Source organism: Rosa chinensis, chromosome 3, assembly GCF_002994745.2.
Source record: "Rosa chinensis cultivar Old Blush chromosome 3, RchiOBHm-V2, whole genome shotgun sequence".
Classification (NCBI taxonomy): domain Eukaryota; kingdom Viridiplantae; phylum Streptophyta; class Magnoliopsida; order Rosales; family Rosaceae; genus Rosa; species Rosa chinensis.
In genome coordinates, this window is record NC_037090.1 from 1,729,260 (window position 1) to 1,790,290 (window position 61,031).

A 61,031-nucleotide genomic window follows, 5' to 3' on the forward strand; every position below is an offset into this window, starting at 1 on the left:
GTGAGAGATGTCCACAACCTCATTGCCCGCAATGGCAAGCGAGGTAGCAAAACTTTTGGTTACAGAGTCGATGGTGGACATGATGACAGGAAGATCACTACTAGAGCACAGTACCAACGTCGGAGGGCGGACTTGGATCTAGGGTTTGCTAGAGTGTAGTGCGGCTAGAGAGAGCGCCTAGGGTTTTTATATCAGATAAAGAGTTTAGAAAACCATCACATATATTTGATTATCTAAAAAAGCTTAATGCTTTTGTTGGTACTCGAAAAATCACAAGGCAAATAAATATGTCGTCGCGACATATTTTAGCATAAACACGCAATTTGTATAAAATTCTGTAAGATTATAGAATTTTATACCTGTCTCTCAATTTTAACCCGCCAAGCAAACACACCCTAAATGTGGACCCAAGCCACATCCATGCATTTTTGGGGCTTGTAGAAGTGGGTGTGGTGTGGAAGGTTATGGAAACACACTACGCTCGTCTATTGATTTAGCATCGTCGGTGGTCTCAATCTTGGGCTCGAGATCCAAGCCTGGTAATTTAAATCAATAGCGAATTGGTGAATATAGAATTTGGGTCAACCTTTTTTCCTCAAAACCCAAAGCCCAAAGAAAAGCCCAAGCCCAAAAGAAATAGGATAGCCCAGCTTTCACCGTCTTTCTTCTATCTTCTTTTCCTTTTCCCCGCAACTCCTAATATACTAGTCAACCCAAAGATCCAGGAGAAACATCGATCTTCCCTCTATCAGTTGGCAAGAAGGAAATTTCCTGACCGGTGGATGGACACCTCCTTCCCCCTTAAACGATGAGCTCACACCTCCCAAGCCGTGTCAACCTCGTTCCAGGTTTCGTGCCACTGCAGCTGTCTCTGCTGCAACCTCCACCCACGGCTACAATGATCTTCTCCTTGTCCCAAAACTCCATTTCTCAAGTAAGCTTTGATTTCCCAGACTTTAAGGCAGAAATCATGTATGAGCTAAAAGAGAAGCATTTTACCCAGAAAACCAAAGGCCCTAAGCCACCATATATATAACACCCCTCCAATTGAGCCTATAAAAGGAGAGATTTGGAACTGAAATGATCATCAAGCAATAACCCAGAAAGCTTAGCAACATCCAAAAGTCTCCAACTTTTCAAGCTTCCAAACCTTTAAGCACAAAACCCAACTCTTAGCCATTATCCTCCCAAAAACCCCCTTCAAACTCACCTTCCAGAAACCTAAATTCAAAAATCCCCAAATTCTCTCACTGCAGTGTGTTTCTAGCTCCCACACCGTCCTCACGCTGTCAAGCCTCACTCAATATCTGAATCACGCACAAGATTCTCTCATTAACATCAAGTTATTGAGTTAATTTTGGCCTAGTCTTGCTTAAGTCAAAAGAACCCTCACAGCTTTATTAAACAAAACTCAATTTTTTTGCCTTTTCTTTATTGGGTTATAGAAAATAATAAAAAAATGAATAGTTTTTTCTTCATATTATCCATTTACAAAAAAAATGTGACTTTAGTTCCTGAACAACTTGAAATTCCTTACTATTCTGCTCTAATACGTATGTGCCTATCTCTTGTCTCTCAATTTGGTAATATTTATTTTTTATTTTTTATATTTGAAATACAATGAATAGATCTCTTATGAAGAGTTAAAAATATCTTTTCTATTATTTCGCCTTAGATCTCGTTTTATATTGGGACGGCCCTATTTGTGCATGTGAAATAACAATTTTTAAGTACCTTCCTTCCATATACTCAATTACATGCATGGTTTGTACATAAATATATGGAGAGTCGAGAATACAAGAAATCAAATATGTTCTGCCGGATAAAACAGCAAATTGGCCGGAAAACAACCCTAGTTAGTAATTACATTTATTGATCGGAGACTACATTATATGCATGTGAAAACTGAAAAACAGAAAGGCCACATACTCCAAATACAGAGAACTTTTGTGGTAAGTAAACATAATTATCAATTGAATAGGAAGAGTAGTTGATCATTTAATTTGAGCTTTGACCAATATATGAAAGCAGATGAAAATGGAAATTCAGAAACTCTGAGATGATTTCCAGGCCACCGGGGTCTTTCTCTTTGCAAAGAGAACCAGTCAGTGGTGAAGGACGTGCAGGCCACCTTCTCAGTTGTCACGCGCATGCACGTGACCCTACGCAAAAAAAAAAAAAAACAAAAAAAACAAAACAAAACAAAACAAAAACCCTAATTCCGAAGACCGACACATACCACCTTAATTCCCCCATTTTCATTTCCATCGATTCTATTTCACCTATTCTCACTCAAAGGAACAAGGTCTCTCTCACTCTAGCTATAAAGAAAGAAACATACATAGGCCTTGACCTTCAGGTGCTTCCTTTAACAAAGCACACACCCACCTCCCTAAGTTAACCCTAAAACCAGAAGTCCAGAACCAACCCTTTTTCTGATCTGCCACCTCTCTCTCTTTCCCTCTCTCTTACCCTACACTCTCTTAATTAGTTGCTCACAAAAAGAGTGCTTTCTTCTTTGTATGTCTGTTCCTTCTTCTTCGAGCTCCTAACTAGAGTATAGTTAAGACCATGGCATGGTGGGCTGGGCAGGTGGGTTTACCCGGAGGACTGAAACACGAAGGCTCAGCTGGCAGCAGCACTCCGATGAAGTTAATGAAACCAGATCTGGGAATCTCCATGAACAACAGTTCCACTAGCCACCTCCTTGGTGGTGGAGGTGGAGGTGGATCAGGATCAGCTGGCGACGATGATGATGAAAGGGACAACGTCAGCGGCGACGACCCCAAGGAGGGCGCCGTCGAAGTCTCAGGCAGCAACAGGCGCCCGAGAGGACGCCCTCCGGGGTCTAAAAACAAGCCGAAACCACCCATCTTCGTGACAAGGGATAGCCCCAACGCCCTCCGAAGCCACGTCATGGAGATCGCCAACGGCGCTGACATAGCTGAGAGCGTGGCGCAGTTCGCTAGGGCGAGGCAGAGAGGCGTCTGCGTGATGAGTGGGAGCGGGACCGTCACCAACGTCACGCTCCGGCAGCCTTCAGCTCCCGGAGCGGTCATGGCCCTCCATGGAAGGTTCGAGATTCTGTCCCTGACCGGAGCGTTTTTGCCCGGGCCAGCACCACCAGGGGCGACCGGAATGACGATATACTTGGCGGGCGGGCAGGGGCAGGTCGTCGGAGGAAGCGTGGTTGGCCCTCTTATAGCTTCTGGACCGGTCATGGTAATAGCAGCCACTTTCTCTAATGCTACTTATGAAAGACTGCCCTTGGATCAAGAGGAGGATGATCAGCCACCTGCCCCGAATTCAGGGCAGACGGCTGGAGGTGGCGGATCTCCACCCGGTATTGGGGGGAGTTTGGGCGATGCGAATTCGTCTATGCCGCCCGGGGTTTACAATTTACAGCCTAGTTTGGTTCCGAACGGTGGAGGGCAGTTGAACCATGAGGCATATTCAAATTGGGCTCATGGTGGAGGTAGACCTCCATTTTAATCGAATCAACCAGAGAGTAATATATCCTCTACGCTTTAAAATTTTAATTTTGAGAGGTGAAGCAGAAGGAAATTAATTAGGATGAGCTAGCGCACTGCATGTATTTCTAGCTGTATTCTGTGCTTGTACTTAATTATTTAGAGGTATTGAAGAAGATGATGATGATCATCATGAGAAGTACTATCATCTGTATATTTGCAATAACTATATATCAATGCTAGAAGCTCTCACTTTGCAATCAACAATCATCATCCTTATCATAATTCTTCTTTGATTTTCTTCTATTAGTACTAACCAGTACACTACTACTACTCCTTCTCCTCCACTGCTTTATATCAACTGGTAATATTTGTTAAATTAACAGTACCATATAATTTATGATTTATATGGTACATCTTTTCCTTGCTTGATCTGTGTGATGCATTTTAAAACTAGTTCCTTCTCAAAATATTTTGGGTTTGTATTTTATTCTTGCATGTTAATTGATTATATATTCTGGTGGGATCTGGTATCATATAAGATTTCGTATATAGTTCTAATTGGTCAATTTAGTTTGATAAATGGTTAATTTAATAATTACCAGAATAAACAAAACAATTCTGGCCAAGAAGGCAAGAAGTATAAGTGAAACAATTCATACAAAATGGGTTTGGAAGTCATTGATTGCTTTTTCTTTTGCTCTTCGATCACCTTATAGATTGGTCTTTGATCATCCCCTTTGTTTCTCCAGTTCTTTATTAAGTCTATAGCTATTTTTCTATATTCTAATCCTATGCAAACAACCTCTCTGGCTTGTATTATAGAACCAATACAATATTGCTGTCCAACTTTGGCTACCGTTGTCTAAAATATATGTGTACACTTACACGCACACCATATTATATATGTAAAATCCGAATTGAAAAACTTTGCTACATGTCTGATTGAAGAGCCACAGAGAAAAGCTAGCTTGCCTTATATTATAATAATTGAGTTGCTACAAGTTCTTTCTGACATCTCTCACATTTTCTAGTTCCATGAATGTGCGTAATGAGCAATGGTCTTTTTTTTTTTGGTCTGTAATGAGCAATGGTCATCCAATGCTATTAAACAGATTCCCAATTTATGAAATTTGTACTCTTTATTACTTCCAAATCAGTCTTCAAATGCTACAAGGTACTAATAGTTATATCACTGGAGCAACAGCCTTGTCAATTATTAATCAAGCCCTTCTAGACTTTATACTTGAGATTCACTAACATCTCTATGCAGCAAATTACTGTTTAACACTGATGTTTTATTCACACGAGTATGGATGGACCTTTCTAATTGTACATATACATTTAGAAAAGTCCACGATAACATCAAGTTAGAGATCGATAGTGAAAAACTCGGTTAGAATTACGTTAAGTTAGAATTTGCAACAAAAAAACTAAATAAAGTACAATTAGAAAAGTTCACAATAACATCAAGTTAGAGATGGTGAAAAACTTGGTTAGAATTATGTTAGGTTGGAATTCCAATGACTAATTAAAAAATAAGTACTGCAAAAAGATGAAATGAAAGTATATGAAACCCTAAAAATTGTTTAAAACAAACAAATGTCAGGACCTTTGGGTATATAAAATAATTAACAAACCCTGAGCTAAAGAGTGTGTCTTAATTTTGATGGGACATGAAAAGAAGTGAGCAGGAGCACGACGAAATTTAAGATTAGATCATATGGTTTAGTAGATATGTTTAAAAATTAAGGCTCATCTTAAATCTCAATTATTAACTAAAGCTTCCACAATGGATCATCGTTCCATTTTTTTTTTTTGAAAAGGATGGATCATCGTTCCATGCTATATATGGTACTTGGCCACTTGGGTATAACCAAGTTAAACCATAAAAAGAGGCTAAACACTAAAAGTAATTTATACCAATTAAAACCCAATTAATATAATAATGTCTCTCCAAAAGGATGTTCTCTTGGTGACATGGAGGACCCTCTTCACATGGATTCACATGGTCTTGTTTAATCTATGAACCCTAATTTGTTAATTAGTATATCACTAGTAATTTGCACACAACATTCGTATGGTAAAGCAGCTTTGTTTATGCTAATGCGCCTATGCAGACCCCACCTGCGTCGAGTTTAATATTGATTAAGTCCCCATTACATTCGATTAAGATAATAATTAATCTCTCGACTAAGACCAACATTAACAAATACAGCCTCCTTTTTCTGCACCAGTTGTAGTTTTGTCTTTGCTGGTGTAGTTTTACCAACATTTTAAAAGCCTCCAGTCATGTTTGAAAGTCTTGGTAAATTAAACTATAATACTTTGAATTGGAGAATCCGTAAAACCTGGTGCATTAAGGAAATGAGGACAACACAATAAAGTTGAGCATCTGATTAATTTATTAATTAAGTTGATTAAACTAATGTGAAGTTTAATCTCAGACCGAAAAAATAATGTGAAGTTTAATCGATATTGGGGAATCATATGCATCATCATCACCAGTGGAGAAGAGCATGTGTTGGTGATCACTTTCCAACTCTGAGAGAGATGAACATGAATGTGTATATGACAGTGATGATGATGCAAACAAAAAGGATTAAAATTTTACAGTTGATGAAATGGTATTGGATACATGGACCTGCCGTGGAGTGCACGTCGTTTTTGGCCGTATTTTATATATGCAGGTGGATTGTACGTTGACCTAACTTTCATATAAGTGCCTCTTGGATGCTATAGGTTAGGACATCTTCAAGTTTTATTCGTTTGGGCTACTTAATAATTAGTACTAGGTATGCTTTCTTCTAAAATTGACATTCTAGCTTCTCTTTAATTTCAAGCCATGATCTCTATAGCATCTAGATATGAATATTTATAGGTAGTGAGTCCAGTGACTATCAGCTTTAAGGGTTTGGCTAAATTTTTGATAGTGAGTGACTATTAAAACGATGAATTTAGCTAATTGAGTTGTTGCTAAAGTTATGTAAACCCACACAAGTTCGATCCCGCTACCAATAATCTCTCATTTGGTAGGCAATCTAGAAAATGTCCTGCATAATTCCATACCAATGGGCTGGGCTGGGACACTGGCCAGTTTCGTAAGTCTTGTTGGGTTGAGGTCGTAGGTTTGCCCTGGCCCTGGTAGTGTAGGGAAGCCTCCCTCTTACCTAAACTTTTTCTATCAAAAAAAAAAAGTTATCGTTATGATCCAAGCTAATGAATTCGCATGGGTTAGAGATTTTAGAGGCGTATTTGGTTAGAAGTGGCTCTAAACTTTTCCAATTAAGTGTATTGGAGAAATTGTTTGCATTATATTTCTCATATGTAGTTTCACTCTTCTCATATTTCTCGCGAATGCAATGAGTTGGAGATGATTTGGCAAATCACAATATTAATTCATCGAGTATGATATGGTGATACTTGGCACTTGATTATGTTATCTCTTTATTTAATCGTGTTTGGTTGGATCTTTGGATCTTCCCAACTTATGTTTTAGTTAGTTTCTTTCTTTCGTATTGGTTTTGAGTTTTGGTGTTTTATTTTTTGTTCTTGGGGGTCTATGTCGGGCATATTTAGTTGGTGGATATAGTTTAAAAAAAAAAAAATTCGTTTTTCATTTTCTTGCCGTAAAAATAACAGTTAACACATCATTTCATGCATGCTCTCTTTATTGTTAGATTATAGCTTTTAGGGAATGTGAATGACAATAGTAAACAACAAACAGAATATATAGTAAGGTGGTAGGTACAATAAAACTAAGTAATTAATTAATTACCACTCGAGCAAAACCGGACAAGCCTTAACTATGCCCAAAATTCAAAGAGTGGAGATGCATATTCCCTTTAATCATTTCAACCTGTTAATCTTTATATAGAAAGCTGTATGCACATATGAAAATAACATATCATCTCTATTTTCAATTCAAATTACTTCTCTTTTCTATTGCTTTTCTAAAATGTAGACACACACACACACAATCCTTCAAATGATATCATATGCAATCTTAACCGTATTTGACATAATATGCATTAAAGATATATTACTCGAACTCCATAAATAGAAATATAAAATGAGGAACACTGGCTACTTGAGTCACCTATGATCGATTGATATATTATATATAAACAAAAATCTTGTACCATGCCAACCTTAACTTCTTTCAGATATATATTTTGATTGCATAGGGATCTATCATTGGAAAAATGTTATAAATATTGGATACTTGAAGTGGAAGGTTATAAAACTCAAAACAGAAACAACTTAGATTTTTATTTATTATTATTATTATTTTTTGTGGTCAATAAATTGTTCTTGTTGTATCTTATTCCTACAAAGCTAGCAAATTTTAGTCATGATAGAAGATAAGTTTCAATTTGGTTCAATTGTCTTCTACCATCTGTGTCCCTAACATTCTGGTAAGATCAGTTAAGTTAGTGTATCCAAAAAGAGGAAAGAAAAAGACAATAGTTCATGGCTTTCAGGTTGATACTTTCGAAAAGACGTACTTTCACAAATGTAAGAATAGTAGGATAAGATAGGAGTATGGGACAAACAGATCGTTTCAGATAATTGGTAGTCCCATTTCCAAAGGAACTGGGTCTGGGTTCCCTTTTGACCAAAGAAAATGGACGTTGCAGTACGAAACCGTAGACAGCTCGGAACCGTACACGTGGATGATGTGAGCATTGCTGTAGTCCCTCGAGGAATAGTCTTAAAGTACGAGTTCTACCTTCTTCTTCTTAAAGTACGAGTTCTTCTTTCTTCTTCTTAAAGTACGAGTTCTTAGCTCTTATTATGCATTCGCATTTCTGATACAAATGATGAAATAACAAACTGTTGCTTGACATATAAGTAGAGGATTTAAGGCTTATCTTCTAGATTAGCCACATAGTGTTCCATGATTATCATGTAGATGGAATCATAAAATCGATATCATCATCGGTGCGACTATGTGTCATTGTACACTACTTTCGTATAGGATTCTATTCATTGAGATGTTAGGTCCGACAAACGGTTCATTAGAAACCAAAGCTTATACCCTTGGAGCATTATTACAGTCCATTGTATGGACATTTTATCCAGTGAAAACATAGAGATCACTCAACAATGATTTCATTAGGCAAAAGATTCTGATCTTTTACGTTAAATTCTAGCATTTGATCTAACAGCTTCTGCTCAGATAATTAATCGAGAACCAAGTCTGTGCACCTTTACCAATTACCATATGCAGATCCATGAAATTGTTATCCACAGGAAAGTACATTTTAGACCAAGCATCAAGCATGCATAATTCTTCCAGGGGCATCTCAGCAATACGTTTAACAGTTCATACAGGCTTTTGGAACTTTCCGTGAACCCACACCCTTCGCATGCTCTTCCCATTTCGACGATTGAGCGACTTAACACAGCAGTATTCAAGCTCAAGCTGATAAAAGCATGATGATAGAACATTAGCTAGTTGAAAAATGAAGCAATCAGGTGCATATTTATCAATCGGCTTTGCCTCTCTTAATCCTAAATTTACCTCAACCACCAGTTGAAAATATGAAAAATTAGATTAGACGAGATATAAGAATCCTACTCCCAGTTAATTGGACAAATAGGTGTAATGGCAATAACAGAAAACATTTAGCCCCTCTCTAGTACCTCAATAAAGCCTGCTCCCATAAATAGATCCCTTACAGTATCCAATGAGAAGAAATAAGAACGAGTTCCATCTGATCGCATATACTCCCTGAATCCCACTCTTTTGTCCATCTCAAACCGAAGCATGCTCATGTCATAAAGGCCTGAATTTCATCACACTGAACTTCTGTCAGCAGGAAAAACATTAGAAAGAAAATTTTTCCCCAAAAAAAAAAAAAAAGGAAAAAAAGAAAAGAAAAGAAAAGAAAGAAGTGTAAGAGCTCTTTATGAACTTTTACAACTCCAAGTCCAAACCAGGTTTAAATTGATCAATTACCATAATCCCTAAATAGAAGCATGCCTCCAGGTCTCATAACAGAAAAACACTCCTTGATGGACTTTGGCATCCTCTGAAGTGATAATGCCGACAGTGTGAATATCTGACATTCAACATTGTAAAAAGGAATTGAAATCACCAAATAATTTGATTTTTTATATTTTTTTATTACAGTATCACAACTCAAATCACAAGTCAAAACAGGGGAGCACCATGTCCATTCTGAAACAGAAAAGATTCCAAAGTCATGAGCATCCTTAAGATTTACATAGTAGTCGAAAAGCGAAACACATAAATTTTAAAGAAGTCTAGTTGGGGTCCAGCAAATTCCCAGGTCTGTTTCAATTTGATAAGCTATGTAATTTTACCCACTAAGCTTTATCTTTAGTAACTTCAAAGAAAAGCTTTATGATAGATGTAAGCATTCAAAAAGTTCTAAGGGACAACCAAGGTTATTGACCACAAAAGATGAGTGATTTAAGAGCTGTGAGCTGTCCCAGATAAGTGGAGAATTTTCTCTACCGTCCAACCACCAAATTTCACCACTTCAAACGATCATATCAGAAACAAAAGAAATCTTAGAGCAAAGCAAAAGGAATATGTGCGTACTTGATTTAAAAGCAAAGGAAATGATAAAGACAATACACACGTGAAAAATGGCAATTAAAAACCTAATCCAAGTTAATATTATGATGTAATACGCCACATATTAATATGTATAGCCAATGCTCCTTGTAATATATATAGCCTTCAAACACAAAAGTTGGCAGGCAGATAAATCATCAAAATTTATCAACTGAATATGGTAATGTTGAACTATGAAATGCCAAACCATCAGAAGCTACAAGTTTCAAAGGACAAGGAGACTGATATCAGATAGCATGTTGTTCTTTTAGGTTCTATATTATCGAAGGTTAATATAAAATATCCCAGTTTAATGTAATGGGTGCTTACCAAGGTAACAAAATCAACCCCACCAATGCAACGTCTGCTTTCTTTCAATGAACTTGAATCATTAAGACAGGTCTCACTATTCCCTCTACCATCTGGAGAAACATACAGAAGTGTGAATTTTATACTGCATATGGGACTGATTAGACTTCACATATAAGAATATAAACAGTGAAACGATTGGAGCTAACCTGAAGTTTGTTCAAAATTTGCTTGACAAGGATTGTAGGTCAACCATGTTGGAAACCCAGAGGTAGAGAAATCACAACAAAACGTATGGAAACGATGCTCGATAGAAACAATGTTAGAAGCATAAATCGTCTCCTTAGCCCTCTCAAGGGCCTCAGTGCTCCAATCACATGCATAAACCGTGACTTTCTCGTTGCCCCTGCAAAGGAAATAGTACTTTCTAAAGATAAATATGTCATAAAGAAAGCTCACAGTTCACACATTCCTTTTGAATGTCCCAATTAAGTGTTTAGGCGCTTATCGATAACAACACCTGCATAAATTCATCTCTACTTTGAAGCATTACCTCAACATTGGAAGAACAGTGCTGCCATTGCCACACCCCACCTCCAAAACCCTAGAATTCTCCTCACAGCTAACTAGTTCAGGGAATTCTTGCAACAAATATCGCCTTTCCTGCATCGAAAATCGCATACACTTGAAAAGACAAAACAAGAGAAAACCCAAATCGAACCCGAAAAACTATCCAAAACAACAACTGATTCAAAGAGGTAACTTCTAAATCATGTTACAACTTCAAACCCAAGTCACAACAATTGACCAAATAAAGTTACAATCACACACAAAGATGCAAACTTTACATTATTTCCTCAAACCTGTAATAAATTCAAACGTCTCTATCACATTTTTGGGTACACAGAAATAGAACAACCTCATGAACTTAATCAAATAAACCATAAATACCTAAAAAGATTGAAACTTTACGAAAAGGGTAAAGAGATAGAGACCTTGAAGAACTTCCCAGATGAATGGCGGTTATGAAAGTCATTCCACGGTTGAGATTCACCTTGTTCTGCAACTGAAAGAGAAGGTTGGAATGGGAGCAAATGGTAGCTAAACGACGGGTCGTTTTCCACCTCGACTCTCAGCTCGTCCCAGTCAAAGTCCTTGCTGAAGTATTCTGCTTTCTTCATCTTCTCGTCTTCACCGATTTGAGAACACAGAGCCCGCGCTTTTGCGCCGGTAGTGGTTAGGGTTTGGCGCGAAACGGCGTCGCTCTCTCTCCCCTCACATTCTTTAACAAATTGAGGTTTAAGAGCAGAAACGGGACGGAAATGTCCACTTTGTCCTTGCGATTTTACGTGGTCAGGTAAATAGAGAAGGGTATAAATGACCTTTCACTAACAATATAAGTTCATCGACAATACATTAATGTTAATGTACCAAACCACCGATATATCTAAACTACGGATTGTGATCAAGTCAAGCTAGTCTACTTATATATAGAGTTAGCATGCCTCTGTATCAGATATAGTCTACTTGATGTTTTAGTGTGTTAATATACCGTAAAATTTCTTTATATAGTTGGTAATTTCAATTTCATCTGTATATAAGCTGTGTCTAAGCTAAAGTGAACTGGATCTCATAGAGCAAGACAATGGATTTGAATCGAGTGCAAGAGTAGACATATCTCAGTAGATCAATTATAACATAATAACATTGTTGTCACTTTTACATGAACATATGAGTATGCTAGCTTGGCTTTAGCATCATATAAAACTATCATATGTAAGACTATCATACTTATTTGGTATTGAAAACATGTAATATGAAGCACATGGTTAGCAAAATCTAAAGTGGTAATTAAGTTTAATATATCTAAGGCGGAGAAGTTCTGCTCATTGGAGAACTCCAAAGAATAAGTTGAGAGGATCTGCAGTTTATGACTTGGAAACTAGTCACAGACCTTCACCGGCTCGTTGCAGTACTCTCCGAAGCTCATCCGACATCCCTTTCAAAATAACAGGTTTTCGGATCAGTCCGTTCATTCCCATCTGTAGACATTTCTCCCACACAGCTTCCTCCGCACTTGCTGTCAGGGCTATGATCAGCGGCCAGTTAGGGTTGTGGAATTTCCTGATTCTCATTGCCACTTCAAACCCATCCATTTCAGGCATGTGAAGATCTAAAACAACAACCTGGAATGGATTTTCTGCGCTGCCTAGTGTACTCAGGCAATCAAACCCCGAAGAAACAGTACTGACTTGACAGCCAAGTTTCTGGAGCAGTTTAGCGGTCACAGTCCTATTTACATTATCATCATCCGCTACTACAACCCGGAGTCCTCTGAACTCTGAGTTGGAATTTGGTTGCTCCAAGAGATTTCCAGCGACATACATAGCTCTACCAAGAGAATGAAGGACTTGAAACCTGAGAACAAGAGTCATGCTTTCTGCAAGATTGATTGGATTCATGGACATCCAGATATTTCCTTGCATCATCTGCAGAAATTTTGTTACAAAAGCTTCATAAGTTGTCAACATACTGAGATGATATATTATGTTGTTTCATTGTATTCTCACATCAATTCAAATTCCATAAATAAGGCACACAGGGGACAGAGTACTGGACAGATGGGGACAAACTTATCAAGTCGAAAAAAAAAAAAGGGTATTCATCTGACAAAGATGCAGTAGGGGCTAACGTTCATATTTTCAAAAACCTTTCTGAAATTTGTTGTAGAAAGATATGATGCAATATGTTTTCCAACAGCTTCAAATGCAAAGAGCATACTGATTTATGAAATGAAATGCTTATTACACATAATAAATTAAAATAACGTCAATCGTCGATTACTAGCTCCTATGATTCGAATACACATCAATTTAATCTCTTGCAGTCTTGCCTAACTGGTAAACTGTGAGTCTAAGTATCATACTTTTCACTAGAAATGAAGTGCATATGATGTTTTACAAGCAAATAGTCAAGAATTGACTTATTTGTGCCTTAGAGATATATATAACATGTCCCCTTTCCCAGGACTTAAGATAGTATCTACTGCACATGCCTTATGCCCTTATCAGAGTTTAGACAGTTTAAGGCTTACTTGTATAAAGAAGGCAATGACGAAAGACTATATGGAAGTCTATTGAAAGTAGAACCAATTCCATGGATTTGAATTAATGTAGAAATGAATTGGATTTAATGATAATATGTAGGAAGTGCAGTAAAGCGAATGTTATTATGGTTGTAACTGTAGCTCCAATATCATTTTGCTTAGCAAAAGCAAATACATATATTTTCTTCAGACCTCTAAAATATAGAAGCTTCTTATATGTAAAACAGTTTACTTGCACTAAAAACTGGCATTACAATGATTTCTGCTATGATGCTACCACCTAGTTCATCTAGTCATTAAGGAAAAAGAAAAAAGAAAAAGGCAAATATCATGCTCTGACTGCTGATCAACAAATACAATACAACTCAAGATCTCACAAAAGTAAACAAACGTTAGATAAACATCTGCAGTACTTACCTGGACAATCTTTTTGCAAATGTTGAAGCTCAGGCCCTTCTTAATTTCATTGCTGTTGATCCTCCTACCAGCACAATCAATCATCGATAATACCCCACTGGAATGAGAGGTTCTGTCACTAATCTCAAATTCGAACCTCACAGATACATACTTATCTGGCGTACCTGTTCTCCACATTTGTTGCAATTTATCATCCTGGCTCTCGGAACCACTCTCTAGAACAGCCCGAAAGATGACAGTTCCCTCTCCATTATAGGTGCTCAGAAGTGATCCAACCATATGCAAGATTACTTGGAAAGCCCTTCTTTCATCCCCCATCACCTGATTAGGCAATGAGCTCTGAACATCAACTTCAAACCTAAAGCCTTTGTACACACACAAGCACTTGGCAAGGCAAGAAGCTTCTTTGATCATAGAGTGAAGCTGGAAAGGCCTCATCTCTAGTGGGAACCTTCCATTATCTTTTGCTGACATCTCCATGACATCAGTTATCAAAGTGGAAAGAACATAGCTAGTTTTTACCATCGTATCTACAATAATCCTCTGTTTCAAACTCATATTCTCAAATGTTGACAGCAAACCCAAAATGGAATGCATCGGCCTTCTCATTCCATTACTCATTACCTTCTGAAATGAGTACCTTGCTTGGCTGGCCATCATTGCATTCTTCTGAGCCTGTTGTAGTGCACGATTTTGTTCTCTCAGTTTCTCTCTCATTAGTTGAGACTCTTCAAGTACTGCAGCATGGGATAGAGCCACCGCAACCTGGTCAGCCACGACTTCCACTATCTCCATTTCATGATAGGTCCAAACTCTAGAATCTGACATTGGAAGAACCAAAACCAATATAGCATAAGGAGTATCAACTAACTGTGGTGTACCCCCTTTAAAATTCGAAACTCTAAGCATTGGCATCCGAATTGCTGCTACAGCACCACATTCGCTAGACTCACCACTACTTGCAGCTCCAAGTGCGGAATCAGGCCTCAGGATTCTTACCCTCTTGCTCTCTCTTATCTCCAACACATTTGGATCATTAATTGGGATAGTACGACTATAATTTCTCGAAGAACTCCCTTTCAACTCATGAGTCAGGTTCATTTCTGTCCTGTTCTCATTCGGCATCCAAACTGCACAGTTATGCAAATCCAATGTCTTTGAAAGCTCAACCAGAGTTGTATACAATATGTTATGCTTATCAAGTGACTTTCTAATTTCCTGGGTCAGCATACGGACATGCCAACTCGCTTCCTTCTTTATTTTCATCATCCCAACCTCTTGGTCTAATTCCAACACATTCTGCCTCAAGAACAACTCTCTTACTTTGACTTTCAGAATAAGAGGGAAAAGAGTTAAAAGGGTTATTGCAGTTGCACACGAGACCAAGGCCGTGAGGAATTTGGAAATGGTGAGGGCAAGCATTAATTGGAAAGAGTGAGCACTATGAGGGCCATAATAAGTCCAGGCATTGAGCAAATGGGTCAATCCACAAAGGACTATAAATGCGATGAACTGAAGGAGGACCCATTTGAATGGAAAGTTTGAGCAGCTGACAAAATAAAGGAGCTCTATAGGGATCGAAAAATACGCTATTGCAATCAAGAAATCACTCACTCTTTGACACTCTAAAATGCTCTGAATGCTCCAAGAACCCTCATCATCACAATTACAATTCACAAAATCATTATCACTGGCTGAAACAGATACAGCCAAACAGGAAACTAACAACCCAAGAGCTACTGCTCTCAACATTGCAGCCAAGTGACTACTATTCACCATTTTTCAAAACTGATGAACTCAAATTCACTTGGAAAACAAAAACAAAAAAGATAGAGAAAGGAACAGAAACCCACCAAGTATTTTGAAAACTGAATGCCATATTCTAGGATCTCAAAAAACCCACCTGGGTTTTCCAACAAAAACAGACACACCCACCTGCAAAAATATCAAAATCAAACCTACCCATCTCCCACAAAGAAAAACTCCAATTTCCTATCACTTTTCTCAATCCAAATTGCTCTCTAAGCTTTTCCTACACTATTTTCCAGCTACTTTTTTTCTGGGTTCTATCAACCCTTCAACAGAAATTAAACAAGTGAAGAAATCCCAGATGATAGCTTCAATTACAAAACACAAACAAGAACTGTGAAAAAACCAAAGCTTGCTTCTTTTGCTTATCAAAATCCCATTACACAAACAAGAACTGTGAAAAAACCAAAGCTTGCTTCTTTTGCTTATCAAAACCCCATTATGAATTTATGATTGAACCAAAAAAAAAGAAGCAAAACAAAGTCAGAGCAAAAGTGAATGGAAGAAGAAGAAACACACCTCGTGCCTCCTGTGGCCAAAGCCCAGCTGCCCCAGCTCAAGTTTTTCAGTATCAAACAAATCAAAAATCAAAACTTTAAAGTGTTTAAAGCAAAACCAATCACTTCAAAACAAAAAAGACTGCAACTTTGAGTCCCAGACTCTCAATCCGAACTAGCTACCACAAACCCAAGAGACCAAATGGACCTTAGAGAAGAAAAAGCAAATCAAAAACCCAACTACAGGGGAGAACTGACTCAGATGTTTAACTTTTTAAAGGGCCGCGTGGGACCCACTCGAGTCCGTGAAGAGAACCTAGACACTTTACTGTAATAAAATAGTATTCTTTCCCAGAAGGGTTTGGGCTTTCTCCACCGTCGGATGGGTCTGTTTGATCGTGCGGCGGGAAGCAAAAGACTACGTGGCAAATTTGGCCGTTATACAGCGGTTAAGTACTGAGTCAGCTCGGATGGAATAATGGTGTGTGGTGGGAATATAGAACTTTGGGCAGGATCTATTCTTGGTTAAGGTTCAAGATCTTCAATCTCGGTTTTTGAGGGTGGCAATGGCATGGAGTCCATGGACTTTTGTGCTGCTGTTCAGGACATGGCAATATTAATCTTAGATTTTGTATGTTATGTATTAAATTGTGAAGATCGAACACGAAACATCGGACTTGCTTTTTAGTTTTTACATATCTCTCGTTATTTAGAATGAGACTATTCAACTCATCTTATTTTTTTGCTTCTATTAGACTGAGAAATCAATAATTGATGAATTTTCATCACTCAATCTTATTATATATTCCATACATTACACTGGATAGATATTATATTCATGAACTTAGCTTCACTTTCAAGATGTTTTGGTCTTCATATTTTCAAGTCATTAACTAACGAAGTTGGAAATCTGCCGTGATGCGTGTGATCGATATTGTTTATTGTGCAAAAGTACATTGTAATATAGAATTAGGTCCAAGTGACCAAGTAGCCTTAGAAATTGGTCCATTCATACAAGGACTTGACTTTTCAGGAGGGTTGTAATCATTCAACTTACCTAGTGCCAATCATTAACCTAATTCAATTGTAGTTATGATTTATAACAAGTGGACATTAAGAAGACAACATCAGAGAACATACAAGAGGGAACTTAGAAGAAGAACACTTCAAACATGTCAAGTTGTACTGACAAAGATTATTGTACTGGATTTGTTACAATCTGTACCCATGCTTCCATAAATCTCGGACAAAGTTGGAGTTTATTGCCCAATATGCAAACACTAAAATCAACTACTTTGTTAACATAGCCATATCTCCAGTCGAATTTAATCAAATGACTTCACAGATGTTACAGGAACAAAATTGAAATCCATGACTTGCAGACAATGTCTAGCAAATCGTGAAGGAGATTGTTACTTCTTGTTGCTCGAATGATTATGAATTCGCGTGCTTCATGATACTTTTGTGAGACCGCATTGAAGATGGGATGACTGGTTCCAATAGATTGGTCATGGGCAACGTATACAGTACGTCTTCATCTGATTAGTATAATGTTGACAACTTGATCGACATAGAGAAAGACCACATACTTAGACAACAACGTGTGATAAAAGTTCCCGGGTTTGTCTTTAATTCCACCCTCCTTGTCCTGCAAGCACAAAAGTATGTATGGCTGCAACCCAAGTCCATGACAGAGCGGCTCCATTCTCACATTCTTCTTCACAAAATTTGAGCCGATATCATTGACATTCACTTCCTGCAGCTTGGATTCACTAGGCTCATCACTTTCGCCCACGCGAGATATACTAGACATTGTACAACTATGTTTAATTGCTATCCATAGTGCAGTGTCTTTCAAAATCCGGGAGCACGAGTTGTTCATCAATAATTGGACTTGCTCCGAAACACCTTAACAACAAACCCTAATTTATTCACGTTCCTACAAAGTACCCTACTCATGGGCACCTCTCAGGACTGCTAACAGCTACCATCTGACCCTTGCTCACATCCATGCCGCTCTCCACAATTAAAGTCTGGAGATTCCTTGATCGCCGGTTTGAACGCGAGCTTTTTTCTTGGCTTAGGCTCAACAGACATCTTGAGCTTCTTACGCTTCAAGTCTTTTGATTTGGGATTGTTCTTCCTGCCGGGGGATGTCCAAACTTGAACTTCTTAGCTGGGGAAACCTGAATCTCCCCAAAGCTAGAGAGGGTTAAGGGTTTATGGGTTTTTGAGGAGTTAATTAAGGATGAGAGAAGAGTAAAAGGATCAGAGCATGGTTATGATTTTGGGGAGGTTTTGGAGGAAGAGAGCGTTACACGACAAAGATTTGGTGAACAGTGAAGTTCAGTCTTTGATTTTTGGTCTGAAAATTTTTTATCTAGTAAATTGTGTAAGTGTGCAATTGTCAAATTGCCACAAAATATAAGGAACCATTAGTTTTGGATCTTTTAGATCGAAATTATATACTTTTCTTTTAATTACGGAGATATAATATATATATATATATATATATATATTGGATATTTTAGATAGAAATTATATACTTTTCTTTTAATTACGGAGAGATAATATATATATATATATATATATATATATATAATTTCGTCCAATTAAAGTTATGTAAATCTGATGTGAATTAGATTTATGACTATAACTTTGACTATAAAATAGATGGTTATTGATCCGCCTCCTAGGCGAAAAAATCTCATTTGGCAAGCTTTAAGATAGCATGTAGAAAAGGGCTGCTTCCAACTGGATTTCCGTTTTGATTTACTGCACCATAAAAGAATATTTGTCGATCATGAGGAGTTTGATCTTCTTCTTCGCCTACCGAAAATAAAATAGCTTCTTCCGGGGAGTTCGTGCCCTTACTAATAAAATCAAGCTCATCTATTTGTTAGACTTCTGGAACAAGAAATAATTTCATTTCTATAGACTCACTTATGTCTTTGCATGGCTTATAAGGAAATCGAATAAGTTAAAACGTTATGGTAATTTAATGGGATTCTAGGACTTTTGATCCAATTAGGAAAGAAACCCCCGCACATACCTCAATTTGTTATGGTAAACTAGCCTCCATTTTAGCTGCCACGTAGAAATAAGTGCTATTGAAATTTTGAGAAAGAGAACTAGCTTTGAGAATGAGAGCAACAATGGCAGTGTTTGAGTGCATTAAGAGAATGATTTATATGTGTATATTGGTTCTCTTCCTGTTCGGCTTCATTGCCGAAACACGAATTGCCCCAACAACAGTCGATGACGACCCCGAGGAAGTTGCTTCCATGGTCTCCTTGAGCATCCAAAACAGCATCGAAAGAAAGCTCAGGCAACTCCAGGGATCATCATTATCATGTGCTACCGGGAATTCCATCGACGACTGTTGGCGATGTGACTCCAATTGGTACAACAATCGGAAGCGCCTCGCGGATTGCGCTATTGGTTTCGGCAGGAACACAATTGGAGGCCGCGACGGCCGCTTCTACATCGTCACTGACTCTAGTGACGACGATGCCGTCAACCTTAAAGTCGGGACCCTTCGCCACGCTGTAATACAATCCGAGCCTCTATGGATTGTGTTCCAGCGTGACATGGTGATCCAGCTCAAGCAGGAGCTTATCATGAATAGCTATAAAACCATCGACGGCCGCGGAGCCAATGTTCACATTGCAAATGAAGCATGCATTACAATCCAAAACGTCACGAACATCATAATACATGGCCTCCACATCCATGATTGCAAGCCTACGGGGAATGCCATGGTGAGGAGCTCACCGTCACACTTTGGTTGGAGAGGAATGGCAGACGGTGATGCTGTGTCGATTTTCGGCTCCAGCAACGTGTGGATTGATCACAACTCACTCTCCAACTGCGCCGACGGCCTCGTGGATGTTGTCATGGCCTCAACTGCAGTTACAATCTCTAACAATTACTTCTCGCACCATAATGATGTCATGTTGTTTGGTCACAGCGACTCTTATACTGGAGACAAGGACATGCAAGTGACGGTTGCTTACAACCACTTTGGGGAAGGACTGATGCAAAGGTTGCCGCATTGTAGGCACGGTTATTGTCATGTGGTGAACAATGACTACAGCCACGGTTGGGGGATATACGCCATCGGTGGAGGTGCAAACCCTACCATCAACAGTGAAGGCAACCGATTTGTTGCTGATCTGAAAAGGTACCCGGATTCGAGTGAGGTTACCAAGAGGACTTCGGGGGACAAGTTGGAGTGGAAGAACTGGAATTGGATTTCTCAAGGAGATTTGTTCTTGAATGGTGCCTACTTTGTTCCGTCTGGAGCAACCGGAGCTAACTCGGAGGCCTATGCTAAGGCCTCGAGCTATGCAAAAGCTAAGAAATCTTCCCTGGTTGTAGCCATAACTTCTTCTGCTGGTGCACTCACCTGCCGCAAAGACCATATGTGCACTAGTAACTAGCTAATACCTCACACTAAATGTTGCTTCTTTTATTCTTTCTTTGGTAGGTCAGGTCATGTGTTCAATAGTTTTAGTTCTGAACTAGTATTAGGTTATAGTAGAGCCTAAAATGATAGTCAAGTGTCGTCGATTATCTTTTAATGCATTTCATCTCATGCTTTTCCAATCTGTTTTGAATTGCTTTACTCATACCATCACAACATGAGTACGGAGTAGAAAATAACAAGCAAAATGATCTCTCCTATTCCTTCCCCGGAGGCTCACTGGCCTACTGGGGTAGACAGCACTAGCCTCTACCAACTCCGACACTTTTAGACGGTGTGAACCTCAACAAAAATCAGGTTATAGTAGAGTTCTAAAGCATATGCAATTCCATGATAATTTCAGAATGGACAAACTTTAACCACCACATTCAGCATAAAACACACAATGAGCAATATTGAAGGCAGAAAAATATCTCAATCACCAGTGTCACATGTATGGAACTTTTATAAGCCATCATCTCTAATGTATGGTGCACGCTACAGGCAGCATAGGCTGACAAAAAGTGCAGATATGTATAATACATCTCTCTATCTAAGACAAAACAGCTTTCAAATCTCAAAAACAATCCCTAATCTGGAATTTGATCATAGTCCCCATTTTCTGGAGATTGGTGGGCTGCACGACCACCTCTTCCTGCAAAACAGAAGCTTGTTTCAGTAAATTGGCATACATGCTTTATATGTACGAATCATTGAGAAGGTACAGAAGCCATGCTTTATACCTGCCAATTCATAAGCACCAGTGCTTCTGGCATCTGGACCAGTCCTCCAATCTGTGGACCCATGCATGCCCTGAATCATGAAATGACTTCCGCCAATAGCTTGCTGTTCATCATTTGCCCTGACCATATTTCTTCCAGAAGAGTCCACCGTTGAGCGGAAACCTACATTCATCATAGATGCTCCACCACCTGGCGATGGCATCCTGGGCATAGAAACCTCGACTTTTTCCTTTTTGTTATCAATCAGAAAAGTACCAACAATAACCTGTACATGGAACAAATACAGTAGAACCAATCAGTAAACCAACTTAAAAGAGCAGAAATTACAGTTAAGAAAAGGGTTACTAAATGTCCCAGTGCCCACTAAAATGGAAAACAAAAAAACAAAAACAAAAAAATTTGGACCTCAGATGAAAGCGCCAAGTGAACTGTGCTCCGACATAAGACTAGCACAGAAGTGACTACTCTTTTGTCATAGTTGTGCACTAGAGAATATCAGAAATTTATTCAACTATGACAGTACCTGAACAGGGCCTGCAGCCTTCAGTGGTCCACCAACTCCACCCCCAATGATTTGCCCATTTGTATTGGAGAGACACACACTGAGCCCACCAGTCTTTCCCCCTTGGTCAGTTACATAAGATCCAGACAGTGAAATGATCTCAAAGCGACCCTAACATCAAATTTAAAAATATCATTATACCTTGATGAACTGAACATGAAGCAGAGATAAGCCATAACTTAATCTGTGAATCTGTGAAATTGTCCGGCAGTATGAAGAATTCAACCAAACATAAATAGAATCTTTGGACGAAGAAATAGCTTCTTAGTAAGATATGCATATTTAAAAGCTTTTATATATGTGTATATACATATATTTGAATATATCTTTTCACACCTCTTCCACAGTTTCTGGATAGAAAAAGGCTTATACCAGCTTCAACTTCTCAATTAATATAAATAGGTTCGAGAAAACAAAAATAAAAATAGAAAGAGCCAAACTAAGATATTTATAAACTCATTGCCATGTACCCCTTTTATACTGCCTAACCGCGCACAAACAGAGGAGAGGCCTTAATAACCCCTGAATAACTGGGGCGCTATCAAAATCAACATATAATCATCCAGTTTGATACTTTATCATCAATCATATGCTGTATGTGGGTATGAATTTCAAGGCACTGTGGTGCATTCAAATCCAGTATTTTACAGCCAAAATGATCTGAGTGACTGTTTTTGAATAACGTAAACTCTCTGCTTTGCGCTCTTGACATGGTCATTAACTAAATTTTACATTTCCCAAAACTCAGTTACCTTTCTGCCAAATCCCTCCTAAGACATAATTTAGTTAACTGAGAAAATGAATACACGAACAGCCAACAACTCCCAACATGTTGTGAGGAAAAAAAAAGAGAGAGAACCAAAATCTTATGTTGTGATGATGTCTAAGCTTGATTTTCCTCCGGCTGTAAAGAAACAAAATCAATGAAACTTTTCTAATCCAGTTGATTATTGGTTGATAATATTTAAGACCAGGCCTTTAAAGGTACAAAATGTAACATAGTGCAGCTCAGCAGTTCCCACATGAATGGACCAGAAGATAAAACATCAAACTCAGAAAAGGTTTTTACCTCATATGTAATGTTGCCTCCTGAAGTAGCTGGCTGGCGAATAGATGCGTTTGAGATTGAACCAGAAGCAGACAGAATGCATATGTCACGCTTATTCTGTTGCATAAAAACCATGATTTTCTGGCCCACATCCTGCTCAAGAAGTTCATAAACTTTGTGAGTTGGTGGTAGCAAATAGATGAAAGACAACCAAAAGGAAAATCATATATGCAGGTGGCACATCAACAAGGTGAAATCAGGTAATACGCCAATACAATTGGATGGTAGCTAGCAAAGCTCAGGTGAATGTGATTTTCCAAGGAACACCATGTGAAAAAATGTGACACCCGTATTTGACTTTCGAGAGAACGGGGCTATAGATTACATGTAATAAGTGAAGCTTGAATCAAAAACTGAAAAATACTTCCTAACAGGGTTGAACTTCACTCTCTTTTTCAGGTGTTAAAAGAAAAAGAAAAAGAAAAACTAAACTACAAATGTCAAAATAACTATATCAGGTCTACGTTTCAGAGAAGAGTTAAGTATCCAATGCACAGTTATTTTCGCCAACCTCAACAATCACATTTGATTATACTGTGAAATACACTAACAGATTAATTGCCAAAACAAAAACATCAGACAGTATCTAAAACTTTCAAGGTAATTCTCTTTCTTCCTTCTCAGAAGAGCTAATCATCATCTTCAAAACAAAAATTATGCTCAACCTGTCTCCAGAGGACTTCCAACTAAAGCCACACTAAAAGGGCTTGGAAGAAGCATGATGTAGAAGAGAATGAAGGAAAGATTAATAGGGAGAAAGAGAAGAAGGGTAATCTCAAGACTGTAACCTAGAAAGATATGTCAAAAACTGTAATGATATAATTCAACTTTAGAAAGGAGTTTTTATATATACATTTACCAAGATAATGTAAAAAAGCTAAAGTATTAATTTCTAGTAAATAATAACAAGATAAAATAAGGTTGGGTAACACCTTGTACCTAGGTGACTAAAGTCAGTATGAAGGCCATCAGACCCAATCCCCACCAGAGTATTAAATACATGCCAAATTCATAGTCAATCAAATCACACCAGTAAAAGGATACCAACCAAATTATCAGGAAGATATATTGATTGCCTAATTTTCAAACAGACCAACAGTAAGAACAATGTATACAGAGATGGAATTATTTCAAACAGAAAACAGTCATTCTCAAAACCAGAATGAGAAGACAGATATTAACGCCTCCAATCTTAAAGATCATCTTAGCCCCTCATACAAAGATTATTTTACTCTTTTAATAAGAATACATGCATACCTCTCCTGGAGCCACAGTTAGAACATGTGGTGTAAAACCTTGCCCTGAATTGCCTGCATCAACCAATGAAGAGAATAAGCACATCATGAGTACTAATATATAGTTATACCTCATTTTGTCAAAAAGTAACGAAACTTAAACAATATCTAAAACCAAACAGCATACAAGGAGAAGAATAAAGTGTAACAAAAGAGCTAGGTTTATATTCATATTTATCAATCGTGTTCTCTAAACTTACATGAGATTGCAAAAATGAATAAGCCATTCCTAAAACAGAGTATTAATATTTCATCTATGGCCAATAAAACAGAGCATTGTTCAATCACCTATAGAAATAAAGGTCTGCTGTTGAGTTATTATCACCATTTTGCATGTTACTCAACAAGCCTACTACCAAAAGTAGAAACAATGAAACATAGCAATCATCAGAGTTCTCGGTATAGCAGAAAAATGAAAGTTCTAATATACTAAACAACAAAACAAACAAAATGGAAAACCACATAAACATGTGTCATCTACAGGCTAAAATGTAGTGTCCGGCCCAGTTCTGCATCTCATTGAACTATTGAAAGAACTTGCACACATCATGATTCTCTTCCCTTGCCACAACATGCTACTTTGAACTACAATATTGTTTCACACATCACCTCACAAGTATTAGTAAGGGACAAAAATTCTGTATGCAGACACTTGGAAAACTTAAACCAAGAATGTTTCCAAAACCAAACATTCACTAATAGCCGAGGTAAGAATCCTTCACATACATAAGCACGGAAGCTTGTAAAACAGATAGCGGATAGGGAATATTCAATAAGTCAATGAGAAGTTCCATTTAGATTTATCCCAATAATCCTAAATGAAAATATTTCCTGAGAAACAATATAAATTATTAAATCTTTGGATCTAACAAATATGCAGCCAGTTAACAAAAGAATCCACCTCATGAGAAACTATAAAAGGTCGGGACTATACCTCGATTTTCCCTTGCACCACTAACTTGCATTTATTAATATGTCCTTTTTAGGCTTTACACCCAACCTTCCACCCCACACCAAACACAGATAAGAAAGAAAACCCACACACACACAATTATATTCATGATTCAAGAAAAACATACAAGTCAAGACTTATCCTTTGCCAATATGTAATGCAGATGAAAATAAATGATACATGCATAATTCAATTTGTCTATCTTTGTAGGGTGACTTCTTCACACTATAACTAACAAAAGAAACCCTTTGGCAAAATAACTAACAAAAGAGACCTTGAATAGCTCACAACCAAGACTACATTGTTTTGGCAACTGGTGTCTAAAGGTATCTCAAAACCTTTCTTAGTTTTTCTTTCCTTTTACATTGCATGGCTTTTCCATCTTTGAAAATTGAAATGCAGGTGTATGCTAATGTTTATGTATCATAAATGAATAAAAAAGAAAAATATATTCAAAACCATCGATTTTACTTTCACAGTGTAAACAGGATTCACTACTGTCTTGTATATAATACAAAGTTAAAGTAAGAATTATCAGTATTTGAAATGAATATAGTTTTCATGTAGGGGGCATTCAAGCAACTTCATTGCCATATCACACTCACCTTCTAACACTATGGTTTTCATTGGAGAAATGGGAAGAAAAATGACTTAACATTTTCCTCTAAGTCCCACCAAAGTGTTTGTTTTAAAAGTTGATTGGAGAGAAAATTGGTTCAAATAAACAAAAGGTCCAAAATCATATCCCCCCGTTATCTTCTCTAAATAATCAAATACCAGTAAACAAAATAAACATTCTTTTCAATTCCTTCCTTCTATTTGCTCCTTTTCTTTTCCCAAAAGCTTTTTCATTCAAACAGATGCAATCTACACTCAGCCCCATTCGAAAATTAACTTTCCAATTATCCCCTCTGAAACTGCAATAGTAAAACTGAATTATGTTAAGACCTATTCAACAAAAACAGAACACAGGAGCACCAAAAGCTTACTACTATCATTTAAACACAAAACAATGAGCTACTGAGAACCGAGGAGTCACACCACCAATGCAAGCACAGTACACATTTCGAGCAATTGCAGCAAAACTCTCAAGAATTCAACCAATAACCAATGAAAAAGTAAAAAACAGAAAGAGCTGAACTAACCCAATAACCAATCCAAAACCAAAACCCAAAAACAAAACAACAAAAAAGTAAATTTCACAACCAAAGTCTCAATCTTTACAACACAATGCTAAAACCCAATTCAGAAATTGAAGCAATAAGCAAGAAAGCCCAAAACTTTGACAACTAAACCACACAATAAGCAACAGGGTATCTCCAAAATCAAACAAAAAGCCACAAAAAACCCACCAAGAGCAGAGAGCTGAGATTTCTTGGTGGACCCAGAATAAGACGGCGAGGCTGAGCCGCCGCCGTGTTGCTGCTGCTGCTGCTGGTGGAGCTGCTGCTCCTTCTTCTCCTTAGAAGACGAGGAGTGAGACGACGTCGTCGCGGCCTTCTTGGCCGCCAGGGCCTGCTCCGGCGTGCCGTACTTCCTGGGCCTCCCGCGCTTCCTCTTCGCCGGCTCCAGCGGTGACGTCAAGGCTGACGAGGGCGGAGGCACGGCGGCGGCGGAGGAGGAGTGAGGAGTGTAGACCATGTTGTTGTTGTTGTCGGCCGAGGAGAGTTGTTGTTGGGTGTTTGGGCCGCCGGCGAGGCCATTGGTCGGAGACAAGGCGGCGGCGGTGGTGGTGGGGTTGAAGTAGGAGCTGAGTTGGTGTTCGTTTGGTTCCATTGTTGTTGTCGTTTGAGGTTCGTGTTTTAGACCGCCTCTGTCTGGAGAGAATTTGCACAAAAAAAATTAATTAAATTTTTTTTATTTTGATTTTATTCTTTTGGGGTTTTGAGGAATTTTGTTTTGTTTTTTGTTTTTGGATTTTTTTTTTTTTTTGGTGTGGTGTGGCTTTTGTATGAGTGGAGGAGGGTTTGAGCCGTTGGATTGGGTTTGATTTGACATCTTGCCTTCCCAAAATTGTTAGGTATTTTTTGTCAATTTATTTTCCATTTACGTTTCTATTCATTTCTTTCAAAATGAAAGAGAAATTCAAATCTATTTCTTAGTCATTTTTCCTTTTCTTTGTTGGCTCTCCGATTGTTTGATTGGTCGAAGAGAGGCTGGATGGTTGTACTCGGATGTATTAATTTGGCAGATAACTATAACACATCAGTTTTCTTTTTTAAAATCCAACATTAATTATAAAACAATTATTGTTACTCAATGACATGACTAATATCTTGTTAAATTGATTAATACAGCTTAATGTTATTAAGTAGCCGACAGAAGTAAGCGAAAATAATAAACTAAAATCTTACCTAAATAAAAAAATTTCAATCCAAAAACACTAAAAGAGTAGCGAAATACGTCTTCTTACCCCTCCATGCGATCTAAAAGAGTAACTCTAACCTGTCACGTTTCAAGTACACCAATGCCGACCCTAGCAGAACTCGAATCTTGAGCACCAATGGCGGGGGGGAATTGTCACTGCAATGCTCTTGACTGAGACACCCTAGAAGAGCTCACTTATTATGACGCCGACTAATTGCCTATTTGTTACTACAAGTCTTACAACAATAGACATGTGGGGTGCTTTTGTCTAGGTTGGTCAAGTTTTATCAATTTTGGTAGCTCACCAAGAAGCATCATCACTAAATACACATACCTAAAGCCAACATATACCTATTATGTGGGTCTAAAATCCCAAAATCAATAGGAATAATATGAATGTAAGTATGTAACCATGTAAGTATTGTTTATTTATTTTTTGGATCAAATAAACCATGTAAGTATTGTTGAGAAGGATTTAAATTGTTTTCTGAAGAATTTACATAATGTTTTCTCAAAAGAGGTTTGATAAAGAAATAAAAAGATAAATCTCTATTGGCATTTGGTGATAAGGTTGTTCCATAAGTCCAAACATTAAGAGGCAGTCGGTTCGGTTAAATTGAGGTAACCGTTGAATTTCTACACGAAACAAAAAGTGGTAAGTTACAGGAAGTTGTCATCTTTCTCCTTCCTGGTTTTTGAGATCCTTTTCTTTCTTGCAGTTTATTAACATAGATCACATAATGGCATGGTTTTCTTCAACATTTAAATTTTGTTCATTTAATCACAGAAGCGTGTAATCAATCAAACAGTGCAGATGTTTCTTATGTTATAGATTTGGTCATCTCGATTAACCAGCAGCACAGGAATGACAGAAGCACCATTACCTCCTCTCATATCCAACAACAACAACACCACTGGGATTACATTACAGGATCATAATGGTCAGTATTTACCATTGAGTATCTTTGTTTGGTTCAAATGTGTGTATTTCTTTAAGTAGGGTATCTGTTTGGCTAAGGTGTTAAACCCAAAATTCAAAATCTAAGAACAAATATCTTAAGTTTGTAGAAGTTTGTAGTTCGAGTTTTTTGAAGTTTTACTGAAGTTTTTCAGAATAAAGGAAAAATGACAACTAATTTTCTCTATCATACATTGAGATGAGAAAAAATAGCCCAACAAGTACTCGCAAATCACGATCAATCTACAATTTTCCTTTTCCCTAGAGGGAGAAGGAAAAGAAGTTAGATGCGCAATAGGCAATTTCTACCCAATGGGCAATTTTGCCATATGTCATTTTGTGATTGACACATCTTATGGGGATCACATCATATAGTTGCATCATGAACTCATGAAGTACCGTGTGACTGTTCTAGCTGGAGACCATGATAAGAAAGAAATGGTGAAACTCGAAGTTGATGGAGGAGGAGACTCGGCTTTGGTAGAGGCTAGATTCTCTGATGGGGTGTATGATAAGCCTCTATCATGCTTTGGTTGTGGCATTGGATGGTTCTCGTAAGTTTTAATCCAAATGTGTTTCGCTTTTCCCTTTCATCTAAGGAACAAAGGGACAGAGATTTGATGTTTTTATGAGTTTGAAAAGTGCTTTTTTTCCTAGCAGATTTCTATTGGGATTTGCTTTTCCTCCACTCTGGTACTATGCAACAGTGCTTTACTTTGGGAATTATCTTAAAGACCCTAGAGAGAGACCCGGCCTTGCAGCATCTGCAATTGCAGTAAGAATGACACAAGAATTACTACTGCAATCTAATTACCGAGGCAATGTTCTAAATCAAACTCTAATTTTTGTGTAATTACTGCAGGCTTTAATTTGCTCAGTCGTCTTGGTTGTCCTGCTTTTCTCACTTTTCTCTTAGCACCTAGTACCGAGTTTCTTCAAGAAATGCAGAGAATGTCAGCCGCAAATTGTTGAGTTAGGAATAAAGTTGAAAATGTTTGTAGTCAGGAATGTGAATGACAAAGATGATTTTGATATTTATCTAATTGTAACATTTCCAGGGTGGTTTCTAATGGCTTTCCCTGCCCATGTTCTAGTAATTGGGGGTTTTTGTTTACCTCTCTCTACAAGATATGATGATGAACTTTAGAATAAGACATAAGCACGAGAATAATTGAAGCTATATCTTCAAACAGCAACACAGTATCCCAAATAGCCAAGTTCAAAGAAAGAACAACACTAGAGGATCTTAAATTAGCAGACTGACTCACTACAGATCAGTTAACAAAACCACCAACTCTTCTCTCCAAAGGCATACAACCACCACATGCGAGTGTAAACACAATGTGAACTCCTGGCGTTACTATGAGTACTACAGCCAGGGAACAATGCCGTTATATTTACCAGAAATAAAGGTTTCACTTTGCTTAACAATATACCACATTCTCCACCACACTTCTACAACTTTTCCTTTTGGGCCTCCGCAGCAGTGGTCTCCTTGGTAGAACCTGGTGCCTCATTATGTGTTGTATGCGCTTGTGAGCTCTTAAGTTCCTCCAACTGCAATACAGTGCATATTGTGCGCTCTTAGATGTATAACAAAAGGGGAGTTTTGGGTGTACACAACTCAAATGAAGATCAAATATCAGATGTAGGCTATCAGGCAGATACTACCATATATTAGTTCAGAGGAGAACAGCCAGGAGACAACCTTTCAACCTTATATACACAGATATGCGGCATCTTAACCTAGCAGACTGACCTATTCCACATATCTCAAATATGCTCCCACAATGAGAGTCATCCTTAAACAAATCTATAGACAAATTACGTCTTCATAGTCATCTAACAAGCTGTGTAGTAAATATGCTTTCAGCACACATCAAAAAACAGAAATGTCTAAAGTTCGCATTGGTAACAGTCATTGACAGATTACATAAGCAAATAAGGTATATCATTCTGCATTACTGATCAAGAAGGATACATGCACGACAGCTTATGCTTTCTATCTGTGGCCAATTTTAACAGACAACTATTCATTTTCTGGTGATTCCAATTCAAATTTAAATCTTCAAGATACTTTCATTACTCGGTATAAATTTGATTACTCAAACAACAGAAACAGTGAGAGTATGTGGTTAGAAGTTAGAACCATGGATAATACCTCAGGACGGTTCTTTATATGTCTGAACTCTTGCCCTTCTCCTATTTAAGTGTGCAAGTGTAATATGCATACTAAACATCTAAACCCAATCATATTCAGTGGTTGCCTTTACATGAGATTTCACAAATCTCCTCTCTTCATCTCCATTTGATACATGGTTAACATTTGTTATCACTCTACATACTTACAAAACTACACAGATCAATCCAAAACAACGCTCTTGGCCACTGCCTACACCAAGCTCAAAGTACAAGAAGGAGAAAAGTACCTCTGCACTGGTCTCTTGGTAAGCTGTGAAAAGTTGGTTATACTTCATCTGCAGATCTGATAATTCAGCCTGTAGCTTTTCATACTCGGACAAAGATGGACCTCCTAACTTTTGTTGAACAAACCTGCCATATCGAAACTGATCACATACACAGGTTTAAGATTGAGCAACAATGTGGAATGAGATAATAGGAAGAGAACCCAAAACTGTGAATGAAATTAAAAGCTAAACATCTTTCTGTCAACAACTGAACAAAGTGATAAGATTGAACAACCAACAACGACATATTTGGGCAATTAGTCATTTACATTGATTATCATTGGCCTAATTGGCAATTATTTAATAAAAATTATAAAATTTGATCAAAGGGTCAAAGATTAATCAACTCACTCGAGCGCAGAGGAAGGCTTGTCATTCTGCTCGTACAATGCAACCAAAACTGTCCCAGAATTTTTTTTTTACAGGAAAAGACAGATTGAATGAGAATGCACATCGATTAATCACAAAAATCCAATCTTTTCACACAAAAAACAAAACAAAAGGAAAGGACTTGATTAAGCTTCACATCGATAAAGAGACAAAAGAGAGGAACAAACCTTTGGTGAGGGCATCAAGAACTCCACTGGATTCCAAGTACTTCCTGAAAGCTTCTTTCTTTGCCTCTTTTTCCTGCCAACACATTCATCACCAGATGGTCATTTTGAATTACAAGATTTGCTATACAGTGATTGAAGCTTTTTCATGAAAAACCCAAGAAAGGAAAATGAAAATGGGAAAAGGAAACAACCTCCTTGTAGTGCATCATGGTGATCTCCTTCTCCTCCTCCTCCTCCTTCTTCTTCTTGTTGTTGTTGTTTTCTCTGTGTTGCTGCTAATCTGCTTTGCTTCGGTTGGGGAGCTTTGTTTGTTTTATTAGTCTGGACCTACCTTATTTTTTATTGGTAATAGTGAGGAATAATGAGACTACAGTACTACACCTGCTGGCTGCTGCTATAAGTCCAGAGAGGATCAGTAGGTCAAACCATTATTGACCATATGGGATTTTTGTTCAATTCAGACGAGGGTTTTCTAAAAATTATATTTTATGGATTTTTGTGTTTTTACTTTGTACCCAGATTTTGGACATGTCCAAAAAACTGGAACATGGTCCATACAATGTTTCCAAGTTCAATTTGCAAAATGTGAAAACGCCAAGTGAATTTAGTACAAATCTAACAAGCTTCCAGTGTCCAGTGCATTGAGAAGACACATTGAGGTGTCTATGAATCCCATGGTGCTGCACAACTAAGATATCATATCACATTATCACTGTTTTTAATAAGAACACAATGTTACATTGAAAGGGATCGAACTCGTGGACCTATCCTAATTTAACCTCATTTTGCCATTATCCAGTCACCTTGCGCTGGATGGCTTGAATCCAAAGAATCAGTAAAGATAAGCAAAAAATACATCATCATTTAACTTATCAACAAATACTCTCTCTCTCTCTCTCGCTTCTCAAAGTGGGAACAGTAATTGCAAATACACCCAAACTTTCACCACGATAACAATGTGGGAAGTAGCAATAGTGGAACCATGGCTAGCAAACCGTACCGCACAAATGAATCCACATCTTCAATTTTTCCGACCTTGTCATTGAAAGTATTCCACAAATGTCTGAAAGCGCCTTGTTGATCCTGCAGCATTCATTCATTCCTTCCCATAATCAGTGTTGCAAGGAAAACAAAGGTTCATACATAAACACGAAGGGTTATTGAAATCTCACCTCGTTTTTGAGGTCACTGAATTGATCCTGACCATTTGAATCTGCCAAAGTTCTCTTATCACCATTGGCTGATTGATCAAAGAGCGAATTTATTTCAGCTCTGCTGTAACTTTTCCTTGAAAGGGCTTTATAAGCTGAATCAGTATGTATTGTTTCCATGACTGATCCAAAGAAGTTTGTCACAGGTACCTAAAAGCAAGAATCTATGTCAGTAGAAGTATCAACCGCCTATATTGCTATACTGTGCCAACGTGTTCCAAGTGGAAATTCACATGTGCAAAAGCAAGTAGAAGTTGGCTCAATAAAATTCATGAAAGAAACTGATAGTCGGTGCTGAAGATTAAGCCTGAATTATAGCTCAGCCAATAGCCATAGGAACAAAAATTTTGAGAAACCTTGTGTTTGCAACCATGAAAAAGCCATGGAACTTCAAGAAGCAACATGAATTAAAACCATATAAACGATATTTATCTTAGGATATAATATAACGGCCAGTTAAAGTTGCAACTAGATTCATGAGAAGCTAGGTACTTCTTACAAGTAATAGTGCTCCAAGTCAAAACAGTTATAATTACCATACATGGCATAATATTTCCTACCACACAAGCAACTCCTATAGCTCAGATTGAGAACGTAAGTCTATATGTCATTACCTCTTCAAGGCGACGCTGGTACAGATCTGTCCGGTGATATGCAGTTGACATCAACAAGCTTGGGTGATATGAATTAAAAAGGCTGCAGAACAATAACCAAAGGCCGCAGTTGATATATACTATCCTCCAAAATGATATAAAGGTATGAAATTGTTCAACAAGATGAGCCACTATAGTGGAAGAAGAGCCAAAAATACATATGCAAGCTTCACATAGGCTCTTTCCCCTGACTATATGGTTTGATCTGAGTCACAATTATATTGAGTAGGCATAGACAAACATTTTATACATGAAACAGAAAAGTACAGTAAAAGAGGAAATGTTACAAAGTAAGTCTTGTTGGAATTATTCTAAACTGAGAAACATTCGGCAAGTTCTTAAATGCTGCAATTGTGATCCTGACACAAGTAAGAACGCCCTTTGTTTTGACTAAATTACTAAGAGATAATTTAAGTAGCTACAGATATTATAAAACAGAAAACCACCTTCAGCTAGAATATTTTGTGGGGAATGATTTAGAACTGCAAATAAGACGGGCTCTCTAAATCAAGACCTTTATGCTAAAGCAGATGCAGTGCATATAGGTGCTAAAGAAGAAAGGGAATGCATTAAGATGTGGAGAAATGACAACACATCCCATATAAGTAGAATGAAACATGAAATCAGTCTATCATATCAGTAGACAAAGGCTAACTTCAATATACCTGCTCACGGAAGCATTGTCATACATATTTAGCCTCTCAAAGAATGCAAGAGTGTAAAATGTAAAACGATCCACAACAGAGACACCAACCTGTATCGATCAAACAGTACAACAAGAATTAGATGATACGCGCTACAATGTATCTAACACCTGGATTGGAGTTGAATTAAAAACATCGTATAGCATTCTTAGCCAAATGTGTTTAAAGGTTATAAGACAGTAAAATGTTTTACATCAGAGTCCAAGTGATGCGAGTATGAATTTTCTCCTTTCATGCTACTTCCAATAGCCAAAACACCAGGTGACTGAAGCTGCAAATCAGACAGGGACCTTTAATTTAGTAACGAAGTCATTCCAGTGTAGGCCAGATTAAGGCATAATACAAAAAACGTCATGTGAAAACACAATTTCAAAGTGCAACAATGACTTTGCCACTTGGTTAGCAGTGGCTAGATGATATTGAGAAGGCATCTTCCGAATGCAAAAGAACAGATATTGTTCATTAACACAGGTAACCCTACCAAATCTCACAAGAAAATATAGCTCTCAGCCTCTCCAGGATTCATGCATTGATAGGACCAGATCACTAACCTGAGAGAAGAGAGTGGCAGCTTGGCAAGTGTCCACCATTATCAGCAGCTCCTTGAACCTGAAATTTTAACCATATTTATCCAGTAGTGAATCAATATGACACTCATCAAAGCTAGATATCAAAACCATTATACGTAAAGTAGAAATAAAAATGTAGCAAACTAGATTTCAAAATATCATAAGAAATGCAAACTATTGCATCTATATCTAGCAACAGTAACAGAGGTAAACTTTCTAACCTACGCTTTTCTTTCATTTGCTTCACTGCATCAGCTAAATCATGACTCTGGAGCTCTTCTGAGTCTTGAAATTTTAAAAACTCATCTCCTCCATGTCCGGTCATATACAAAAGAATGTGGCTTCCTTCATCACTTAAAAGACGCTTAGATCTTGGAACAGCAGTCTCATGGCGCCCAGTCAATACACGTAAAAAATTTTCAACCGTCACTTCATAACCTCGATAATCTACCTGGTAGATTCAGTTTCATTAATCGGTCAAGTTTGGAATTCAAAAAATGTAATTGGAAACTGATCCGGAGTAAAAGTAACGATCCAACCAGAGACAAGAAATCTCACCTCAACATTATCTCCATACAAGTTGAGTCTGTGGTTTTCATTATTAAAAACTTGGGCAGGGTACTTGTTTCTAGCATTACAGGCCATGTCATCTGCCAGCATAAGTATTATCCTCTCATCAGGTATTCCAAGTCGCTTAACCGTCCTTTAAATCAAAAGAAAACATACTTAACTATCTATGTGGGAAAAGAAAAGAAGATCATCTAGGAGGAGAAGACATGTGTACTTACCTGTACAGGGATAAAGTATTGGCCATGTGTCGATAATTAAACCTGACGAGAAAAAAAAAATTGAAATAGAAAAGTCAAATTGCCATTCGATCGTACTGTGAAAGCTTGCATAGATTACAACACAAGATTTCTGCACTCCATCAGTTTGACTCTTAAAGAATATATTAGTGGCATAGAATGAATCCTTACGATGTATCTAATTGTCCTATTACCCTATCGATTGCTAGAGTAATGTTTAAGCTAAAGTACTGATGCAAACAAAGTCATGAGGCAGAACAAAAGATGAAACGTCTGTGGTTTCTTACTTCCAACAACACTAAATTATGTGGATACAGAAGCTTTATTCAGCAATCCCCAGCTGCGAAGTAGCTGCTATTACACAAGTTTAAACCAATCCTAAGCCAAAGTCAACCTACAATACTGGTACCACTTTGCTTCCAAAACTAGAAATGAAGCATATCTTCCAACTTCTCTTCTTTTGCATTGTTGATGGTGCGCAACTTAAGCAACTAAACATGAATTTGAATACAAACAAGTACGTCCAAGAACTCAAAATTAAGACCTTACAAGTTTCATATGAACCAAAATTTAACATCTTCTCAGAGAAGATCAACAATTAAAGCAAGCAACTTTTCACAAGGGTATCATTCATAACCAAAATTTACAACATGGGTATCAATATTTTCACACAAAAAACAGTAGATACAGATTGATCAAACTAAAACGAAGCTTGGAATTACCAGAAGCGAGAGGTGCAGACCAGAACAGCCCAATTGTTAGTGTGCATGGTGGTCTCTGCAGAAGAAGAAGAAGGAGAACCAAATGCGTAGACATTGATCGAACCCAGAACCAGAAACGCAGCCATAATCACTACCCAATTGAACAAATTGCACATCTTGAACCGCATCGTTAAGAATCTTGGGTGCCCAATTTGATAGAGAAGTGAGAAAAGCAAGAATCTTTGGGTTAAGTTGATACGGAATTAGGGAACCCAGAAGTGTTAATGGCTCAATGAGAGCCAATCCAATTGGTCATTGATTCAATCTGAAGACTGGTTATTTGTGACTGTTGCTATTGTGTTTCTTTTTCTGGGAATTTATATATGAAGCACCAAAACGACACCGTAGAGTAGCGCATGTACAGTTGTTCCTCTTTTAAATTTGAATAGTGAGAAAAGGGATTAGGAATCGAATTAGAAACTTAGAATCGAGGTTGTTGGTCGGACCAATCGAGTAGTCATGTAAATAAATAACCGATTCCTAACATAGTTAAATGAGATGAAGAGTGAAGACCGATATATAGGAATGTTATATGTAATGGATACTTTTATAATGTTGAAAACTAATATAAATGCATGAATATTTTTGCAACGGATACTTTCATAACGAAAGTATGAAACGTTACAAAAGTACTAAAATTTCAATAAGAAAATGCTGTTTTTATTGACCAAATAATGCATTTTTGGTAATTTCTCCGATTTAAAATTGACCATGTTGCTACATCCTTCTCCTCTCCAAAGATAGTTTAGCGGTAGTCATTTGACATGAGGTGTTCAAATGAAACTTTTAACAAATGAAAGGACGCATAAGAACAACGGTGAATGTCTGTGTTCAAGAGAATATATAAGCTTTTTACTCCAAAGAAAAAGAAGACAGAATCAGCTTTAACATGGCATGTATCTATGCTAGTCAAAACAAAATCTCTATGTAGACTCATGTTTATACCAGCGCATAACATATCAGTCAGTTTGCAACAATTTGCAATAGTACTCACAATACTGCAGATCAAAATGCAGTAAAGTAGAACAGTCGAATATCTAAGAGCAGTTTCAGTTTTACGCGAAGTTCATCAGCATCCTCCATTCCACTGCAGTGTTTATGTTGCGATACCTTGTGCACTCCTAGATTCCTGATTCAGCAGGATTAGCACTATCAGTCATACTTGGCAGAGGAATGTCAAGGCACTGCTCTTGCTCATCCTTATCCCCGAATCGATATTCCTTTACAAAGTACTTGGTGTTCAACACCACTTGAGTAGCCAATTGTACCAACTTGGATTCTGGATATCCCAACAGTACATTCTTGTACAAGTAAAGAACATCACTGTAAACATCAGGAACTAGAGCTTGTGATGGAAGAAGTAACTCTTTCTCAGGTTCCAAGGACTTGATTCCATCGAGAAGATCATGAACGGTATATTTCCTAATTCCAGTCTTAATTCCAGGCATCGCATGCAGCTTGCGGCAGACAATGTGATTCCCAATAATCACATTGTCCAGCTTGCTCAGTACATTATCCAACAAACCTATATCTCTGATAGGCAACCCTCTTCTTCTACTATGCAACAGAGCTGCATCTCTTACATCTTGCCTGGCCATCTCACCATTCACAAAGCCTTTCTTTTCATTTTCTCTCAATACATGCACAATTGCATCTGCGGCCATCTTTTGTCTTCTTGCAGGATGTCTGCCGGGGTTGTGAGAAATAACATCAGCAAACAGATGGGACTTGATCCGGAGGGATGAAAGAGTAGTAGCAGTAGGCGGTTTCGGTTTTCTGACTTTTCTTTGCACAGGACAGCCAGCCTTGACAGTGAGCATAAATTTGAGAAGATCTTTGATTGTAACCAAGCTTGATTCGCTCCAATGTTTGTAGCAATGAATTACTCTCTTCAGCTCTTCACACTCTTCCATGTCACTAAAATCTTGGATGATCTTTTCAAGCTCTATTGAGCTGAGAATATCAAGCGCTCTTTCATATGTTTCTTCTGCAACCCCAAAGCTTCCATGGCAAAACCTGTACCCCCATCTACCGAACCAAGGACGTCCATAAGCAATCCCATGAAGCAGTCGAAGTTCCATGGACCGCTTCTTTGAGAAATCTTCAACTGTGATTTTCCTGCAAAAGAGAAGAAAACATCAGAACTAGTACATTGTTTTTCAATTATGTAATGTAGTCCCAAGAGAAAAAAAAAAGTGTTTCCATTACCTGGTTCTAAGATTTGTGCAAATCCGATCCCAAAGATCCATGATCTCTCTGCCACAAAGATGCTTAGAACCCCCTTTAAGTCCATTAATGCATAGCAAATGCCCAATCCCATCACAGTGAATCATACCATGTAACAGATGCGTTGCGCCTTCCAGGACACTATCATCTAGAGGCTTAGTCCAACAATCATCCTTGGGAATTATCATGTGGTACTTTCTCTTCGACACAAAATGGTTACTCCAATCTAAACAACAATAACAACATGTCATGCCGCATCCACAGAAAAAGCTAAGAAACAAAGCCAAAGATTGCAGAACATAAGCTTGAATGACAGTGGCATAGTACAAAGAATCAAACAGCAAGTTGCTAGTATAGTCAGTATACTCAATTATAGTTATATTAGTTGTGAATAACTTGTGATTAGCCTCCGCAAGTTCAGTTGCTTTTCCTATATAATAGACCAAGGTAAAGCTGTTTGATAACTATTTTAGAAAGACACTAAGAAGATTAGTGCTATCAAAACCTCAAATTTCCGGACTTAATTATTCGATATGAATAATGTACTCCATAGTGGTCGTCTTTAGTTAAACATAAATGGAATGAAAAAATTAAAAATGTTCCTAACTCCTAAGGTTGTGGATTACAAACATTCCTTAATTCCCAGACAGAAAAGTGCAAACTTCAGAACCAAAACTACTATGTCTAGCAAGCAACCTAGTATTCAAGTACCCCAATTCGAATACCTTAACTTCGATCCAAGCACAGTCCACAACAACAAGTAAGAAATAGACAAATTGCACACGCTAGAATATAGCAGAAACGATACAAATCAAAGGCACACAAACCCCAAATCCCCAACCACTATCGAAATCCTCGAAACCCAAAACCAGAATCCACCAGAGTACAGAAACAGCGAAACAAAACTTTTCGGAACACAAATAAAGAGAAAAGGTTGGAGTGTCTAACCAGTTGACAAGCAGTGATCACAGAACTCGGTTTTAGAGGTGTTCACGTTCTCTTCAATAGTAAAAAGAGGAACCAAACACTCACGGCTGCGAAGAAGAGTGAACCAAACGTTCATGCCTTGAACTGTGAAGTCGGTGAGCTCCGCACATTGTTGAAGAAACACGGCAATGTTGTCTCGGAATGGGCCGGTTGGACTAATCGGGCGACCCGGTTCGCAAAACGTGGTGAGCTCATAGCTGTGGTTGCTGCAAGCTCGGAGCCTCTTCCTGGTGCTTCGTTTCTTGGTTGGGATGGAATTGGGGTCCGGGGTTTGGTCCATTTGGGTCGACATGGACACAGCTGGAGTTGGCTGCTGCTGCAAGAAAGTTCATACTGCGCGCTCGAAACTTTGGAAGAATGCTATTTTTTCCAAGCATACATAGCGGCGAGGTAAGCCTCACCGTCCCGGAGAACCCAACTCCACCTTCAAGCCCGGCGAAGAGCCCCGTCTTTGGGCCCGAAATCCCGGCCCAAAAAAGGACCGGGCCTGATGCGGTCCCTGGCCTAAGAAAATTTAGTACGGGCTGGGCCCGTGACCAACAGTAAAATAAATTTTAACTCGTTTTTTCGGAATTTCGGAACTTACCCGGCCCAGTAAGTTTGTTATAACTAATTTCGGAACTCGTTTGTTATAACTAATTCTCCCGCCATTCTGCTCTTTCACGCTCTCTCTGCTCCCTCTCTTTCAATCTCTCTCTCTCTCTCTCTGCCAATCTCTCTCTCTGCGCTTTCTCACTTTCACTCTCTCACTCCCTCTCTCTAAAGACTGAGTCTTTCTGCAATTGAAGCTGCAAACATGGATTATCAGGTCGGTCTCTCTCTCTCTCCCTCCCCCCCCTTCTCTATAAAGATTGAGTCTTTCTGAAATTGAAGCATGAATTACCAGGTTTCTCACTGAATTTGATTCTGTTGTATAATTTCATGGTTTCAATTTTGGTTTGAAATGTGGTGGCCTTGATCATTGAAATGTGACTCTCTCTCTCTCTCTCTCTCTCTCTCTCTATTTCTCTGCTGTTCTTGATTAGTTGATTTTAGGAGTTTCATGATTTTTTTTATTTGGGGGGGGGGGGGGGGGTGGCATTTCTTGTGATTCTGTGTGATGGGTTTGGAGTTTGTTTGCTGGTTCGGATTATATGTTTGGGATGAAATGTGGTGGCCTTTTTCATTGAATTTCTTGTTAGAGACCAGTGAAAGTAGTGCTGCTTGGATATGCAACTTCTTTTGCCTAACCTATTGATCATTTATTTTAATTCTGGTTAATTTATCTCAAGACCTGCTGTTATATATGATACTAATTTGATTAGGAATTTTGTTCTATAATTCTAGGCCTTGAGAAAGCTTTTATTGTAATTTCTGATATGGGGTTTTAGATGTGCAAAGTAGAAACGACAATCTTGTTAGGGGATATGAATGCAAAGAAGATGTGATTCTTCAAATCGAAGTTCACAACTCCTACTTTCTTTTGGAGGCTAAATTCAAAGAATGATTTTTTTTTCCTTCCTCTTTCCCATTGATCTGCCCTCTTTGAAAGCATCTTTCCTTCCCTCTGATGAACACACGAAGTCGACTAACCAACTCTCCAGTCGATAGCCCACATTCTACAGTTTGTTAGAATAGGAGATCCTCTGTCTTGGGGGCATGGGTAATAGCATGCGTCGGTCTTTGTCTCGTCCTGCTATGGTTGTACAAGGCGCATGGGAAGTCCCCAGTCCTGTCTCGGCAAGCATTGGTAGGAGGCGGGACTTGACCAAATGGGGTTCCTGAGAAATCCATTTTATTGGATACCAGCGTTTCCTTTCATATTTACATATTTAGCTGGTACATGTTGGCCGATTCCCTCCTCATGCTATGATAGATATAATCATGCTAGGCATTTAATTATGTTGGACATATGCTCATTATAGGTTGGACTTTAGATAAAAGAAAAAGAAGAAAGAGACATGTTGTCTGAGAGAAAGGAAAGAGAAAAGCAAGCATGTGGCAGAAAAGAACAAAAGAAAGCAAGTTTCATGGCAGAAAAGAAGGTGTGCTGCCGGCACCTTGTGATTCCTTTCACAATCCTTCATAAGGAGCTGGAGAAAGAGAAACAAAGGAGTTCCTATCATTCTCAAATTCGGCAGAATAGAGAGAGAGAAAAGATAGAGAGAGCTAGAGACAGAGAGTTGTAAAAGGAGAGAAAGAAATCCTGCTTTTACAATATCCTTGTGAGAGTGTATCCAAGAGTGTTTCTCTTGAGAGTTTTTCCTCTAGTGTTCTAGAGAGATTGGTGATTGTAATCCCATTTTCATAGTGGAAGTTTTTCGGAGTTTGTCCCGTGGTTTTTTCCCTTCACCTTGAAGGGTTTCCACGTTAAATTTGGTGTCTCTTTATTGCTCTTTATTTTCTATATTGCTGCGTACTCTGTTAACAATCCCAACAAAGTGGTATCAGAGCTGCTGGTTAGCATTATGGATGTCAACACAAGCCGGATGGTCAGCTTAAATGGGAGAAATTACATGATCTGGAAATCGAAGATGGAGGACATACTCTACTGCAAAGATTTGTATTCTCCAATTGAAGGTGAGAAGCCAGAGACAATGTCTGATGATGAATGGAAGAAGCTGAACAGAAAAGCTATTGGAGTTATTCGGCAATGGCTGGATGACAACGTCTTTCATCATGTTTCAAAGGAGACTACAGCACTTGCACTGTGGAGAAAGCTTGAAAGTCTATATGAAAGAAAGACGGCAGCAAACAAAGCTTTTTTGATTAGGAAGCTTGTCAACCTCAAATACAAGGAAGACATCTCAATCAACGAACATTTGAATGAGATGCAGAGTATTGTCAATCAGCTTTCCTCAATGAATATGGTTCTCGATGACGAATTGCAAGCCTTGCTCCTTCTTAGTTCACTCCCAGACAGTTGGGAAACATTGGTGGTTTCAGTTAGCAACTCTGCTCCTGAAGGTGTTGTGTCACTAAGTCAAGTGACTAGCAACTTGCTGAATGAAGAGGTGAGAAGAAAATCTTCAGACTCTTCGTATTCTGAAGCTGTGATTGTAGAAAGAAGGGGAAGAGCTAGAAGCCGGAAGCCATATCCTTATGCTCATGGTCATGGGAGATCAAGAAGCAAATCCAGATCAAGGAAGGATGTCACATGTTACCACTGCAATGAAAAAGGTCATTATAGAAGAGAATGCAGGAAATTTAAGAGAGAAAAGAAGAAGGATGTGAAGGAAGATGAGACAGACACTGCTGCAATTTCTTCGGAAGGTGATATCATAGTATTGTCAGAGTTTCTAGAATGTGAAGAATTAATTTCTGAATGTGAAAAAGCATGTTTGAGCCTTTCGAAAGAAGAAACTACATGGGTTGTTGATAGTGGAGCTTCCTTCCATGCTAGTCCTCGAAAGGAACTTTTCTCAACATATAAAGGTGGTGATTTTGGTGCAGTGAGAATGGGAAATAAAGGCATCTCGAAAATAACGGGAATTGGTGATGTGATCCTGCGAACAAATGTAGGCTGCAAACTTGTTCTCAAGGACGTAAGACATGTACCTGATCTCCGCTTGAATTTAATTTCAGTAGGGAAGCTAGATGATGATGGCTACATGAGCTTACATGGCAATGGAAAATGGAAACTCACAAAAGGCTCCATGGTGATAGCACGAGGAAGCAAATGCTGCACACTTTACAAAATGCAAGCTCAGTTGTTCAAGGGGGAGCTAAATACCGCAGAGACTGAAAGTTCCGCAGAATTATGGCATAAACGACTTGGCCATATGAGTGAGAAAGGGCTACAAATTCTCGCTAAAAAGGAGTTGCTTCCTGGAATTAAAGGTACACATTTAGACAAATGTACTCATTGTCTAGTTGGCAAGCAACATAGAGTTTCCTTTCATAGAAATCAGAATAGGAAACAAAATGTGTTGGACCTGGTTTATTCTGATGTCTGCGGTCCTATGAAAGTTAAAACATTGGGTGGTGCCTCGTATTTTGTTACTTTCATAGATGATTATTCAAGAAAAGTGTGGGCATATGCTTTAAAGACAAAAGATCAAGTGTTGTCTGTGTTTAAAGTCTTTCATACGATGGTAGAAAGGGAGACTGGCAGAAAATTAAAATGCATTCGCACAGATAATGGTGGTGAGTATATTGGATCTTTTGATGAATATTGTAAGAGCCATGGTATCAGACATGAGCAATCAGTTCCAAGAACTCCACAACATAATGGCGTTGCAGAGAGAATGAATCGCACCATTGTGGAAAGAATTAGATGCATGTTGTCTCATTCCAAATTGTCAAGAAGGTTTTGGGGAGAAGCAATGAGAACAGCTTGTTATTTGATCAATTTGTCACCATCGGCTCCTTTAAATGGTGATGTTCCCGATCACGTGTGGTCCTCAAAAGATGTTTCTTATGGGCACTTGAAGACTTTTGGCTGTAGAGCTTTTGTGCATGTTCCAAAGGAAGAAAGATGGAAGCTTGAAGACAAAACCAAGCAGTGTGTATTCCTTGGGTATGCTGATGAAAAATTTGGCTACCGATTGTGGGATCCTCTTAACAAGAAGGTAGTTCGCAGCCGGGATGTAGTGTTCTTTGAAGATCAAACAATTAAAGACATTGAGAAGAGTGAACATGTGGAGGCAGCAGAAACATATGGCGATAATCTCATTGATCTAGACCATATTATTCCTCCTACAGTTGAAGAAGTTGGTCATGAAGCTGAGCAAGACACCGAAGAAGTTCCTGATGGTGATCAAAGAGATGATGCTGAAAACAACCAAGAAGTTCCACAAGAAAACCAACATGAGCAGCCACCGGTTATTGAACAAGCTGCACAGTTGAGGAAAAGCACCAGAACACACAAGCCTTCCACAAAATATCCATCTAATGAGTATGTTCTTCTCTTAGATGAAGGTGAACCTGAATGCTTTCAAGATGTCCAAGATGATGCTGACAAAGACAAATGGCTGAAAGCTATGCAAGAGGAGATGGATTCTTTACACAAGAATCAAACATATGAATTGGTGGAAAGGCCAGAAGGAAGACGTGTGCTCAAGAATAAGTGGATTTTCAAGCTTAAGACATCTGAAAATTCACAACCAAGATATAAAGCGAGGTTGGTTGTTAAAGGCTTTGCTCAAAAGAAAGGTATTGATTTTGATGAGATATTTTCTCCAGTGGTGAAGATGAATTCCATTCGTGTCGTGTTGGGATTGGCAGCAAGTATGAACCTGGAGATAGAGCAACTAGACGTCAAAACAGCCTTTCTTCATGGTGACTTAGAAGAAGACATTTTCATGGAACAACCAGAGGGATTTGAAGTTGAGGGCAAGGAGCATATGGTCTGTAAGTTGAAGAAGAGCCTCTATGGACTCAAACAAGCTCCTCGCCAATGGTATAAGAAATTTGAGTCATTCATGATAGACAATGGATTCAAGAGGACAATCTCAGATCACTGTGTGTTCATTCGAAGAGCATCTGAAGAATTTATCATGTTATTGTTGTATGTTGATGACATGTTGATTGTAGGTCCAAACTCAAGGAAAATTGAGGAGTTGAAGGAAAGGTTGAACGAATCCTTTGATATGAAGGATTTGGGGCCTGCAAAGAAACTTCTCGGCATGCAGATCACTCGTGATAGAAAGAAAGGTCAGTTGTGGCTATCACAAGAAAGTTACATTGAAAAGGTGCTTGAGAGATTCAACATGGACAAAGCAAAATCGGTAAGTGTTCCTCTTGCTACTCATTTCAAATTGAGTAAGAAACAAAGTCCTTCAAATACAAAAGAGAAGGAAGAAATGGAGAAAGTTCCCTATGCTTCAGCAGTAGGATGTTTAATGCATGCTATGGTCTGTACTAGACCGGATATTGGTTATGCAGTAGGTGTTGTGAGCAGATTCCTTGCAAATCCAGGTAGAGAACACTGGACAGCAGTTAAATGGATTATGAGGTACCTTAGAGGTACATCTAAATTGTGTTTATGTTTTGGCAATGAAAGGCCTATTCTTCAAGGCTTTACTGATGCAGATTTAGCTGGAGATGTAGACACAATGAGGTCCACATCTGGATATTTATTCACTTTTGCAGGGGGAGCTGTTTCTTGGCAGTCAAAATTGCAAAAGTGTGTGGCTTTATCTACTACTGAATCAGAGTATATTGCCATTGTTGAATGCTGCAAGGAAATGCTATGGTTGAAGAGATATTTTCAAGAGCTTGGTCTACACCAAAGTGAATTTGTTATCTACTGTGATAATCAGAGTGCCATTCATCTCAGCAAGAATCCTAGTTTTCATTCGAAGTCCAAGCATATAGATATGCGGTACCATTGGATTCGAGAGAAATTTGAAACAAAGCTGCTAATGATAGAAAAGGTCCATACCAATGAGAACAGAGCAGATATGTTAACAAAGTCTCTTCCAAAAGGCAAGCATGAGACCTGCACATTCTTAGCAGGTCTGCGATCTTAAGCATGAGTCAGGAAGGGGGAGATTGTTGGCCGATTCCCTCCTCATGCTATGATAGATATAATCATGCTAGGCATTTAATTATGTTGGACATATGCTCATTATAGGTTGGACTTTAGATAAAAGAAAAAGAAGAAAGAGACATGTTGTCTGAGAGAAAGGAAAGAGAAAAGCAAGCATGTGGCAGAAAAGAACAAAAGAAAGCAAGTTTCATGGCAGAAAAGAAGGTGTGCTGCCGGCACCTTGTGATTCCTTTCACAATCCTTCATAAGGAGCTGGAGAAAGAGAAACAAAGGAGTTCCTATCATTCTCAAATTCGGCAGAATAGAGAGAGAGAAAAGATAGAGAGAGCTAGAGACAGAGAGTTGTAAAAGGAGAGAAAGAAATCCTGCTTTTACAATATCCTTGTGAGAGTGTATCCAAGAGTGTTTCTCTTGAGAGTTTTTCCTCTAGTGTTCTAGAGAGATTGGTGATTGTAATCCCATTTTCATAGTGGAAGTTTTTCGGAGTTTGTCCCGTGGTTTTTTCCCTTCACCTTGAAGGGTTTCCACGTTAAATTTGGTGTCTCTTTATTGCTCTTTATTTTCTATATTGCTGCGTACTCTGTTAACAATCCCAACAGTACAGCCATTTGCTTAGTAGTGGTTAGCAGCATAAATGCGGCGGTGACACAGTCCTTTGATCAAAGCCTCTTTATTCTTTTATCATTTTAATTCTTAGGCCCAGGAGCTCCATTCTTGGAGATACCATTGTTTCTTGTATAGAAGTTCCTATAAAATGGGAAATGCCCTACCTTTGAGTGCGGTTTGAACTATTGATATAAGTTAAAAGTTTTCATGTTTGGTAATTTAACACATGCTAGATCACTAACTAGTCAAACTCATTTTCTTTTTCTTTGAAATCTTTTACCATTCTGTTTATTTCTTGCCTTCATTTGCTACTTCCACATGTGTGTTCTATATTTCTTTTTGGCACAATTGAGTTGCTATACAATCAATGATTTGGTGTTTGTTTGTTTGTTGTTGGAAATAGAGGCACCTGAAAACTTCAAAAGGATGGATTTCTGAATTTGAAGAAGGAGTGCAAAAGTTTGTTCATGATGAAATGAAGCAACAGGATGAGCAGAACACTGCCGTTTTGAAGGCAAGGACGCATGTGGAAGAGAGCCGCAAAGCATTTGCAGGGGCTTTTAAAAATATTGTTGAGAGGGCCCTAAGAAACTCTAGGTCTCAGAATGTCCAAGCTAGAAATATACGTGAGGTGGTTAAGGGCAGTGTACCTGTAGCAATAGGTTTTGCTAAGCGTTGCATTGCTAAGCAAATCTATCTGGAGTCCTACAAAAGTGCCTTGGTTGAAAAAAACAACTCTGACTGCATCCTGACATTGGAACAGAAAATATACCAGCCTTTTGAGGACTCTGAGTTGAAGGAACTAGCACGTGTGCTGAAGGGTATCCACGTTGGAAAAAGGTGTAGCTTATTCAAGGTTCTCAAACAGGATGGCAAAGCTGCTGAGTTGGGGGAAGTCAAGCAGCAAATCATACAGCTTGGCAGGAGGTTATCAGGAATCTTAATGCAACTTCAGATTGTTATGACCTCAGAGAATGATGTTGTGATGGAACCGAAGTTCAGGTCCTTCAAGTCTGTATTTGCTATATTAGAAGAGATATCATTCTGTGATTGTACAATCCTGAAAAAGGTAAATCACCAACTGGCGCATGGAGAGGATGTGCTCATCAAGTTGCTTGCCGAAAAGAAGCTTAGGAATTTGTATGTCACGACAGATTGGTCTACCTTAGGAGAGAGGCAGATGGACAGTTTCCTGGATAGGGTTGTAGGGATCATTATGAAGGTGGATCTGTTGCTTTCACTCCCATTGCTCCCCAGCTTGCCCTCTACTTCGGCAATAAACAGTATCATGGGTGTGCTTGAATACATCACAGAACCTATTGAAGTGATGACTCGATTTCTGAGAGAGGAGGTGATTGGGAAGGTCTTCAAGGCGAATTATGAGCTGAAAGTCGCACCAACTATCTCCAGAGAACTTGCAGATCGTATGAGGCCTTTCCTGGAGGGATTATGGAATGAGAGTATTTTTGGTGGGGAGATTTGAGAGTTCAAGCTGTTTCAAGTTCAAGCCTTCCTTTCAGTCCCCAGTTTTTTCAGGTTGGGTCTCTCATTAAGTGGTTCAGATATATAGTGATCATTAATAACAGAGGGCAGACTCTGATGGCTATTGTTTTTGAAAATACATGGTTTATTAGATATATTACTGCGAGCCTTGAGTTTTGTATAGAAGTTTAGTACAGAAAACTTGTGAATCTGCAACAATGAGGGCGTGATAAAAGGTTTAGCAGATTGCTTATTTTAGTTTCTTGTGGGAATGTAAGAAAACTAGATTCTCAGAATGATTTCTTTGACTCAGTTTCATCAAATTTAGAGTGATGGATTGCTGGATGCTGTGTTTTTTCAATTGGCTGGTTAATTCTTTTTACGGGTGATGCTTCACTGATAGCCCTGAGATGTTTGAGCATAACGGAGCGCTTAATTGAGACATTGAATCTCCATCTAGTTGCTATGAATGATAATATTGTGCTACTGATGAAGGGTAGTTGGTATGCTTTTACTTTGCTTATCAGCTCAAATAAAATTTTACTTGATGTGGTCCATTATTTTTGTTTTTTTTTTCGTTTTTCTTTTGGGCATAGGAAATGTAGGAATGCATAAAGAATTATGTGTCTGAGGCTCCGTAATTAGTCCATATTGCCGGTTCAAACCAGCGTGTTAAACCTGGAGATTGTATGTGTCTTATAGATAATAATTGACAGTCACTAATTGTTCTTATCTGTGAGATGACAACGAATATGATTAGATAACAAGAAACGACATTCAAGTACATAAGGGGCATTACCCATATGATCCCGCTCTCATGTCCAATTTGCTTATCGCTAAGGCTCTACACCCCATTGACGTGCTTCTATTTTTTTTTCCTTTCTCTAATCTTCACATTTTTTGTTTTTAATTGTTTTAATCAAACACAAGATTAAAAGGTCAACAATTCATGTTTTAGCTGTATCCAATAATTTCTTACAAAATTAATTTAGTTATTATTTCTTCTATTCTTTTTTATTTTTATTTTGTATTCCATGATGATCCAAAATCTCCTGAAGAGATGTCAGATGGCAAGAGCTGTCACTTACAGAAGTGTTGTCCTGACGTCAAGCCTGTAGGCAAAACAGAAGATGTGATTAAGGCTGCACCAGGTGCCTCTGTTGGTGAAGGCCTCTCTTTGGTGACTTTAATCGCAAAGGATCGGGTTGAATCTGCATCTCATAGGCTTGTTCCAAGTCATCCATACTCTGCCATTACTACCTCACAGAAGACTACATCTCCAACAAGTATATCAAGTGGTTGTATGGCTCAATATAATAATGGAAATGGTGGTACATACTTACAGTACTCCAATGCTCAGCACACTAATGGCTCTAATGATTCATTTACACAACAATTTGGTACAAGTTTACACACGGAATGACACAGCCAATTAATGTTGGAAGCTTTTCTCATAGACCTATGTCACAACACAATTTGGTGCAGTACGTCTCAAAATACAAGAATTTTCAGTAACAACTTCAACTCAAATGCAGGCAACAATGATGGCTCTCCATTTTCTGATGTTGTTTCTTGTTATAGTGCACCCGAAAATACCATATGTTTCAGGGCTTCTTCTCCTTCTGCAAGCTATAATCCAAGCAAAGCAACTAATGCACCAGTTACTTCTGCATCATTTGCAAAACAGGAGCTAGAGTCTTTCGATGGGTTTCATCCACGTGGTTCTGTTTCGGGTGGTCTATTTAGTTCTGTTGCAGCTGCGATGGACTTACTTAGTTCCCTATTATTGGCCTTTGTCCCAAGTAGATCTACTACTACTAAATCTAAGTTGATGGCCTCGTAAATTCTGCTCCAGTGACTACATTTATGGCAACTTCTCCAAATACTACTATGTTGAACTCTAGGCAGGCCTCTCGACCTATGGAGCTATGGCGATCACTAGCTTCCCCTCATTCCTTCGGGTTGACACAAGTATCTCAGGCACCAACTCAGTCTCTGCTGCAACCTAGTGCTTGGTGCCCTAGCACTAGTTTGAGGGGGGATGTTAACATAATGAGTAGTGCTCATGGAGTAGTAATGGTGATGTGCCTAATGCATGTGACACTAATACGGATTGCAGCAAGATGGTGCCTAGCCTATGTGATAGTGTGGCTAGCAAGACTAATGTCAATGTGTATTCTAATCAGGACAACTCAGCGCACATGCCCCTATTGCATGACTCAACCTCCAGCTGACAGTTGCATGGACAATTAATCTTGACCGCATCATGGTGGACACGTGGAGTGATCTGCATATGTTTCTTTAGCTGTAATAATTTTCTTTTATCTTCTAGTATAAATAGCTACTCTCTTTCTAATTGTATAAGCTACGATCATTCTGTAAAATTTATAAAAATGAAAGTCAGACGAAATAGCTTCTATTCAGATTTCTACTTAATTTTGTCTAGTGTAATCCGATTGAACTAGGAGTCCACTTAGTAGTTGGATCAACTAATTAGCTTACGTTTCCCAATCCAAATTTCACTTGTATATCAAAGATCCTCTGTAAAACGCAAAGCCTTTAATCCAAGTTGACTAAATAGTTTCCTCCAGTTTCATGTTACCTACAACTTTGTTACGAACACTAAATACATGACAACATTTATAACAAAATCCATGCCACTAGTTAAGTTTTAACTTATTTGAATTGTAAAACTCTGTTCACAACTTAAGAATACTTCACAACAATGGAATTGAAGTATAATCTATATTAAGAAAAGAATACTCGCCATCTAGCTAGCAATTTAGTTCTCATTTTACATCTAATCAGATCAAAGTGCATATCTACCATGGTACGTACCTTAAAGAAAAATCTCTAATAGCTTCAATAGCAAGAGAATTCAACATCTGCAGATGCCCGCGGGATACCCTGCATTGAAGCAATGGTATCATTCAGCAAATTGGGAAGTAGAGTATTTTCACCCCTCCAAAATCTAAGAATCACTTTTTGCAAGCCTCTTCCATATTTAAGGAAAAATCTTGCAAAAGTGACTTTCTCAGCGATCATGTTGCCAAGGCTAACGTCGGCCACCTTTAGGTGACTAAGAAAGGGGATGAAATATTGAGCTCGAGTCTCCCAGTACTTTTTTTTTTTTTTTTTTTTTTTTTTAAGGAGAAAGGGATTAGGCGATATTAGTTCCTCGGAGACAGACAATGCAGGGCACTTGTCCCACCCTCAAACCCGAAGGTGAAGGGTCTGCCCCACTCTGGGAACCCACCGCCCGTCCCCCAACTCAATTTATTAAGGGGAAATTACTGGTCACTCCCTGTACTTTTAGGGAGTCGACAGTTCAGTCCCTGCTATCCTAATTTCGACAAGTTACTCCTCAGACTTTCAAATCTCACACAATTTGGTCCAAAATGACTATTTTGCCCCTGACTTCCTCTTTTTATTTTTTATTTTTCTCTCCTCTCCGCTCCTTTCTTCTAAAATTCATAATTAATTCATACAAACTCCGATTTTTGCGTTCCATATGTGTACGAGATCGTATCGATGAGCTCTACAACTTTTATGAAGGAAGTTTTTCCAAATTTTGTATGTATAAACAGTCAATTTTCACGACCCCCTCCCCCCCCCCCCCCAACCACAAAATAACACACACACACAACCCAAGAAATATCAAATATTTGAATTATGAATATTGAGACTATTTCATAAGTAGTTGTAAGAGAAATTCGGTTTCGTATCGATTTTATTTTCGAAACGAACGTTTTTTAGGGGGGTCATGAAAATTGACTTTTTATACATACAAAATTTGGAAAAACTTTCTTCATAAAAATTGTAGAGATCATCGATACGATCTCGTACATATATGGAACACAAATATCGGAGTTCGTATGAATTAATTATGAATTTTAGAAGAAATGAGATTTTCGAAACGAACGTTATTTAGGGGTGGTAGTGAAAATGACTTTTTATACATACAAAATTTGGAACAAATTTCTTCATGAAAGTTATAGAGCTCATTGATACAATCTTGTGCATATATGGAACGCAAAAATCAGAGTTTGTATGAATTAATTATGAATTTTAGAAGAAAGTGGATTTTCGAAACGAATGTTATTTGGAACGGTCGTGAAAATTGACTTTTTATACATACAAAATTTGGAAAAACTTTCTTCATAAAAGTTGTGGAGCTCATCGATACGATCTCGTACATATATGGAACGTAAATATCGGAGTTCGTATGAATTAATTATGAATTTTAGAAGAAAGGAGGGGAGAGGAGAGAAAAATAAAAAATAAAAAGTGGAAGGGAGGGGCAAAATAGTAATTTTGGACCAAATTGTGTGAGATTTGAAAGTTTGAGGAGTAACTTGTCGAAATTAGGATAGTAGGGACTGAACTGTCGACACCCTAAAAGTACAGGGAGTAACCAGTAATTTCCCCATTTATTAATAATAAAGAAGAAAAATACATCGTCCAAGAGAGAAAACAAAATTAACAGCGAAAGAGAAGAGAGGGAAACTTCCCCCTCATGAACAAATCTAAAAGAAGAAAAAATCAGCCACATAAGTGAAAACTTGACACTCGAAATATGCCAGAATTTCGCTTGCGCCTTCATGTAGATGCTTATGAAGCTAACTTTGCGCACGACTTCCTGGGAATAAAAGTCTCTGAGAAGGTGCGGGCAAGAAAGACAGACGAACATAATCATCTCAGCAACCTGTGAAGCGATAATTTGGGAGTCCCAAAAAATCCGCCTGCAAGTACCTGTGAAGCTCTGCAGGAGGGCTAGGATACCAGGTAAATGAGTGTTTTGAAACACCTAAGTTTGCCATCTTATCTGCAGCTGCATTCCCTTCCCTAAAAATATGAGTTCTACGAAATTGCATTTGCTGAATGTTCTTCAGGCAGTTTTGCCATCTAACTCTCAAGTCCCATGGAGGAGAGAAAGAATTGGAGGAGAGACATGCTAAAACACTAATAGAATCACTTTCCAACCACAGAGTAGTCCAACCTCTAGTGAAAGCAACTTCAATAGACACAATAACAGCATAAAGTTCAGCATAAAAGGAAGAATTGCAACCAAGAGGTTGGCAAAAACTCCCAGTACTGCTCTTCAGTGCAGTTGGCGTCATCCAAGTCGTTCATCATTAATTTCTTCATTAGAGTACATGGAAAGATAAATCCTGAGGTTGTGGACTATATGAGAGCCTTGAATAGGCATGGAAAAGGTAGAAGGGAATGTAGCTAGCATTTGTGTTTGTACTTTGTACCCAAATTTTGGACATGTCCAAACAACTGAAACATGGTCTATAAATTGTTTCCTAGTTCAATTTGCAAAATCTGAGAAACGCCAAGTGATTTTAGTACAAATATAACAAGCTTCCAGCGTCCAGTGCATTGAGTAGACATATTCAGGTGTCTATGAATCCATGGAGCTTCACAACTAAAATATCACATTGTTGTAGTATAAATGTATTATAGTATAAATGTCTACATCATGTAATAGGTACTTGAGTGTATAAACATAGCCACGTAGGTATGAAGACTTGTGTGGTATAAAGCTTGTAGGGAGGCAACAAGCATGACAATTATCATCATTGCACCACAACAGAGACACCAACCTGTATCGATCAATCAAACAGTATAACAAGAGTTGGATGATATGCGCTGCATTGTATCTAATACCTGAATACATTGTATCTCATACCTTTTTTTTTTTTTTTTTTTTTTTTTTTTTTGAAAAGCGAGAGTGGGACTAACTCCTCGTCCCCTCTCGAAAGTTTATTAAAGTAAAAAGGAGAATACAAACTGGCTGGAGGACAAGACCAAAGCCAGCCATGGAACAGTACACAAAGATACTAACCAACAACAATGACCATCAAAATATTTCATCCCGTGCAACAAAGAGAAAGAGAGCAAAGGAAACAGTAAAACAAGGACATCAGAGCAAACTCCAGAAAAAGGAAAACAAGGACTGAACAAATAATCAACAAGCAAATCTATAGGCCGGCCATGAGACAAAGTCTCGACCAAAGGCAGAAGACAAGAACTGGGGTAACGAATCCCATCTGTGAGTACCTTCATGTGATGCACCATAGTTAGCTAGCACATCTGCCACAACATTCCCTTCCCGAAAGATGTGAGTGACACGTAACTGCAATTGTCTTGCTAGAACCATACCGTTTAGCCACTCAATGCGCAGCCTCCAAGGGACAAGAGATGGGGATGCAATATATCTGACCACTACCGCTGAGTCCGTCTCAATCCACAAATGGCGCCAATTGCGTGACCTAGCCACTCCAATTGCTTCCAGAAAAGCAAGAACCTCAGCATCAAGGGCACTAGGAACTCTTACCCTAGAAGCAAAAGCATGGACAAAAGCACCTTCAGCATCACGAGCTATACCACCATATCCAGCATTGTCCGCATCCCGGAAAGAGCCATCGGTGTTAACCTTGACCCAAGGGGAGTGGGAGGCGTCCAGGTCACTTTTATGAAACGAGGAGCGGTTGCTCTCAAAGATGAAAGTGATAAGATATTAAAAATAGGATAAGTTGAGGTTGGGGGAGAATGGACAAAAGCCAAACCTGCAGACTCTTTCAATGACAATAAGAAAAAGCGCATGAATCTGATGAGGTTGAAAGCGCCACCCTCATGTCTCAACCAATTCCTTTCTGACCAAAAGCACCAAAGAAGATTGCAAAGAGTGATGCGCCAAAGCAATTTCACTGAGGGAGAGAGAGAAGATATGAAGGATGAAGAAAGGAGTTGAAGTATAGAGTGTCGTTGCATGGAAGGGAACTTGAACATGCTAAAACACCACCTCCAAATCTCCCTCGAAACGATGCAGCTCCAAAAAAGATGCTCCCATGATTCCCCAGCCGACCCACAAAAGCTGCATTTAGATGGAAGGGCCACACCCCTCCTTTGTAGCCGCTCATCAGTAAGAATCCTCCTGTGAAGAATCTTCCAGGTGCAAATGCTCTTCCGTGGTTGTATTGCCTTATGCCAAATCAGCGAACCCCAATGTAACTTGGGAAGCGGATGAGACAGGGTGCCATACGCATCCTTAGCCGTTGGAACACCCGATGAAGTATCGGACCAAACAACCTGGTCCCTCATAGGCTCGAAAGGAAGGGTATAAGAGGTGAGAGCAGCTGCAACATCAGGAAAGGCCTGGAGGAAAATATCTGGCAAATCCCATCTTCCATGAACAATGAAGTCACTGATCTTATTGTCAAGTTGCCCCAAAGTTTGGGAATCAAAATGAAAAGCCTCACCTAATATGTCACCCATCCAATTATCTTTCCACAACCTAATCGACTTGCCATCTCCAATTATCCAACGAAGCTTGGAGAGTAGAACTCGCCAAACTCTTTTAGACCTAGCCAAACTGAGGATTTTTATAGTAAGAACAAGGTTGAAACCCATACGAAAGAAAACGAGCATGAAGAAACTTCGCAGAAGGTGAAACGTTAGAAACAACCTCCCACCCACGTTTAAGAAGCAAGGCTTGGTTTAACACAAAAAGGTTCTTTAGGTTCAACCCACCCCTATCCTTACGTTGACATACTTGATCCCAAGAAACCAAAGCGCCTCCATCTTTCAATGGGTCCCCATTCCAAAAGAAGTTACAAATCCACCTTTGAACCACTTTCAGGAGAGAACGGGGCCAGGCATAGATATGGAAGCTATAGATGAGTAAGCTTTGAATTACAGAGTCAATAAGTTGTAATCTAGCAGCTTGAGATAACAACTTACCCTTCCAGGAGCTGAGTTTACAACGGACCTTATCCGCTATCGGTCGTAAAAAGGCATTAGTAGGACAGCCTTGAAAGATGGGGACTCCAAGATAGCTGAAAGGAAGAGTGCCTAACTGTATGCCCAATGATTGAATGATGATACTCTGTCGAGGACGAGCTGAGGCCCCTAAGAACAACAATGACTTGTTTTTATTCACAACCTGGCCAGAATTAACTGCATATTCCTCTATAAACTCGGTAATGGCCTTAAGGCCAAGGGGGCTAGCCTGCATAAAAACCATTATGTCATCTGCAAATAGCACATGTGAAGGAGGAATACAAGCACCAGGAGTAGCAATACAATCAATCTCTCTTTGAGAAACAAGGATATCTCATACCTGAATTTGAGTTGAAATAAAAACACGGTATTGCATTCTCAGCCAAATGAGCTTAAAGGTTGTAAGATAGTAAAATGCTATACATCAGAGTCCAAGTGACGCGAGTATGAATTTTCTCCTTTCATGCTCTTGCCAATAGCCAAAACACCCGGTGATTGAAGCTGCAAATCAGAAAGGGATCTTTAATTTAGTAACGAAGTGGGCCAGATTAAGGCATAATAAAAAAATGTGAAAACACAATTTCAACGTACAACAATGACTTGTCCACTTGGTTAGCAGTGACTAGATGATATTGAGAACTGAGAAGGGACCTTCCAAATGCAAAAGAACACTGTACATAAACTCACATAGCCCTAACAAATCTCCGAAGAAAATATAGCTCTGAGCCTCTTACAGTAAAAAGTATCTAGGATTAATGCATTGGTAGGAACAGATCACAAACCTGAGAGAAGAGGGTGGCAACTTGGCAAGTGTCCACCATTATCAGCTGCTCCTTAAACCTCAAATTTCATCCATATTATTAAAGTTAGATGAGTTCATTATCCAGTAGTGATGGTCAATATGACACTCATCAAAGCTGTATCAAAACAATTATATGTAAAATGGAAATAAGAATGTAGCAAACTAGATTTCAAATAGATAATATCAAAAGAAATGCAAACCATTGTATCTGTGTCTAGCAACAGTTATAGAGGTACTAACCTACGCTTTTCTTTCATTTGATTTCACAGCATCAGCTAAATCATGACTCGGGAGCTCTTCCGAGTCTTGAAATTTTAAAAACTCATCTTCTCTATGGCCGGCCATATACAAAAGAATGTGGCTCCCTTCATCACTTAAAAGACGCTTGGATCTTGAAACAGCAGTCTCATGGCGCCCAGTTAATGCACGTAAAAAATTTTCAACCGTCACTTCATAACCTCGAGTACTTTGCTTGGCCAAAGGTTCATACACATACTTTGCTTATTAGCTCAAATTTTACTTTATGTGGTCCATTATTTTTGGTTTGTTTGGCATAGGAAATGTAGGAATGCATAGAGAATTATGTATCTGAGGCTCCGTAATTAGAGTCCATATTGCTGGTTGTGTTAAACCTGAAGATTGCATGTGTCTAGTAGATAATAATTGACACCCTTGTGATTCTTGTTCTTATCTGTGAGATGACAACGAATATGATTAGATAACAACAAACGACATTCGAGTACATAAGGGGCATTACCCATAGGATCCCGCTCTCGTGCTCAATTTGCTCATCGCTAAGGCTAGCTAGACCCCATTGACGTGCTTCTTTTTTTTCCTTTCTCTAATCTTCACATTTTTTGTTTTTAATTAATTTAATCAAACACAAGATTAAAGGGTCAACAATTCATGTTTTAGCTGTATCCAATAATTTCTTACAAAATTAATTTAGTTATTATTTCTTCTATTTTTTTTTTAATATTTAAAGAAGCATGCATATTGTTTTTACAGACTAATGAAAGTCAGACATGGCTTCTATTCAGATTTCTACTTAATTTTGTATAGTGTAATCCGATTGAACTAGGTGTCTACTTATTAGTTGGATATAAGATATTAGTTAGTTTCCCAATCCGAATTTCACTTGTATATCAAAGACCCTCTATAAAATGCAAAGCCTTTAATCCAAGTTGACTAAATAGTTTCTTCCAGTTTCTGTAGCCGCATGAGACCTGGTGATACTGCTAGCAAAAGAAGCCGGATTACAATGTCTCAATCCCTTGGCCGGTACTCGAAAAGATCAAAACATTCCTCAAAAGTCATGATTACTATTGATGATCTTCCCGACCTTGTATTTTTTGATATCCTTCTCCGACTTCCCTTAAAATCTGCCACTCAATGCAAGTGTGTGTCCAAGCATTGGTTCGCTCTTATCTCCAGCCATTATTTTCTTTCCCGTTTTCTCTCTCTCCAATATGATAACCAAAAGTCGCTGCCCAGTACTCTCATCTTCTGGGATACCGAGAACCAGACTAAAATTTTTTCCATCTCCAAACTTTCTATGTTCAAAAAAGGCCGCTTCTCTCTCAATTTCCTCCCTCGTTATCAATCAGCAGCTCATGAAAAACAATTAGCTTTTCGGCCAGTTGTGGTAGGCTCGTGTAATGACTTAGTTCTCTGCTGCGCAACCACTTATTCACAGCGTGATTATTACATCTGCAATCCATACACCAAGCAATGGGTTGTTCTTCCTCCCGTCCCACATTGCCGGCTCCAGGTAAGAGTTGGTTTCATATGTGAACCGTACTATTACCGTAATCCAAGAGAAGAAAATAATACTAGTTACAACATCCATCTTAATGTTGACTACAGGTATGCGATTGTGCGAATACTTGAACCAGTTGAGCTAAGGAGTAATGTTTTTTCCTTCGAACTCCTGGTGCAAATCTTCTCTTCTGAGACCGGTAAGTGGACAGAGTTGGTTGTGCTGAGCCCAAGAAGATATTGTTTTGATCATTTGGTTAACAATCCAGGCCTTGTTTACAAGGGAATGTTATATTGGTCGTCTAAATGTGACGGCTATATGATTGGCTTGGATCCTTTCTTCAACAACACCACTAAATCTAATATTAGTAATTTCAACAACACCACTAATATTAGTAATACTAATGATCATAGACAATGTCATGTCATTGATTTTCCTAATGGGGAGCCAGGATCAATAAGTGTGAGCCGAGGAGGATGTCTGCGGATGCACAGGGTTTCAGAAGTTGAGGTGGCAAGATTTCGAGACGAATATGTTGCGAGTGTTTGGGAGATGAAAGATGATGGTGAGCATAATGTTGACGGAGGACGTGCTGGAAAATGGTGTTTGATAAGCACCATTTCGCTGGACAGAATTGGTTCGGAAAACCCATTGATCACCGAATGGAGTCCCCTCATTAGAAGAAGGGCTTGGGGGCTGGCTTTCGACCCCAATGATGATGATATCTTGTATCTAGAATTGTATGATCTATATGAAAAATCGGATCACCACATTGTTACGTGCAACATCCGTACAAAAACACTCAAGGTGGCTAAAACGACTTCAATTCGTGGGGTGATTGGTGTAATACCATTCACGGTGCCATGGTTGCCGACACCGGTTCCTAGACTTGAATACAACAACCACAAGGATATGCATGCCGTCCATTTTAGCAATTGTTGGTGGTGTACCGGCCGGCGAGAGCGAGGAGCTAGGTTTGAATGATTTTTTCTCCCATCAATTTTTCATTTGGACTTGTATTTCTTGTAATGTAACTGTGTTAACTTTCAAGTAATCAATTCTAGCTGTACCAACTTTTTTTTTCCCTGTCTGGCTATATGGTTTGATATCCGATTAAAAATTGTACGTATCAAGTAGGCAAACAATTTTCTGTATAAGGAACAGATCGAAGAGTTGTATCAACAGAATAGTACAATCAAACTGGAAATGTTATAAGATGTCCGGCGCCTGGCTATGATTATTCTAGACTGTTGTGATACCCAAAAATGTCCTGACTTGAGTTGAATTAATTAAGAATACGCTATAGCATCCTCAGCAAAATGAGTGTAATACATTGTCGAGGTAATATATGAGATTTCTCCTTCCAAAAGCCGAAACATGAAGTGATTAATGCTGCAAAAAATTAGTTCTTAGTTTCTTACTAGCATAATTAATATCGCAAAGATCAGGGATTCAAATATATAATTATAAAACTCAACAAGTGACCTATCATTTAGACCAGATTTTAGCGTTATGATACGGAGGATAAAAATCTCAGATGGTGATGTTGGTGGCCCAAAGTGGAGGATAGACACAAAACTTGGGAGTTAATTATATTGCTTGAATCACAATCAAACCTGCCACAGGGCCTCTGGCCTCACCGGTGCATGGTGGTTGCTGCCGGATGGGTGGATGATGGTCTCGTCATGGTGGAGAAGAAGCAATTGTGAGCGATGGCCATCTGTTTCAAGGGGCGTCGGCACAACGTTGTTTTGGAGTCTTTTGCTCTGGCTACCAGGATTGGTCTGCAGATCTACCGCTATGGGACTGTTTTTGTGGGTGTGATGGCCGGCAAACCATGGTTGTGCGGAAGGGGTTCCGATGGAGTTTCAGCGGTGAGTTGTGGTGGATATCCCATGGTGATTGCACTCTGCAGATCAGTTTTGGTGTGGGAGAAATTGATGGTGCGAATTCCAATCCATTGGCGGTGGATCTTTGCGATCCAATGACGGCTTTTCTGCATATATATGGTGATGGTTTACATTAGCTTCTTTGTGGGGTTGTATTAGGATTTGTTTTCTCAGAATAGTTTTTTCTTTAGGTTGGTTCAGTCCCTTCTCTGTCGAGTTAGGGTTTAGGGGTCCTAGTATTATAATAGTGCTAGGTTTATGGTTTCAATTCCATGGAATTTCTGTATTTTTTTGTGGTCAAGGTACTGGAGAAGAGCTCCTGCACATTGTTTGGTGGCTTTGGATCATGGTGTTGGAGGGGGTAATTTTCTTCTTGAGATTGACTACGAAGATGTATGGTGAATCCTGGATTAGATTGATTGATGAGTCATTGTTTTGGCGTTATTCCCGAAGACTACATGTAGTATTATCGATGGTTTCTTATTGTCAATATAACGGAGGTTTACCCTTGCATGTGGTCTAGCGGTTAAAAGACACGGTGTCAAAGAGAGTGACAAGGTTGTTTTCAGTGTTGGCGATGGGAATTCATGGTGACTCTTGGGATATGGTAGCCCGAAAAGAAGGGCGATTAAGGCAGTCAGGGG

General features: G+C 38.6%; 9 protein-coding genes across 9 annotated transcripts; 3 read left to right on the top strand and 6 right to left on the bottom strand.

Moving 5' to 3' along the window:
* The first annotated feature begins 2,257 nt into the window (after nucleotides 1-2,257).
* On the top strand, nucleotides 2,258-3,737 carry LOC112193257 (AT-hook motif nuclear-localized protein 20). The gene has a single exon (XM_024333330.2). The coding sequence runs from the start codon at nucleotides 2,572-2,574 to the stop codon at nucleotides 3,490-3,492; it is 921 nt and encodes a 306-aa protein (XP_024189098.1). The 5' UTR covers nucleotides 2,258-2,571; the 3' UTR covers nucleotides 3,493-3,737.
* Nucleotides 3,738-8,569: 4,832 nt separating this feature from the next.
* LOC112191804 (tRNA N(3)-methylcytidine methyltransferase METTL6) lies at nucleotides 8,570-11,818 on the bottom strand. Its single transcript, XM_040516186.1, has 7 exons — nucleotides 11,364-11,818; nucleotides 10,922-11,031; nucleotides 10,578-10,774; nucleotides 10,390-10,481; nucleotides 9,436-9,538; nucleotides 9,120-9,262; nucleotides 8,570-8,898 (listed from the first exon to the last, which is right to left on the bottom strand). The coding sequence occupies exons 1-7, from the start codon at nucleotides 11,547-11,549 to the stop codon at nucleotides 8,800-8,802; spliced, it is 930 nt and encodes a 309-aa protein (XP_040372120.1). The 5' UTR covers nucleotides 11,550-11,818; the 3' UTR covers nucleotides 8,570-8,799.
* Nucleotides 11,819-12,001: 183 nt separating this feature from the next.
* LOC112191803 (protein EIN4) lies at nucleotides 12,002-16,451 on the bottom strand. The gene is made up of 2 exons (XM_024331212.2): nucleotides 13,892-16,451; nucleotides 12,002-12,857 (listed from the first exon to the last, which is right to left on the bottom strand). The coding sequence occupies exons 1-2, from the start codon at nucleotides 15,668-15,670 to the stop codon at nucleotides 12,315-12,317; spliced, it is 2,322 nt and encodes a 773-aa protein (XP_024186980.1). The 5' UTR covers nucleotides 15,671-16,451; the 3' UTR covers nucleotides 12,002-12,314.
* A 2,915-nt stretch (nucleotides 16,452-19,366) lies between these two features.
* On the top strand, nucleotides 19,367-20,935 carry LOC112195032 (probable pectate lyase 15). The gene has a single exon (XM_024335343.2). The coding sequence runs from the start codon at nucleotides 19,380-19,382 to the stop codon at nucleotides 20,637-20,639; it is 1,260 nt and encodes a 419-aa protein (XP_024191111.2). The 5' UTR covers nucleotides 19,367-19,379; the 3' UTR covers nucleotides 20,640-20,935.
* Nucleotides 20,936-21,078: 143 nt separating this feature from the next.
* On the bottom strand, nucleotides 21,079-27,227 carry LOC112192154 (AT-hook motif nuclear-localized protein 14). Its single transcript, XM_024331737.2, has 6 exons — nucleotides 26,675-27,227; nucleotides 24,333-24,385; nucleotides 23,037-23,168; nucleotides 21,929-22,078; nucleotides 21,406-21,670; nucleotides 21,079-21,317 (listed from the first exon to the last, which is right to left on the bottom strand). The coding sequence occupies exons 1-6, from the start codon at nucleotides 27,096-27,098 to the stop codon at nucleotides 21,253-21,255; spliced, it is 1,089 nt and encodes a 362-aa protein (XP_024187505.1). The 5' UTR covers nucleotides 27,099-27,227; the 3' UTR covers nucleotides 21,079-21,252.
* A 1,164-nt stretch (nucleotides 27,228-28,391) lies between these two features.
* On the top strand, nucleotides 28,392-29,672 carry LOC112192155 (60S ribosomal protein L18a-like protein). The gene is made up of 4 exons (XM_024331738.2): nucleotides 28,392-28,630; nucleotides 29,063-29,201; nucleotides 29,308-29,422; nucleotides 29,510-29,672. Exons 1-4 carry the CDS (start codon nucleotides 28,555-28,557, stop codon nucleotides 29,561-29,563), a joined length of 384 nt encoding a protein of 127 aa, XP_024187506.1. The 5' UTR covers nucleotides 28,392-28,554; the 3' UTR covers nucleotides 29,564-29,672.
* A 143-nt stretch (nucleotides 29,673-29,815) lies between these two features.
* On the bottom strand, nucleotides 29,816-32,012 carry LOC112192156 (c-Myc-binding protein homolog). The gene is made up of 5 exons (XM_024331739.2): nucleotides 31,864-32,012; nucleotides 31,673-31,745; nucleotides 31,467-31,515; nucleotides 31,077-31,200; nucleotides 29,816-30,204 (listed from the first exon to the last, which is right to left on the bottom strand). The coding sequence occupies exons 1-5, from the start codon at nucleotides 31,879-31,881 to the stop codon at nucleotides 30,103-30,105; spliced, it is 366 nt and encodes a 121-aa protein (XP_024187507.1). The 5' UTR covers nucleotides 31,882-32,012; the 3' UTR covers nucleotides 29,816-30,102.
* Nucleotides 32,013-32,350: 338 nt separating this feature from the next.
* LOC112192153 (putative GPI-anchor transamidase) lies at nucleotides 32,351-36,703 on the bottom strand. The gene is made up of 10 exons (XM_024331735.2): nucleotides 36,338-36,703; nucleotides 35,598-35,639; nucleotides 35,368-35,512; nucleotides 35,031-35,260; nucleotides 34,792-34,849; nucleotides 34,434-34,511; nucleotides 34,202-34,290; nucleotides 33,498-33,579; nucleotides 32,845-33,033; nucleotides 32,351-32,755 (listed from the first exon to the last, which is right to left on the bottom strand). Exons 1-10 carry the CDS (start codon nucleotides 36,502-36,504, stop codon nucleotides 32,615-32,617), a joined length of 1,221 nt encoding a protein of 406 aa, XP_024187503.1. The 5' UTR covers nucleotides 36,505-36,703; the 3' UTR covers nucleotides 32,351-32,614.
* Nucleotides 36,704-37,204: 501 nt separating this feature from the next.
* Nucleotides 37,205-39,946, bottom strand: LOC112192481 (PHD finger protein MALE MEIOCYTE DEATH 1). Its single transcript, XM_024332235.2, has 3 exons — nucleotides 39,551-39,946; nucleotides 38,585-38,828; nucleotides 37,205-38,494 (listed from the first exon to the last, which is right to left on the bottom strand). Exons 1-3 carry the CDS (start codon nucleotides 39,879-39,881, stop codon nucleotides 37,498-37,500), a joined length of 1,572 nt encoding a protein of 523 aa, XP_024188003.1. The 5' UTR covers nucleotides 39,882-39,946; the 3' UTR covers nucleotides 37,205-37,497.
* Nucleotides 39,947-61,031: the final 21,085 nt, after the last annotated feature.

What these genes read in the sequence shown, in the direction of transcription:
- LOC112191803 (XM_024331212.2), bottom strand. Translation starts at nt 15,670, where the DNA reads ATGGTGAATAGTAGTCACTTGGCTGCAATGTTGAGAGCAGTAGCTCTT. An exon ending in TTTGCAAAAAGATTGTCCAG is followed by an intron (nt 12,858 to 13,891) that starts GTAAGTACTGCA and finishes AAATTTCTGCAG; the next exon opens with ATGATGCAAGGAAATATCTG.
- LOC112195032 (XM_024335343.2), top strand. Translation starts at nt 19,380, where the DNA reads ATGATTTATATGTGTATATTGGTTCTCTTCCTGTTCGGCTTCATTGCC.
- LOC112192155 (XM_024331738.2), top strand. Translation starts at nt 28,555, where the DNA reads ATGACAGAAGCACCATTACCTCCTCTCATATCCAACAACAACAACACC. An exon ending in TACATTACAGGATCATAATG is followed by an intron (nt 28,631 to 29,062) that starts GTCAGTATTTAC and finishes TGACTGTTCTAG; the next exon opens with CTGGAGACCATGATAAGAAA. An exon ending in TGTGGCATTGGATGGTTCTC is followed by an intron (nt 29,202 to 29,307) that starts GTAAGTTTTAAT and finishes TTTTCCTAGCAG; the next exon opens with ATTTCTATTGGGATTTGCTT.
- LOC112192154 (XM_024331737.2), bottom strand. Translation starts at nt 27,098, where the DNA reads ATGGAACCAAACGAACACCAACTCAGCTCCTACTTCAACCCCACCACC. An exon ending in AGGCTGCAGGCCCTGTTCAG is followed by an intron (nt 21,671 to 21,928) that starts GTACTGTCATAG and finishes TTCCATGTACAG; the next exon opens with GTTATTGTTGGTACTTTTCT. An exon ending in TGGTGCTTATGAATTGGCAG is followed by an intron (nt 21,318 to 21,405) that starts GTATAAAGCATG and finishes TCTGTTTTGCAG; the next exon opens with GAAGAGGTGGTCGTGCAGCC.
- LOC112193257 (XM_024333330.2), top strand. Translation starts at nt 2,572, where the DNA reads ATGGCATGGTGGGCTGGGCAGGTGGGTTTACCCGGAGGACTGAAACAC.
- LOC112191804 (XM_040516186.1), bottom strand. Translation starts at nt 11,549, where the DNA reads ATGAAGAAAGCAGAATACTTCAGCAAGGACTTTGACTGGGACGAGCTG. An exon ending in CATCTGGGAAGTTCTTCAAG is followed by an intron (nt 11,032 to 11,363) that starts GTCTCTATCTCT and finishes TTTTCGATGCAG; the next exon opens with GAAAGGCGATATTTGTTGCA. An exon ending in AAATTTTGAACAAACTTCAG is followed by an intron (nt 10,482 to 10,577) that starts GTTAGCTCCAAT and finishes ATGTTTCTCCAG; the next exon opens with ATGGTAGAGGGAATAGTGAG.
- LOC112192156 (XM_024331739.2), bottom strand. An exon ending in TCTTGATGCCCTCACCAAAG is followed by an intron (nt 31,516 to 31,672) that starts GTTTGTTCCTCT and finishes ATTCTGGGACAG; the next exon opens with TTTTGGTTGCATTGTACGAG. An exon ending in AAGCCTTCCTCTGCGCTCGA is followed by an intron (nt 31,201 to 31,466) that starts GTGAGTTGATTA and finishes TCGATATGGCAG; the next exon opens with GTTTGTTCAACAAAAGTTAG.
- LOC112192153 (XM_024331735.2), bottom strand. Translation starts at nt 36,504, where the DNA reads ATGCGGTTCAAGATGTGCAATTTGTTCAATTGGGTAGTGATTATGGCT. An exon ending in TGTATGGAGATAATGTTGAG is followed by an intron (nt 35,261 to 35,367) that starts GTGAGATTTCTT and finishes TGAATCTACCAG; the next exon opens with GTAGATTATCGAGGTTATGA. An exon ending in CAAATGAAAGAAAAGCGTAG is followed by an intron (nt 34,850 to 35,030) that starts GTTAGAAAGTTT and finishes TTAAAATTTCAG; the next exon opens with GTTCAAGGAGCTGCTGATAA.
- LOC112192481 (XM_024332235.2), bottom strand. Translation starts at nt 39,881, where the DNA reads ATGTCGACCCAAATGGACCAAACCCCGGACCCCAATTCCATCCCAACC. An exon ending in TGATCACTGCTTGTCAACTG is followed by an intron (nt 38,829 to 39,550) that starts GTTAGACACTCC and finishes ATTGTTGTTTAG; the next exon opens with ATTGGAGTAACCATTTTGTG. An exon ending in TGCACAAATCTTAGAACCAG is followed by an intron (nt 38,495 to 38,584) that starts GTAATGGAAACA and finishes TCTCTTTTGCAG; the next exon opens with GAAAATCACAGTTGAAGATT.